Source organism: Blennius ocellaris, assembly GCF_963422515.1.
Source record: "Blennius ocellaris genome assembly, chromosome: 5".
Taxonomy (NCBI): Eukaryota; Metazoa; Chordata; class Actinopteri; order Blenniiformes; family Blenniidae; genus Blennius; species Blennius ocellaris.
Genome location: NC_137654.1, coordinates 17,414,493 through 17,480,031, shown reverse-complemented (window position 1 = coordinate 17,480,031; position 65,539 = coordinate 17,414,493). Strand labels below are relative to the sequence as shown.

The 65,539-nt window shown below is 40.1% G+C and overlaps 1 protein-coding gene across 4 annotated transcripts; it reads right to left on the bottom strand.

The window, feature by feature from the left end:
- Positions 1 to 27,400: 27,400 nt before the first annotated feature.
- nfatc2a (nuclear factor of activated T cells 2a) lies at positions 27,401 to 54,123 on the bottom strand. 4 transcript variants are annotated; one of them, XM_080496577.1, is made up of 11 exons: positions 53,892 to 54,123; positions 53,739 to 53,796; positions 50,426 to 51,362; positions 50,145 to 50,313; positions 45,222 to 45,424; positions 43,858 to 44,030; positions 42,209 to 42,349; positions 38,814 to 38,869; positions 38,578 to 38,710; positions 36,231 to 36,944; positions 27,401 to 27,594 (listed from the first exon to the last, which is right to left on the bottom strand). In XM_080496577.1, the coding sequence occupies exons 1-11, from the start codon at positions 53,892 to 53,894 to the stop codon at positions 27,539 to 27,541; spliced, it is 2,643 nt and encodes an 880-aa protein (XP_080352703.1). In that variant the 5' UTR covers positions 53,895 to 54,123; the 3' UTR covers positions 27,401 to 27,538. The 4 variants fall into 4 exon arrangements, with proteins under 4 accessions (XP_080352703.1, XP_080352704.1, XP_080352701.1 ...); XM_080496578.1 differs by having other exon boundaries at positions 53,739 to 54,123; XM_080496575.1 differs by lacking the exons at positions 53,739 to 53,796; positions 53,892 to 54,123 and adding an exon at positions 52,309 to 53,644.
- Between the last annotated feature and the right edge of the window lie 11,416 nt (positions 54,124 to 65,539).

The following is a 65,539-nucleotide window of genomic DNA, read 5'->3' as shown; positions in this document are numbered from 1 at the left end:
GTGGGAAATGCTATCATGAGGTATGATGATCACAAAGAGGAAGGTACAGTATAATATGGCTCAGTCAGATAATGCTTGTCAGATGATGTTCATCTTCATCTTCACCACAGTTCATCTTCATCTTCTTTTCATACTTATTTCTTCACAAAGGCATTTTGCAAGAAAAAAATAAAAGAGTGAACAGTTTCAGTGTGAGTGCATGCAGAATGATTGTGGAGTGTTATCAGCAAACTGCCTGTGTCACCTGTGTTTGGAACTGTTATTGCCAGTATTGATCTACCTGGGCGGAAACAGCAGAAGCAAACACACAATTCCACGTGACAACACAGTCTCAACCCACTATCTTTAATGCTCTGATGGCTCTTAATGGCTTCAATTTATATACTGTGGGTCCAATTTGTCATCCCTGTCAGTGGCACATGACTAGATCAGTAGAAAATGCATTATTGTCTGGTGGTGTAAGGTGCTCTGAGTGGGGATGTGGGTATTGGAGGGGAAAAAGAAGGGTCAGGCGTAATTCCTGTGAGCCATTGTGTCTGTTAAAGCTGTTAAAGCTGCTGCTGGATGTGTGACTGAAGTCAAGTCAGGGTTATGGCGCAGAGCAGAAATGTCAATAATACAATGGCGACATATTTGATAAATATAAGATACACATTTTTAAATACTCACATTACCAAATGTTAATTTTATACGTGACAGTACCCCAAAACTACAAGTATTTTCATCCCTAATGATTGTGTTAGTGGCATCATGTTTACCCTTAAGTCTTCACAATGGTCACACATGTGCTATAATGCAAAGATGTATGCATAACAAAAACCCACCACCCGAACACAGTGACATCATGTGTGATGATTATCTGCCCTGCTAAAAAACTGCCATTAGCCCTCAACAAGGATCACAGAACTTATTACAGTTCATCCTGCTCACAAACTGACTGTCTGAAGAATCCAACCACTTTTTGAATCTTATGAGGAAACACCTGGAGGGCAAACGCATTCGATGGGCTAAATATATCAGTAAATCATAACACTACCATATTTAGTTTTCCGTATTCTAAAATATTAATGAGATTGGGAGAGAATTCCGTTGTTGTTTTTGTTCCAGGCACAGGGAGATTTATAATAGAAAAACATCTCCATTGATAATTAGACTGTAAACGTCCCCAAACTGGATTTTTATTCAAAGGTTTCCATCAGTTCAGCGCCAGCAGCGATCCTGCCCACAGGTGTTCACATGCTTGATTGTTGATTGCTAATTACTGAAACAATCTGAGCCTTTTTGTTTTCTCATGGAGGACCGATGTTTCCTCTGACGCTGCATCTTTTTCTCATCCAATTTTCTCTGTCGAGAAATGCTATCTTTGTTCTGTGTCTTCTTACTCACAAAGGCCAACTGTTGAGTCTTCACTGAAGACTCTTTGATCCCCCAGTGCTTAATAATCAAATACCATTTTCAAAGTCCCCTTTTATCTGGGAAAAACTTCACAGATGATGAAAAAAAAAGGATTTCTGAAAACCTTCAGTCAGACCTTTTTGATCGCAGTGACACTTCACTACTCAAGATTAAGAATGAAGAATACAGTTGGTGCTTTTTGTTGGTTGATATCAGAGATCCTGTTAGTTCACATGATGATTATTTTTAATCAAACATACACACATAATCAGGATCATGATTTTAAAAACGACTATTGTTCATCGACTAGTCTGCACAATGGCAATGCTTGATCATTTGTTATTCAAAATGTTAGAACATCCATCCATCCATCAATATGGGGCAAATAGAAACTCAGATATCCCTCTTCCACACAGCTGCCTCCACCTCTTCTGCGATGGGTATCCACACCAGTACTTTGGACATACCTTTGTGTCAGTGGTGTTTGGTAAACTTCAAACAGAAGGCTGCAGAAGCTCATCAACATCTATGGCTGATCTCTCTATCTGTGAATAAAAACTCAACATATGTACTTGAACTCCGTCTCTACGAGGAGGTGGGATGTAATCTTTTCTCGAGAGAACTTTAAGGTGTGGCTCATGCCACAAAGCCAAAACAGACAGGGCATCAATGCTCTCCTGATCTCCATATGAACCCTGTCCCCAAGAGCATTGTGAACAAAAGTGAAGACAGTGCACACATCTGGATGAGTCCAGCACAAGTACAGCAGCCGTAACACCTGAACAATAGAAACCAGATAACCTTCACCATTTGTCCAAGTCCCTCAGATATCACAGGAGATTTCTTATAGGAAGTGTTTCATACTTTCCAAAATCACATTAGAAGTACATTCTTGGAGGCATTGATACATAAGAAGGAAAGTGCTGAAAGCATCTTCAAATCCATCCGTTATACCACTTAACCCATCTCAGGGCCTGATTTACTAACATCGGGAATAAAGAATGCTTGATTACATGGATAGATTACACTTTCAGTTTGCGCGTGTACAGCATGAGTGACACCAGCTGCTAACGTCAGCGTTTAAATGACATCAGAACCGATATTGCTGTGATACTGTGATTGTTTCCTTGTGTTCATTGTGGAGTGATTGGATGGAGCACTGAACCTCCCTCCAGCACAATGTGGAGTTGGATGTGTAAATGGAGGATGGAGGCTAACAATCATTAATTCAGAACTTGAAAAAAACAAAACAATATGAGAGATGATTTGTACCTCCTTTTCACTCGACGATCATAATAAAATATAAACAATTATAACCAGCACAAACATTTTCAGATGAAGCAATTAGCATTATCTGGGACATGAGTTTGATATCCCACATTCATGAAGGAACGCGTGCAACACGGATAATGTGTTGCTCAAAGTTGGACTCTTCTGATTCAAATTTTCGAGTAGAAATGACCTAAAAAAAATGATTTCATATTGTGTGAGGAAACCAAAGTGCCTGAAGAAAACAAAGAAAACGTTCAAATTCCCCACAGAAAAGCCCAGTGCCTACACTCAAACTGAGAAAAATCTCACTGTGAAGCCACAGAGCAGCACAGAATGAGCTGAATGGAAAGTGGGATATGACTGCCATCCTGATGTTACAATAAAAATCACAATCTTGAATTTGGAAGCTGAAAGAACACCTCAACAACAATAACCAACTTTATATAAGGGAGTTGTTTGCTTTAAATTATACATGCTGTGGTCAGTTACTGTGCCAAGTCCTTCCATCCAATGTATTTCCACTTTTATTACTGATTTCCTGGCAATGGCACACTCACAACTTCAACTGAGATCCAATTGCCATCCCACATTCAATGGAGAATGAGTCTCTAACAAAAATAGTGGCTCAATGACAAAAAGAAGCAGAAGTTAATTCTGACTAATTACTGTTGAAATTGGATGTACTGCTCTGTGAAACAGACCTAGTTGATTGTCTCAATGTGATCCGGATGGAGGTTCACCACTCCTGAGTTTCCCACAAGAAGCCAGGAGCTGATGCGCATTAAGAGTGACTGTTCATGTTTTGTGTTTGGTCTCACCAGACTCACCATCCTACAAGCAATTCAAACTGAATTGATCTGCATGGAGAACAAAGTCACTAATTGCCTATTGTTTGTAATAATGAACTGCAGATTCATGGCACTAATAATCGATCGGATAAAAGCTTATGCTTTTCATTCATGAATAATCATGCTAATGCAAGTCTGCATTTATTTATTTGAACCTCAGACTTTTAAGATGCCCGAGTGAAGCTACGCACTACAACCACTGTTTGTTTGTTTTGTTCCAATACAACCGAAGAAAAGTGGACAAACTGTGGGAGGAAGTTTTTGAATGAAAACTAAAAAAAACACCTTTATTTTCATTTCAACATGAAATCGCTTTCCTTGTTATCAGCAGCTCTTGTGTTGAGTTTACGCAACTCATGCAGCAGTCCTGCTGAGACAAAGCTGCCAACAAATCATCCGTAGCACAAGATAGAGGAAGGCCTTGAAGCTGCATGCAGCCATATTCACAATAATAATGCTCAGCTTATCTTATTCAGACTCGAGCTGGAAGAGTGTAGGAGGGATAAATAAGACTAATGATCAAATTTTCTCATTACCTGACCTGCAGTGGCAGAAAAAGTTAAAATGTTACCCTTGTAGGGGAAGCACAGAGGTTTATGCAAGAACAACTATACGAATTACAACATGCAGCAATAATTTCAAATGAAACTAAAGTGGAGGTTTCTTTTTTAATGTGTTGATGTAATTCCCAGCAGAGAAAGAAAATCAGCGTTGGAATAAAAGGATAGAAAAATTGTATTGTGCTACAAATGTGTCCTACAATGTAGGTATGTAAACACAAGGCAATCATTAACAAATTGTATTGAAAGCATGGTGTTTCTGGCAATTTTGTCATATCCTTATTAAGACTAATTGACTACTCTTAAGAAAATTTTAATAAATAAAGAAAAATGCTCAGAAAACGTCAAACCTTGTAGTCAAGTATTATATATAGTATTATAATACAAAATATTTTGTGTTTATTAAAAGCTTTTTTAAACAACGATATCACATTTTAAATGCTGGAGAACGACACACTTCACACCGTGTAGTTCCCTGGAGGTCAGCATTTTACATCCTTGCACCATGTATCAAGATATTCCATTAACTATCCATCTTCAAGTTCCAAAAAGTGGAAGCGGAAGTGGAAACAGATCTCGCAAGGTCGTCTCCAGAGTAAGATAATGGGGAAGTGGACTGGTGTCTTTTGCTCTGTAGCGCTGGCTAGTGGCAGGCATGTGCATAACACTTAAATGGTGTCTTTTACCTAAATAGAACACTAATATTTCTGGTGGTGAGTATCCAATGTTAAGTGTAAGCAGACATTTTCATTAATGACAATAGTCAATCACAAGGTTTTTGAAGAAACATTTACAATCACTTTTGGTTATTTAGTAACTGATTACTATTACGAAACAATATAATTGTTACAATTATTTAAGTTTTTGTTCACAGATACAGGTAAACAGTTTATAAGTTGCACAGCTGTTGTTGCTCTCTGTCCTGTCAGCTGTTAGCGTTAGACTTATCAAAAGCAGTTGATTCCATTGAAAACCAACTTTGTTGCCATTTCACTGGGCTTCTGTTCACTAAAGGTGCTCCTCATTAATCCTGAACTAACATGAAGATGAACCTGTAAGCAACATTGATATTTGCATCAGCTGGTGTGTGCAGTGGCTGTGATTAGCATTAGGCACCTTAAATAACATTTAGATTTGCTTTCTGCATGTTGGTTCATCCCAGCTGTTTTTATACTGTGGCCATTTGTAATAAATTAAGTGTTGCTCCACAAAACACAGAATAACTTGAGCTGAACATAATGATGGAATCATTTGATTGAGCCCCATTGTGCTGACAGTTCAGCTAATATATCACTGCAACCCTACAAAGACAAAACTGTGTACACATTTTGAACACAGCCCTAGTTGGAAGGAACTTCTTAATATGTTGATATAGAGTTTCAAATCCCATGATCCCAAGATCCCATGAAGTGAAGAAGCCCAACACTGTACGTCCTCAGGAAGCTGAAGTAAGCTGGCTCCCCTCATCCCCTGCTGATGCCTTTTTCTCAGTCATCATCCACAGAGAACCTTTTGACCTGCTGCAGCACCTTATTGTGATTCAGCTGGACAATAGAAAACAAGACAATGTCTGACCTTCAAACTGGACACTTCTTCTCCCCACTGCCCTCAGAGATGTTCTCTTAATATATCTAAAAAAAAAAAAAAAAAAAAAGTCTAAGAAATAGAGTGAGCATCCATATTTCATTTCATATCACAGACTTTCAGATGAGTTGTTCACCAGTTATCAACCAACATTGTATCACAAATGTTACTGTATGACACAAAGTTAAGACTTCAAGGGCCTCATGTAATTAAATTTGAAGTGTATAAAATAGGTGCCAACAAGATATTGTGCAGAAACACGTATTGAAGCTGATCCAACTGGATGCACAAAGGACTGTGACCGACAGATGTTCAAAATAGCACTCAATATTCGTTAAGCATGTTTGCCTTCATGAATATGCAATATCAGATGTGTGTAGTAGATTGAACACAATATTGGACAGTTTGCAACTGTGTTAATGTGCAAAGTGTAATGTGATCTACAACCCCTGAAAACACACTTGTACTGTTTTGTATTGTATCTCTGTGTTCTTCTTGTGTTAACAGAATCTAAAGCGAAGCAAATCCAAATTATAACTAATTTAAGTTTATACTGATGGTGCGATTTTTTTGTATTTCACAGAAAATGAAACCACATTCTATTTGCGTGATCTCAGGTGTTAGTAAATCAGGCCTGACATGCATTGTAACTGCAAGTGCATAAATCAAGCATAGGTTTATCTCTCTGTTAGCTCAGTGATTAACTTCCAACCTGTCCAGGGAGTATTGTGCCTTTGGCCTCATGTTGGCTGGACCTCTGATACACTTCAACTTAATGCCTGGATCAAGTGGTTGTAGAGGTTGGACATAAAATTTGTCTGCAGAAAAATGCCAATGTCTGTTTTTGAGTTGTTGTCAAAACCGAATCAAAATGAGGTTTAGATGCGGAAGCGGCACAGCTGTGTCTATTTGACTGCACTCAGTTGTAAGTCTCTCCAGGAAAGCTGACATTGCAATGTAAGTTCCAACATTGTCAATTCTTGGAGTAAGCTGTCGGTCCGGATAGTCTCAGTGCAGGAGAATCAAAGAGCAGGGGGAGGAGGAAGAATATGCAATAAAGCTCGACCTCGACAGGGCGGACGCGTGAGAACACAATATATGACCGTGTGGAAACGTGTGGGAGGCGTCTGTGACCTCAGCCTGTTTCTGTCAGCAGCTGGTCACAGTGTGGCCAGACTGCATAATGCGACTCACGTGAAAACATCACATTTGCCACTGTGTTCATGTTGAATGAGGTAATAAGGTAATTAAACCATGACAAGCAAAATCTCTAGTAGCTGTGATGATGCCACTCATTACTCATCGTCAAAAAACCCTTTACTTGTTAATCGTCCACCTGGATGCACTAAAAATGGTGTATTCTTGTAGTAGCATTGGGATCTGATTCAAATTCTCCTTCTGGCAGGTACAGTAGCCCATCTGTGGTGTGAATTCAGTGTGGATACTTTCTAGAATGTGAGCTAATATTGAAAAGCTTCCTGTTAAAGTAATGGGTTATTAAGTGGCTTTATAAAGGCTCTGTTGAGCACACAAGTGGGCTCAAAAGGCTTAAAAGCGGCCAGGTAACACCAAGCAAAGCTCAAGTGCTGATAAAGAACCTCTTTAGTCGTAAAATATTGTCATTTACTTGACCAAATAGTAGGCATTTAAACCAGTATTGGGCTGTATGTAAAAACAAAAGATTTCTAATGTTGAAAAATACATACAGTATCACAGACAGACACATTGCTACAGATCGCCACAACATCCATCTGACTCAGAATAGTCCTGTAAAAGTTAAAGAGGAGTAATTTTACACTTTAAATCATATCCAGTCATTTCACAGTCCATTTATTAACACTCTGACATACGGCCTCCAATTTTAATGTGTTAGTTAATGTAATAACTGTGCATAGTAAACAGCACAACCTTCCAACCTTGAAACTTCAATTTTAACCAACTTGAAATGTATAACCAATATAAATCATCACTTCATCATAATTTCCTTGTTGGGTCAGAGTAATCCTGATACAGGAGGAGGTGGACCCACTCTTGGTTTAAGGCAGGCAACTGTTAAACTCATTTTAGTTCAGCCTAATGTCATCACAGTCATGCCAGAATGAGAGCATAATGAACAAAAGACAAATTTATAACTAGGATTCTCTGATCCTGAAATGTTCACATTTAAAGCAAATCTATTATTAACAAGCTGAAACTTTCCACACACAAATACAACTTACTTTGAATATTTTCTGTATTTGTCTTCAGGCTAAAGCTTGTAGCTTCCCAGAACTCAGGATTTCTGCAGCCTTTATCCTTGTTTTCACAAACTCATCCCCATGATGGCTTCTTTGGCCCTCAGCAGTCTGCATGAATGGATTTTATATGTGAGTAAATTCCCACATTTGTTGTATTTTTCTCTCTATTTTTTTTTGTAATGCACCTATATAACCAGACACATGGACATACTGTACATAAGTAGATGCCCGATTAACAGCTCCTTTCTTTTGCAGCTGACATAATGGCATGGCATGTTGACTACCATTTCACCACCAGTGCATTCACTTCTCTATAGGAAAGGGGTATTTATGGATCTAAAATGATCATAACTCATTGATTATTCAACACAGGTTTTTTTTTTTTTTTTTATCTATCATGTAATCTGGGCTTTGGGTAGATAAATGTTTCTTTCAAAGAGTTGTCATGACCAGCATAGCTGACATAAAGTCACATATGTGGTGTACAAAAAGAGTTTTGGATGATATCTACATATCTGTCATGTATGGGAAACTGAACTTAATAAAATGGGATGAAAAGACAAGTGAATAATGCACTTCAGGTGAAAAAGGTCCTCATCCAATATGGCAGCCATGCCGATACATCAGCAATAAAAGCACCTGCTATTTGCAATGTGTCTTCTGATGTATGTTTGTGTCAACTCACACATACTGCACGTCCATGTACAAGTCGACACATGGACATTCACTTCTACGATGGAAAGTCAAAGGAATGTTCTCATATGCTCTGAGAAATGTCAAGGTTGTATTAAGGTGTAAATATAAGACACGACTACCAGCTTTTCTATAATAATGCCTTAATTTTCCTGTAATTAAACAAAGGAAATTTAGTCGGTCAATTTTGTTTCAGCTTGGTGGTGATTATGGCACACTCATTGACAAGAAAAAAATCAAGCTGTACCTTCATGTCAAAAGCTCATATCATACTAAACAACCTAATATCACATGTTCACCTGATATTATGCAGCCCTTTCAGGTACATGAGCTTAAATTGCTAAACCAATAGAAAAAAAAAAAAAAAAGTTAAAAACATTGTAATATAACCCAAAATTGTAATATAATCCAAGCTCTACAATACAATAAGAGAGTGTGTCACGTGGTTAAAAAGCTTAGAGGTTCATTTCATTACATATCTGGAAATTGATTTTCACAGTAGATAAACTCCTACAGTCAGAAGTAGAACCCTGCTCTGGAGTTTTCGCAGTATGACTAAGCGCACCTTTGTCTGCCCTCACCAACACTGGGCCGATCTGTCAGGTAAACAGACCGAGGAAGGTGAGGAGAGGACATTTACCAGCCTCTTTCTTCTTTCTGACGATCTCCGCTCGCGTCTTCAGAGGAAAATCAATAAAAACATCAAGTAGCAACAGGATGAAAGCTCACAAAGTCAGGATGAGCAGAAGATTTGGCCTGATGGAAAAGGAGGAAACTCTGGTTTTTGGCTGCTTTTGGTTTGGTTTTTAGATTCAATTGACTTTCCGCTTTGTGAAAGTTAAAAATTGAATGAAAAACAGAACACTGGCTTGAGCAAAATGAAATCAAAGCATTTCTCTACAGTTTATCATCCAAAGTCACACATTCAAAGTGAATAGAAAGTGGGCATGCTGGTGTAAAGATAGGGTCTTGGTATCAACACAAGTTTTTCATGTGATTCAGGGAATATGATTAAAAACACACACAAAAAACTGCCTCCTGCAGCTTGTGTTGTAACACATTTTCTGATGCTTCAGGTGGATTTGGTTGTATATGTAGAATTTACCTTATGTAAAAGATGATGTGATTCTCCCCATATTTGAAACTGTGGTTTCTCCCTGCAAATTTAGCGAATAAATGTGTGTTCATTCCTGTTGCTGTGGAGCAAAATGTGAACGTCACACATTGCAATTAATACGGTTCAGGTTCAGTTCTTGCTCTGCACCAAACGTGGCACAGTGTTCGTGAACAGAGCATGAGACATGGGGAGTGCCATGTTTATTTAGCTATTGGAAGTAACTCCTCTGTGCTGAAAGTGCTGTCATATATTCTACACAAAGTATTTCAGTTTATTGTGATACTGTTTCACATTTACTAAAACACAGGATCTGATTTGACTCAAGCTTTCTTGGCAGTTCTTTTTTTTTTGCATTCTACTTCTCCAATTTGTGGTCAAAATCCCCAAACAATGTCCTCTATTAACAAACATGAACATTTCAAGTGAAAATCATGGTTTTTGCATTTTCATTTCTGAAAGGTTTTGCATTTACTCAGCTATGTTTTGAAAGCAATGTCCATTTACACAGAAAAGGCAGAAAAGCTGAACATTCTGTCGTTCTCATGTAGAGCCACTGGCACTTGTTTTTGTAAGAAATGGATTGCTATAATTAGTGACTCTCAACTATAAACCTACCAATAGTTTGGTAGTACTGATAGTTATGACACTCGAGAGGCGGCCATTGTTGTTATTATCTACTTGCATGTGAAGAACTATTATTTTTTGTTGTGGTGCGCAGCAGCAGTGTATCAGAAAAGTTAAGATTTTCTCCATTGACATGGAGACGGAAAGTTTCCTTTCCAGCCTCATCACAAAATCAGCTTTTTTGGGGGCCTGCATTAAGTTACTTTAAAGAAAAAAATGTAATGCCTGCTGCCTACAGATAAATACAAATCCAAAAAAAAAGGAGGAACACTTGGATAAACAGAGCAAAACAAGTGTCAGAAAAAAGTGATTCTTAAATAAATCCAGATTTTTTGGGTTTCGGAATAATACTTAACTTGAGCATAAGGTGCTGCATTCAAAGCTTTTGAAAACCCTTTCGGCTGACACGACACTGAGGATACGTTTGAATGCTCCATTAGTGAGCTGCAGCTGTTGATGACAGAATGCAATTATATCGCTGCCTTACATAAAACAAAGCAGAAAACACAGCTCGGTTAAGTCATAGTCTCGGCAGCTGCAGCAGTATCACACGTACATAAGTCGGAAGTTCACATGACTTCATTCCCAAAATAGCATCATGAGGTCTTAGCCCAGCAAACAGCTCTCGATGTGTTGCTGCTGCTGCTCCAACAGCAGGATATCAATTTTTGCCTCCATGGCTGTATTTTTGTATTTGTATTACTGCCGTGGTAAACTGTTTCTATTCCTTCATGCGTTCTCTCTGGAGAGCACTGTGCTCATTTTGACCTTCATGAGTTCACCCCAATTCCCACAGCGCGCTAAACTTAGTACTGAGGCTGCTGCTAAAGGCAGTTACCATTAGCACACTAATAAACTGCGTATTTACGTTCCAATCTATTGTTTATGACACTTCTCTTTCCTTTAAATTGTTAGCGTGTTGTTCTGAGGTTGAGACCATGAGTTCCTTTTATGACTGTTACTAATGTCATAGTGAAACTCTTTTAACCATTTAAGGCCCCATTTTTATCAGAATGTTTCAAGTGATAATGCATCATTTTTGCATTTTTGTGGCTGAAAAATGTTTCATTTACACGTCAACATTTTGATGATGATTACAGAGAAATGTCATAAAACAATGTAGTTAGAATGCCAGGCCACAAGGTGGCGTTGGTGTTGGTCGTTGTCAAAATTAAACTATATACATGAGAACAAAGAACAATAAGCTATAAACATTAACAGTGGAAATACACGGACGTTCGCATGGACAGGTGACCAAGACGGATTGTCATTACGGTGACTGTCAACTATAAAAGTACCAAATCCCAGGAGAATATCGACTATTTGTCATGACACTCTGGTGGCAAACGTTGATGTTATTGTCCATCTACTTGCATGTGCTGAGCAACTATTTACTCCGGCTGTGGTGCACATGCGCAGTCGGAGCATTTCAGAAAAGTTTCCCCTGTTTCCATGGAAACGGACTCAGACTGTTTTCAAAAAGTTCCACCTTGGGAATCGTTCTCAAATAGTTGCATTTTGAGTTGCTCCGAATACCATTTTGGTGTAAACAGACAAATAGTGATGCAACAAGAGTTTTCCATTTTCACTACATTGTATAAACCCAGCTTTAATTTCTGTGATTTTAGTGGGCGTGCACTCGTACACGAATATTATATTAGACAGCTGCTAAAGCAGGTTATATCAGCAAACTACTGCAAGTTATAGACTGAGAATTAAGATTTATATTTCATGCTTATGTTACTACTTTTTCCTCATTATTTTCTCAGAAAAAAAATGCTATTATCCTGAGTAAGGTGATGATGACAATACAGTGAGTAAAACAAGTAAAAGTCATAAAAGTTTGATTCAAGTTTGCACTAACCTGCATTAGCATGCCAAGCATTCAAAATGCAGCTCATTTTCGGGTTATTATCGAAATTTGTGTTGCACGGCTATAGCAAAATAATTAAAAACAAAAGGTTTACTTTGCACGCACCGTGTAGCTTATTTGATTTGTGTTAACATGCTAATTTTAGCACTTAGACTGGGAAATGTTTTGTTTTTAATGAAAGCTTTCCTTCATAGGTGAAGCGTGAGGTAATTGACCTGCTGTTGAAGTAACCATAATCAACCTGTTCAGAACTCAGAGTTACATCCTTTATCTAACTGACCAGAACTGATAATCAACTGGGTGGAAAATGGTTAAAGCACAAAGTATTGTGACCGTTCTCGACATGTGGACTCTTTGACTCGTCACCACAGGAAAAATAATGAGATCCACCAGCACACGCATCAGCGAAGCGAAGTGAAGAACTAACAGGGTTTTATGTTAGAAGGCTCATAGGAGGCTCGTCTGTATTGAAGAATCAAAGTACAAGCATCGGAAAGGTGCTGGTGTTTTTTTGGTTTAATCAAGGGACATTTTCTCTTCAGGTTTTTAGTTGGTGGAGTGTAAATCATCAGATATGATTATTTTTCTCAAACATGTCACCTCGTTTTCAACTCAAAGGCATCTGTTTTCAGCAGTTTGCGCTGATCCCTTCATCGTTCACTTACAACCGACCAAAGACCTTTGTTTTATCCAAGGTTGTATTCTGTCTCATTTTTTTGCTGTTCTGTCTTTGTGCATTACTATAAGATTTAAATAAAGCCAGGAAAAAGGAATAATTTGTGCAGAAGGCTTTTTTTTCCCCTCTCTTTTTTGCACCATTATATTGACTCAACATGATATTTGGAGACTACTGTGAACAGTCACACTGTAATTATGGTTTCGTGATGCCAAGGAAACACTCTTTCTCCATTTTCTGCTCAGGTTTACTCATTAATGACCATTGTTTCATTATTCCTACCAATGTGAGCCCTTATCATTTTGTCACTTCTTTTCCTTTACTCTGTCTATAGCTCACAGCATGACCACCTCCATGTATTTAATGAGCTTAACATACTTGGAAGTTGGAAAAACAAATGTACTGCATAAGTCTGCTTTTGCTCTTTAGTGCCCCATAAGGTCCAGGAATCCTTGGAATTTTTAATCCATTTTATCAGTGTGAGCTTTTACGTGGGACGTTGTGACCAAGTATGGATACTCACCTCTTAAAGGTTTAAGAATAAAGTGCTGGTAAGTTCTGCCATGCAACTGCAACTTCTTACAGTCACAAACCATTCAGCCTTTTTTTTTTTTAACTATACGACTTCAGTAAGTTTTTGCAAAGTTATAGTTTATACAATCACAAAATTTTGGTGAACAATTTATACACACACACACACACACACACACACACACACACACACACACACACACACACACACACACACACACACACACACACACACACACACACACACACACACACAGTATAGCTGCAGCTGTCACGCCTGTTTTACTTGTTATTGCTCCGTATAGTGTATTCCACATTTTGTCATTTAAAAATGTTGTATTTTGATGAAAACTAGTTTGAATTTAATTTGCTCTTTTATACAAGGAGTACTTTAAAAAAGCCACAAAATAAATAGTATTTTTTATTGAAAATCACTCCCTTCAAAAATGTGTTGGTTTTTTTTAAAGCTATTTTTAAACTACCAAGCTAGTCCGAGAGATTGAGTAACTCCTGAAACATTACAGTGATTCTGAAACATGTTTCCCTTCCCACTGATGTCGGTCAATAGACATCGAGTCTGCTCTGTTACCACAACAAGCATGACAATCTGAGTCACACCGGAATCTGTATCTTATTGTAGGTGTGGGTGTAATAACTTCCTACAATGAGCACTGATCATCTAATCCTGGCTTGGCACAGGGAGGTAATTAGTCTCAGGATCTTTATTTCAAAATAATTCCAGCTGACTAAAAAAAGAAATCGAGTAAAAATGACTGAGAGCAGAGAGAGAAATCAGACTGTGGTGCAGGTTTCAAAACCTCTCCTCCAGCTCATAGTGAGCAGCTGATGACCTTTGGCTTTGTGGACGGCAGAGAGACTCATCCCTGTGGAAACAGTGACAGATGATCACTGGAGGTGTTGTGAAAATGAGAAACATGTCGGGCACATCCTCTTGGCAGTGGTGTGCGAGGTCACTCTGGTGTCGCCCACTTGTGCGTGTTCATTAATTCACCTGAGAAGATCCTTAGAGGAATCTTTTTTTTTTTTTTTTTAAAGATTCATCCAGCAAAATGCATCAACATGCCAGAGTAGACCTCAGGATGTCAGTACTGAATGGCAGCCAGCCTGTATAAATTGGCATATAACTGCATTTTCGGTAATGTATGGTCAGAAATAGAACTTGGAAACCTTATGGTTATGCAAATATTACTTTATTTGCATGATCTATGGAACCCAGCCTGATTTTCGAGGATTTGAATAGAAATTTCCAGTAAGCAGAGCCGCGCTGACCTTCAGTCCAGCCGTCTAATGACAAATTATTCTACATTCATGATACAACATATAGACATAATTATCAAACGGGTAGGAGAGAAATACAAGATCCTGATTATCAGAGCCGAGTTACTGAAGGCACCTCATTTATTCAAACTCTGGGTATTAATACGCTCCTACAATGAAATGATTGTGAGTAGCAGTCTAGTGAAGAGTACAGACCCAGTTGAGCTACTTAATTCTTTCCAATTTCATTTCAAGAAGTCACAATTTCAGCTTCTCGGCCCGGGGAAAATTGCGCTTTAAAGGAATGGAAAATTTGAACAGCCATAATTTGATCACAAATAAATTGGATGACTCCGTCTGCCGAGAGGGACAACGTGATGCAATCAAAAGCCGTGACTGAGCAGATGCTGCCAGTGACATTGCTTTGCATTTTTCTCATCTACTTTCAAGATGAAGACATGAAGTTCTGCCACACAGATGCAGTAAACTTGAAATGACTTGTTTGTGTGGTTAAAAATAACACAACATTTTAGAGTGTGAAGCAGCTCCAGAAATAGAGCAAATGGGAAAACTATTCTATTCTATTCCGGGGATCCAACCATTCAATGTAAATATCCTTTGTTTTAAGTTTAATTCTGTTTCTATGGATACCACATTGTTGCTATGAGACAGGGTTGGAACAGGAGGGGAGTGTATGTGGTTATTCTAAGCCAGGCAACGCATACAGTTTCCATATACACCGATCAGCCTAAACATAATGACCAGTGACAGGCGGGAGGAATGACACTGAATATCTCTTCACCTGTGAGAAGGTGGGATCTATGGGATGTGATAGATGCAAGTGAACAACCGTGGAGACAGAAGGAGCCCTTGATCCGTTGCCACTGAGTGCAACTCGAGACACAAGGAAGAAATGACAATTTGTTGATCTGATTTGTTGAGTTCATCATAAATGTTGGGATTTATATAACTGAGCACCTCCAACTGTTGTCTTTCAGGGAAAGCTCCAGTCTCGTCCTTGAAGGTAATCTGCATGACACACCTCGCTGATAAGACGCTCTGCCTGTTGAACTCATCATGCCGGATGTTGGTCGAAACTCCACAGAGCAATTCATCAAATGGCCCCTCATTCTTAATACCAGAGATAAGAATTCTTCATCCTGTAACCACAATGTATTTACCAGCCTTAACAACCATCACCGATGATAAAGCCACTGTCTCGCTCTCAAAAGATAAATGATTACAGTCTTTTCAAAACTTTCCATGTATGTTGTACATGTCTTTTGCTACTTTGTGGAATGAGGAAATCTGCACAATATTCACAATATGCGGCAAGTGGTCTCAATGTTGTGGCAGATTTAAATATATTTTTAATTTAGGAATTTTCCTTAAAACAAAGACATTCCGTTTGTTCATTCATGGATTGAAAGCGCCTTTGAAATGTCTCATAATAGATTTCCATATCAATTCAACAACACTAATCCTTGAACTGACACGTAACCAATGTTCATTTTACCACTAATATTTCACACATCAGGTCTGATTTCCAATTAGACCAAAGTCAATGGTGAGGATTAACTTTCCCTCTCGGCTGAACCCTGAATATGATCCAATTGTCAAAGGGCAGGAATTAACGGAGCACCCAATTAGTCAGAGTTCATTAATTAAGTGAGGCTGCTGCACAGTTTCTCCTGGTTTCCTGCATTATTTTAAGTCTCTTTGTCGGTGTGATTTAAACTTCACAGACACACACTGATAAAGAAGAGAAAAGAAATGTGAATTTATTCAGAGGAAAAAAATGCGCATGTGCCAGGATTTTTTTTCCATATATATATAAAAAAAAAAAATCTCACTCACTTTCTTCTTCTCTGTGTTCAGCTTCAGCTCAAAGTCTACTTGAAGTGTGAGGATTTGACTTCTTGCTGACAGTGTTAGGGGGACGTCAGCTTGTAACTCAGCAGGTCCACTGATAACTGTGGCTTTGATTATAGCTGTGCAAAATAATAGTTCCCTTCTCAGTGCAGACTGCGCAGACGCTCCTCTATCTGCTGTGTGCCACTTAATGTGCTCCATGCATGTGTTCCTGTGAGGAGTCCTATTATTAGGAAAGTATTTCTGGGACAATACATTTTCTTTAAGCTGACAGGTTGAACGACGGATAAACTTTATCAATGTAGTATGTATAGCGTCGATGAAAAGAAGGCTCAAATTGACTCACGTCTTTCAAAAATCCTTTCAAATCATACAGCTCAATTGGGCTCAGTTGGTGGAACATTTGATCGTCTTGTTTGGATGTTAGTAAATCATTTCAAGGAAAAAAAATCAACTGAAGAGCTGATTGTTTTTAATAAGCCTCTGAAATACTTCAGAGCTCTAAGAAAACATTAAACCTACAGGAGGCAGCTCAAACAGTTCAATTGGTTCAATATTCTGACTGTGTTTAGGTATATTGATGTATTGGACAAAAGTTAAGGATCATCAAGGTTATTTCGGTTGAAGAGCAGATAAATATGGAAGGCTGTGAAATGAAATGACGTGTCACTCGGAGATGTAAATGTCAACCTCAGTGTGTGAGAAGGGAAAAGGCCAGGGGGTCACAGGGCCAGCAGGCACAAGAGGCAGCGTGATATTACCATTTTACTATAAAGGTATGATTTCACACATCTGTAGAAGATCTTAAAGAAGGTAATATAATATATTTTGTACTAATTTTGTTATTTTGGATGTGTTGGTGCCTGTGGGCTGTGATATTGTACAGCTGCTGTGCGTGAGGATGAAAATGGCCTTCGTTACGCTAAAGGAAACAAAGTAGTTGGCAAGCGATTTGATTTAGTGAGACGAGATTGCGTCGATGCTGCTCGGGTTCTCCTTTGCAGCCGAGTGTATGTGAAATGTGAGCGGCCATCGGGACCGAGGGCTGTGTAATCTCAGTTACTGGCAGCACTTCTGGTTTAAACACTGAACACACTCTGCATGATACCAATTAGACGGAAACCGGAGAAACTTCAACTTGATACTGCAACTGCGATTGCAGTGTTAACAAACAATGGCTGCTGAGAATACTGAGGGCTGAGAGCAGTGCAGCATGATGAGATGACTTTTAACATAACAGCAGATATAAAGAAAAAAAAAAAAAACAAGGGAGGAATTGAATTAGTGCTGTGTGCTTCACATGTCGCCCTGCCACACTCCCAAAACAATTACGCTGAAGTGCCTGGACTTTAACCTCCAGAATACCTTGTGAAACCATGACGAACGGTGCCGTTGACAGGTTCAATTAAAATATGCATAAAGAACATTTTCAAGGCTCCAGTTCATTAAGGAACTTTTATATTAGGGGCAGATATGGTGCCAGTTGATTGGTGGACAATCAACTGCTCTGCAATTCGCCTGGTGAGAGCTGCAAAAAATGTATCATTGACGACATCAACCATGTAAGCCTCTTGTTTTACATCCTTAAAAACAGAGCCAACAAACAATCAACTTATTTATTGATTGGTTGGTTTATTTATTTATTTATTTATTTATTTATTTATTTATTTATTTATTTATTTATTTATTTATTTATTTATTTATTTATTTATTTATTTATTTATTTATTTATTTATTTATTTATTTATTTATTTGTTTGTTTGTTTGTTTGTTTGTTTGTTTATTTGTTTATTTATTTGTTTATTTATACTTTAAACAATACAGTGAAGCCTCAGGATAGGTTGCAATTGTTCATGGATACTAAATGTGCATAATCAGCAATCACGTTCAATTAGAAATGTTCACTCAGGTATTCCTGGTGCGGCACCTCACTGGCTTAAAGTATCGACCCAGCCCCTGTAGTCTCTCCTCACTAGTAAAGAGTGTGCCAATTTCAGGCCGTCTATTAAAACCTATCAAAATACCTTTAACAAATGTTTATAAGTCCTCTTGATCACCAGTTGAAATCTTTTAATCTGCACATACTTGGCGTCTGCAGGGTTGTGGTGTTTGTGCTGCGTGATTGTCAGGGGTCTGTCTGTGTTTTTTGAGCTGCTGAAACAGCAATTTCCTGTAAAGTGTCAATAAGGTTCAATAAAAGAATATTGTGTTACATTCATCTTGAATCAACGCCATTATTTCACTGTCAACAATACAATGCAAACAGTCCGAAACACGCAGGACATCCACCTGAAGTCAGTAATTCAAACTCTCACAGGAAATGCGGTAAAAAGGGAAGTAGCAAAGCAGAATGAAGCACATTTAAGGGAACTATTTTGAAAAGCAAAAGAAATAACTCAGATCGTTTCATGATTTCTGCTGAAGAAGTTTCATGATTTGAGAGTCTTGCAGTTTCGACTCATAGGGAGAATTTGACCACTTCCAGGTTAAGAGACTTTCTGCATGGAGCTTGCATGTTCTCCCTGCATTTGTCTCCTGGTAAACCAGTTTCCTCCCAAACATGAATTTTATGTTAATTAGTGAATGTGACGCTGCCAGTAGGTGTGAGTGTGAATGTGTGTTAACCCTGTGTGGGACTGGAGACCTGTCGCTCCTTCCCCCATTGTCAGCTGGGATTTGCTCCAAGTGGGGAATGGATGGTAACTGACATTGAACACACTTATAATCATTTCTCAAATTTAAAAAAAGGATTGGACTAAACCTATAAAAAAAAAAAAAAAACCTAAGTAATGAAATCATTTCTGGGAAAAGGCCTGATGCATCGTTCATTCTTTCATCTGCTACAGCCGGAAATATTGAATTCAAGCATAACACTGCAATTCAAAGTAAAACATCTCAGCACTGTTTGTCATGCAGCAGCTATATTCACAGCAAATATCAGGTATTTCCTGTGCTTTCTGGAAAGTGTTGCCGTTTATATAAATCCACAGATATTCTATGAATATCCTCCCAATTACTCCCCTGTCAGGAGTCGATGGCAGTGAGATGAAGGGATTATGTAAACAGGGGACCTTTGACCCTTGAGGGAGCCTGTGTTGTTGTCGGTGGTGGGCGGCAGCTGTATTTACCAGTGGAGCCTGTTTCCTCTGGTTTAATGAGCATCAGGTCCACTTCAGGCCTGATGTCACCGCTCCCCTCGGAGCCGGAGTGGGATTTTTCACCACCTGGCGATAACAGATAATAAGCAGTTTGGACAGTCTGTTTCGCGCTTCACGCTCCATGCTCGGCTCTCTCAGAGCGTAAATCAAATTGTGCTCCACGAGAGGACACTTGTCGTTTGATACTTAAAGCCTGCTTGTTGTGCTGCTGATTGTCAGCTGAATTTTACGGTTGGTCAACTTGAAATTACTAATTGAGAGACCATGACTTTTTTTTTTTTTTTATCAATTGGAGGATTTATTAATAATACTCATTTGAATACTGTTGATTGTATGTGACATCAATCCTGGTCTTATTTAAAATGCATACAAATTGAAATTAGCATGCTTTATGTAGGAAATCAGGCCCCTAGCTCTTGCAAATTGAGGCATGATGGCATCACTCTATGTTTTATGGATTTTATGGACGTTTGATTCAGTGGAGGTTGTCATCATGCAGTCAAACATGGCATAACGAAGTTTGTGAAATCTGCCAGTCTGTAAAGAACCATTACTCTTCGATCTCCAGGCTCTTCATCGTCTGATAATCATACCTCCAAAAGATGTTCACCATCAAATTATTTAGTCTGAGCTGTAACATTTCAAAGTAAAAAAAAGTAAGAAACACTGCTTTTTTTCCACTTGTTTTAAAACGGAACCAAAACATTAGACCTTATCAATTTCTGGAATCTGATCATTTACACACTAAGGCCACACAGTGGGGTGGAACAATGAGGAATCAGCACACAAACAGCAGCAGACTGCAGCACACCTGCTCCCCATCAGGTTCACCTGCTCGGGGGTCTGCTCCTCCACAGGTGCTGAGCTTCCTGTGAGGTCAGCAGCGTGACAATGTGAAGTCCCGTCACACGTCCGAGCTGATACCACAGGCAACCTGCAGGTCTGTGGAACCTGAGCCCCACGCTCTTTTACACTGAGAGTGGCTTATTTCTTATATACCTATCTTCTATTTTTTAATTAAATAAATTGTCTGTTGTTTGGATTATGGTGCCCTGCTGCTGCAAAGTGCATTATTTATTATTAGGAGAGCATTGGTGACAAACACCAAGTTAGCAAAAGAGAAGCACTCAAGTCATTTATCTTAACGCAGGTTGTATGCGATCTCAACGTGAGGAAGGATCACCTTGTAGTGACCTCACTTTGTGTGCGTTTATGTGATTTGACCAGGAAATATGTGAATGTTATTGGACACTTTCGAATAATACAGAAAATAAAGTTGCAGCACACTGCAGCACATACATTTATTTAGTTTTATCATTGTTTATAACATTTTTCAAAAGACATTTTAGCCCCAAACTTCAAGTCAATACCTGGTATGTTGGAGCTTCCCACAGCTTTCTGTATTTTACCTCTGTTTCGCCAACAATAATGGTTTTGGCCCAATATCTGTGTTTATGTAAGAGTATTTTTTTATCACTATGGAACAAAATCTATCATCTATAATCTATATCATAGTGATAAAACTTAACACCACAATCTCACAAAAAATAATGGCTTGTAATGTAAGTGAAGCAGAGCTATTAACCCACACATAATACTCTGAACACTCTCATGCCACAAATGCTTTGTATCATGCAAAGTATTACATACAATATATTCTAGTACAATCTTCAACTAACATAATGGACTTTAAATGCTGCTACGAGGTACTTTGTGCCATGCATTACTCTGGACGTTAGCATTCTGCTGAGGGGCAACTCTGCAGCGCCGACTAGTGGCAGGTGGCTGCATGACAGTTAAAAAGCCCAAAACACAAATCTGTATTACTATATTTTCCAGATTTGAGAATAAGTCACATCTTCAATATGGTAGTACTGGAAGTTTATCTGTGGTTCTGTAGCGATATTCTGTTGTCGTATAGTGCCATTTTGTGGAGGCAGATGGTATGTACCACTATATTTTGCAGCATGCTGTAAGTCCCTTGTTAACATGAGCTAATACAAAAAAATGAACTTGTCCAGTCTGGCATGCTTTCTAACACTATAGAGGAGGAAGTGAAAGACAATCACCCACATGTTCAATTCAGAGTACAAAACAAATATATATAATTGTTATAATTGTGTTTGTGGCTGCAGCTGCATGCACCAAGATTCATTGTTATACAGTTTGCATGCAAATCTTGTACAGATTTGAGGTTCTCTGTTTAATGTCCCCACTTTAACTCAATGTAACCAGTGTCTTGATTTGATTTAAAGTCATTTGTTGAGATTTACTACATCCGGTGAAAACACTACTGTCAAATATGCTGTGTTGCACCAAAATGCCTCCCTCGAGCTAAAAGCAGGCCACAGCTGTTTGGTGAAAGAAGCTTTGTGAGATTCTCATATTCAATTTGCAAGTCTAAAGTGACTGAATTTGCCAGTTTAGTCGTAAGACAGAAAAAAGAAGAAAAAAAAAACTGCGCTTAAGCGTTCCCATTGTGCCTCAGAAGCAGCTCTGTGCTTCAGTGATTGAGTGCTGTTGGAACGGCTCTTCACGTTTCTGACCATCCACATGTTGTTGTCTCCCTCTGCAGGCCTGCAGCAGGATCACCACCTTCACACAGCTGAGAAACACCCTTCAGTGTGCAGTACTGTACTTTTATGTTTTGTGTTGCATCATATATAGTCTGTATGAATTAACCATTAAACTGTGACTGTGGTGGCTTTGTTCCTGTCAGATTCATATGTAAGAAATATGTTACTGATCATTTTGAAATTTAACTTTTCCATGTGCAGTTTTAAAACGAAACAAGACAAGGAAAATAACATGTGATTTTGAGGACTTTCATTTGTAGCTTAACTGCACAATAAAATATTGAATTAAATTCCATTTACTTCCAATTAAATTCCATTACAGGACTTTTTTTTTTTTTAAAGAAGAATTTATTTTTTAGAAGAAGAATTTTAATTAGAAGCTTTTGTTTTAAAGACAAGATTACATTTTTGCATTTATTTTTGCATTTATTTTATAAGACAATAACAATAACGACGATAATAATAACAAAAAATATATATATACCTACACAACATGAATCGATTTAAAAGCTGAAAAAGTTCCCTTTTATTGGAACCTGGTGCCAGAAAGCTTGGCTACCTTTTGATTTCAGTCGACTTATTTGACAAGAAACCAGCTGAGGACTTGATGCTTAACCCAGAATTGTTATTGTATAACAAGGTCAAACAAAGACAACCTTAAAAGTGGTCCAATTCCTAAATTATTTCTAAAACACACAAGGTGCAATAGAGGGAAGGCATCGTGTGTGTTACGGGATCACATTTTGATGCTGGAGCCCTCAGAGGCTCACCAACACCTGAAACAGGAAACTGACTCATGTCTGTGAGAAAATGATGCAGAGTTTTGGGAAGTGTCTGCAAACGGACAATATCATCTTTATTCCACACAAACAGCCCTTTATGCAGCTGCCTACAGCTGAATCTGTCACTTCTTTGGGATCAGATGCTTTTACTTTGGACATAAGAAATGTATTCAAATACCGAAAAATTCAGGCAACGAGATGATGAAACGTTAACAATATATACAATTGTGCTGAACAAGTGAACATCAACCACTTCCAAAAGAATTTGCTTAGTATAATTCCCACAAACAAAAAAAACACTACAGTGTTGGTGCCACTTCAGTTGTATTCATTTTGAAGCCCTTTATGTAAAAATGAGCTCACTGATTTTCTACCCTTTTCATTTTTGTGGGTGAGCTGAATGAAATGCCAAGCTCATGGTCTATTTCATTCCTGTGTGATTTCACACAGTAAACTCATTAACTCATTACAGCATGAAGCGTTAAAGGGCACGTGAGTCATCAGGGCAGATCTGTGTAGTGGGCTGCAGAAGCCCACGTGCTTTTGTCTTTCGCTTCTTCTTCTTCTTTGAGCCGTGATGTCATAACCAGATACTTCCTGAACACAGGGTTCATTCACAGAGCCCTCAGTCCTCCCAACGCAAGGAGGAGGAACCAAACAAGCCGTCTCCATGGTAACTGCAGCCTCCGGCACAGTTTATCCACACACATCCCCCCTTCTTGTTGTTATTTGTTATTTGAGGGAGGATCAGAAACTGTGTGCAGTCTGTCCGCCACCGTCACATGTGCCCGGGTAAATAGTACATTGCTTTTCAAGGTTCAAGCTCTGAATATCTTTTCATGTCAGGCCAGTCAGGTCTCCCATGAATGCATCTGCTCCTGGCTCAGGGTGTGCAGGGAGCACTGCATGAGTCACAGACTTCTGTGGGTTTGCTAACTTTTAGTTTTCCTTTTTCTTTTTTTAAAAAAAAGGCACCGGGAAGAGTGAACAGACACCTTTGTGTCATCTTGACCATACACAGACGAGCTGCAATTGGACTGGAGCTCCTCTATATTGCGAAAAACAAAAATCCAAAACACCAATAATAAAGTCCATCATCGGGGGAAAACACCAAGGGATGCTAAAAAGTTGATACACCAGACACTACAGTTACCCAGACAACACAGATGAGTCACACACACAGGAACATAGATGGACCAACAGCCAGAACACACAGAAAACACCCATTATAAACCACAGCCACCAGGTGAAGACAATCACGCACTCAGGCACAGGTGAAACACTTTGGATTGGGGGGAGTCAGACATGAGGCGGAGAAGCCAATAAGGAGCCTGATATGAGACAGTCGGAGAGAGAAATCTCTGAAAGGCAAAAGCTCTTTTCTCCCCTCAAAACTACCAAAACAAAGCAACTGCTCCTCGTAGACATTAGAGTCAATTGTATATTTCTACTGGGCCAAATATTGGCATTCGCTTCAGTGAGAATATCATGGGTACCAATCATGGTCTTGTGGAGTTTGTATGTTCTCTCTGTGCATGTGTGGGTTTTCTTTCCAAAGCTACAAAACATGAATTTGAGATTAATCAGTGGCTGAATTACCCATGCTATTGAATGGATGGAATACATTTCAGTGTAAAAATATTATTGTTTCTCTCTGATTTATCCCTGTGATGGTCTAGTGACCTGTACAGGCTGCGCTCTGCCCTTTGCCTAAAGGTATTCAGGAGATTTTACCTTCAAAAATTAAATGAAGAAAGTATAAACTTAATTTGTGTACCTATTGAATATGTGCTGAATAAGGTTTTCCTGCACTCACATACAAACATGACACCTTAATATTGACACACAAAAAATTCCTAAATAAAAAAAACTCAGTTGATGTAATTCAATACCAAAAATATGTTTGCATTTAAAAAAAAAACGTATTTTATAGTTAAGGTTTCAATGATTGCAAAATACTGAATAAAATAACAAATGAGAGTCTTTATGATAATGTTCAAGGTTATTATTTATTGCTTCTTTAGGGATACAAAAATAGCATGGAGAGAGACTTTTTTTTAAAAGAGGCACATAAACTCAACATGTAACATAGACATGACAACTATCAACACAAAAAAATAATAAAATAAAATAATACAGTATTAATAACCAAAGATTCCTTAACAGATTGCAAAAAAAAGATAATATAACAAAAACAAGAACAAGAATATAAACTGACAAAAGGGGTACATATATGATAGTTCCCTTTGAAAAATAAAAGTACTAAAACGGATTAAGAATAAAATATTGACTTTAAAATTGTGTATTTTAAAATGGTGTACGGTGAAAAAAACCGAACTGCTCATATTTTAAAAACTTGGACATTTAGTGACTAATATTCACACAAAAAAGAGGGAGGGAGGGTTCATTTAATACAGTTTACATTCAAGAAATGTCAAATGTACTTGTGCTGTACTGGCTCAAAAATAAAAAATAAAATACAAAATATAAGAAACATTTTAAATCTCTTTAAAAACTAAACTCTGTGACCCAGTATTACATTTTAGTTTTATGTTTGTTTGTTTTTTTTTTAGCAGATTTTTATTTCCTGGTACTTAACATTTTATTGTAGTCCAATCCACTTATCATTTTATGAAAATATGTTGCTTTTTTCATCACAGTAAGCCTCAATAGTACATCACTGTCTACTATTATTGTGCTTACACTATGACGCCAGCTACAGAAAATAGAATTAAAATAGAAAATTCTCTTTATATCTGCAAGTATGAAGATTTCTGCATAGGCAGCTTTTGGTGTGTTGATTGTCATCGCATGCACATCTTCAAAAATGCAACTGTAAACAACAGTGCACACAGTTTTAGGTTCGGGCATCGAGATTCAAGACTGCGGCACAAACCACAAAAGTCAAAACTTAAAACAATCTATGCAAATAAAAACATAATCAAAAAAGACAAAGATTTGATTTGCAGAGGCAAAAAGGCCATCTTAAAATCAGAATTCTCACACTTCAGCTTCCGGGTGCCAGTTGGGATGATGTGTATAATTTAAATAAAAGCTTAAAGATTAGAAAAAAAACATGTAAGGATGTTTTACTGTTTAATGAAAAAAATGTTTAAAACTGGCTCATATGAAAAGGCATTTCTTTTTGTTACATATCGTCCCAACTTTTTTGAAATAACATCACTGATGCAACATTGAGATGAGAAAGTTCAACTTGTGTGTGTATGTGTATATATATATATATATATATATATATATATATATATATATATATATATATATATATATAAATTATACATTATTCACATGACTCCAACATCATATAAAAAGTAATAATGTTGACCTCCCAAGTTGTTCAAAACAGTGCATATTAGCAGTTGGCACAATAGTTTATTTAGATTAAGGCAGCGTGTGCTTCACTTCGGTCAGAATAATTGCAGTTTGCTATGAGATGATCGACAAAAAGACACGTTTGAATATAGTGCCGATTTCGCAGGAAGTTCATAGCTCACTGGGCTGCAACATGTTCTTCGAAACTACGTGAAAACATTAGCGGTTCACAAAAATGTCACGTGAGTTTTGAAAATCGAGTTTCCAAAAGCGAATATCTTAAAAACATCGAACATGTCTCGACTGCATGGCCACCGGGTACAGCACAACATGCCGGCATAAAATCTTTTAAAGTTTGTGAAACATTGTTGCAATAATTGTGCGAATGTCATACAATTACTGTGCAAAAGTCGAGTGTCCTGTGCACGTTGTGTGACTGTTGTGTGAATAATGTCAAGTCCACTGAATATCATTCAGACAGCGAGCGAGTGTTCAGCATGATAAAAATGATCTCCAATGTTCATATTTTCTCATTTCTGTCTCTGCAGCCAGTGACGAGTTCTTGCAGCCCAGTGAGATAAGTGCTTTAACCTGCTTAAGACATTTCTGTTTACACTCCTGCTACGTAACACTATCATGAGGGAAACAGGTGTGAATTCATTGCTTGGCAAATATGGCCAGCTATTATATATATATATTTTTTTTACAATTTCCTCCTGTTTTGTTTGTTTGTTTCGTTTACAATACAGCCTCATATGAGAAAAAGCCCATCTGTCTGATTCTGAAATGTTTCACTGGTGGTAAACCTGTTGTTGGTGGCAGACGGGTCAATGAGTCCTTCTGTTTGCCAAAAGTTTATTGCAGGAAAGCATCCAAAGCAAACACAGGAGCCGGGAGCTGATATTTCAATGAGCAAAGAAAATGAGGAAGAGGAGCTCTGATTATCGGTGGAAGTGCGTCACCTCACCGGCAGGTTGAAAACTTTGTATGTGTGTGTGTGTGTGTGTGTGTGTGTGTGTGTGTGTGTGTGTGTGTGTGTGTGTGTGTGTGTGTGTGTGTGTGTGTGTGTGTGTGTGTGTGTGTGTGTGTGTGTGTTTGTCGGAGGAGGGTGTGTGTGTTGTTGTTTCCTCCTCTATGTCTGCCCTCTGGCCTGAACGCCCGTCAGATCCTTTCTGATGATCTCATTCACTGTGAAACAAATAAAAAGAGGGATTTTAGACATTGACAGGACCAAATTATTTCACAATAAAATCACAGAACCATGCAAGATCTCTTACACAACATGCAGGTGGATTATATTCCTGAAATTCTTTTTTGACATTTCTGTACAAGCTGCATTGATGCTCGATGACCTCTAGAGGTAGCAAGCGGTTGCTTGTGTTGCTCTGCTGATTACAAGGGTGTGTGTGTGTGTGTGTGTGTGTGTGTGTGTGTGTGTGTGTGTGTGTGTGTGTGTGTGTGTGTGTGTGTGTGTGTGTGTGTGTGTGTGTGTGTGTGTGTGTGTGTGTGTGTAGTGTGCGCACACCGATCAACAGGAGGAGGAAGGGGGCACGAGATGGAAACTTTCATTGAGTCATAGATCTAAAAATAGAAGCACAAAGTGTGGGGGAACACAAACCGTGCCCTGAAAATAAAATTATAACACTGGATTTAATTTCTGCCCACATCAACCACCACTCTGTTGGAGTGCACGACCAATCATTTCACCCAGAATGCAAAACTTTATCTTCGATTTGAAGATAACACAGAACCTTTACAGACAACTTTGCAATACAAACCAAAGCAATGGATTACGATGCAATTTTATGAAATTAAAGAACTGAAACTCAAGACTTTCTTTCTAAATCCCATCAGAATTCACTTATTCTACAGTGAAACCTGCTGACTGTGGTTAAAGAACTTGACAATTCCAAGGTGAGTGAGAGTCTTCAACTCAATTTGTGTATTTTCTGAATGAGGATGTTTCCCATCCTTGCTGGTTTTGTGAATAAATAAGCATAACTCTAAATTTCCAAAATGCTCGGTTGTTTGTTTCTATTTGATTCATCTGTGTATCGACAATTTCTTATCTACTTAGCCGCAATGATTCAGACTACTGGGACTAATCAGACAATCTGGGGGGGGGGGGGGGGGGGTGTTCATATTTGACATGTTTACATGCACAAATGTGTTAAATGGGAAACCACTTGTTTACATGTTTTCGTCTCACTCTAAAATGTTTCTCCTCTTTACCCAGAAGTGATTCTTTGTCTACTTTCTGCTGTTGTACGTCACATTCTGTCTTCTGCTCACAGAAGACTACATCCTGTTGGTTTTCTTTAAAATATTGGGTGTCTCGCCGTGTTAATCTTGGTCTCTCGCAATCAAACATCTTACACCTGTTGAAAGCAATATCTCATCACAATTTAATAATGTGATCACTCCACAAGTTGGGTCATTATCAGATTATTAATCCGTCTCCGTCTCCACCTCTGATGGTAGCAAACAAGAGCTTTATACACACAAATTTTGCTCTTTTTATGCCGTGACAGAAGCTCTGTAATTGCAGGTTTTATTTCCTCAGCCGTCACTTGCAGGATCACTTTTGTCAAACCAGATGCGCCCCACTTCCTGTAATATGTTTGAATACACCGAGCACGACGGCAGAGCCCCGACCTGACGCGAGTGAGCCTGCCAGTCTCCAGAGTCAATGCCATAATAAGATGTCATTTTATTTTAACCGACCAAACACTGAAACATTTCTCTATTAAAGTGTCACATCTCTCACCCCAGACCGTAAAATATTAGTCCCTCGTAAAGGCTTCCTGGTGTGCAGTGAAACTGTGTGTAACAGTTTCCTGCAGGAGGATGAAGTCCTTTGGTTTTGCTGCTGCTTATTTCTATGCTGCACATTCATCTCTTATTTTCTAATATGTGTGTAATATGGAAAACCAGCGCAGTGACCACCTGCGTCTCGCTCGTAGTGCCACCGTGTTCCGTCTCAGGTAGTTTTGCATTAAACTGAAAGGAATGATGAGCATGTGGATCTGCAGTCGGAGACACTAGTGTGTGTGTGTGTGTGTGTGTGTGTGTGTTTGTGTTTGTGTGTGTGTGTGTGTGTGTGTGTGTGTGTGTGTGTGTGTGTGTGTGTGTGTGTGTACACTGAGAGACATTATAGGCTGGGGCCACTGCTTCCACTGTGCCTCGGGGAACTCATTAGGCCCGATGAGTAATATAAGTATTTCAAAGTGGGCCAAAACAGCTTTTTTCCCTGCAACCAATCCATTACAGAGTGCACCAGTGTCTGTGATCTCTGTTGCCATGGTAACGGGCTCTCCTTTGCTCCTGAAGTGCTAAGATAAGAATATTAGCTTTTCAAATAGATATTTCTTTGAGCTATTAGTCAAAAGGGTGGATGGGATTACATAGTATTTTTGCACTAAATATAGCTATAGAGTTTTCAGAACATGAATGCATAATCCACTAAAGCATAATTTAGTCTTGACCAATATGCATATTGTGAATGTCTGTTGTTACCACTATTTTCACGTTACAAAAATATATTCATCTTCATCTGATCTGAATATGTGTGCCAATATTAAGTCCTGAACTTTAAACCCAGGCTTCACTGGTTTAATTTTAGAGGTGCAGGAACGTTGGATTGCGGCCTTGTGTGTGTTCTATTTGAAGCCTTGATTTGCATAGTGGGGAGGTGAAGGGTGCAGCTATTAAAAGTCACAAAGATTCAAAATCAGACACCATCAAACCCACATGCCTGAGCAGATGGCATACTGTGAAGGAAAGGATAGGCATCGCCATAAAACCAGCTGAAAAAGGCTAATTGTTGCAAGGTGGTGGCCGTTTTTTTTATTTTCTTAATGCTGGCTTCAATTCAGTAGCTGTAACTGAAGTCTCAGAAATCAGTTTAAGCCAGAATACAAAATATTATCCCAAGTCAAAAAGATTAAATACACAGATTTATTCAAGTGTTTGCAATCTAATTAAGCAATCAGATGAAAAATGCTCTTCAGTCCAACAAGCTAGTCCCTGTTTGCTTCTCTCACCGCCTCTCGCAGGCCTGCCTGTCCATCTGATTATTTGCAGATGTGAAAGCAGCAGCTCAACACTGAGCACAGTTTATAGCCGGGGCAGAATTTGAGAGCTCAGGAACTACGGGAGCAGGCCAGCCCGGGTGCTGTGCTGTCGTCACAACATCAGCGTCCCTGTTTGTTTTAGCGTGTGGAGGAATTCCCTCTGACACCCAATGCCTTAAAGAAACTTTCATCTCCCCAGCGGTGGCACAGGATTTGTTTTCCTGAGTATAAAACTGTCTCAGAGAAGCAGCAGGAGCACCACAGAGGGCCAGCATACACTGAGAGCTTTACTGATCCTAATGAAGGGTTGGCACGAAGCAGTTTTCTGAGGGAGGCGCAGGGAACACCCGGCCTAGTTTGTTCAATAGGTGAGTGTGTGGATGCTGAGATCCACTGTACCAATGAGAGAGAGAGAGAGCGAGAGAGAGAGAGAGAGAGAGAGAGAGAGAGAGAGAGAGAGAGAGAGAGAGAGAGAGAGAGAGAGACCCTGCTGTACAGTAGCTGACTCAGTAGCCGCACACGCCTGCTTGTGAGCTGGAATGTGTGCATTTGTGTGCCTGCGAGCATTTGCATGTTCACACAGTGCGTCTGCTTGTGCTCACAGTAGAAGTGTGTATGCGTCTTGCGCACGGCTGGATCGATTGAGATGAGGTGCATGTGATGGCAGCACAAAGCTGCAAAGCATGAAGAAGAAAAAACAAGAGAAAGTTGAGACAGAAGAAGCTAATCTCCCTTTAATTTATTGTAAATTGTAGACCTTAACCCTTAACCCTAAGATACATGATTTAAGTGATAATTAAGTTGCATTTGGACTTTGCATCTTAAAACTTCCTTTTTAACTTATTACCAGAGTTAGCAAATGTATTCACATTCCATACGCCACTGTGGGTCCCTGAGCAAGACCTCCATCAGCTCCTTTGTGGAAGCCCACTGCTGCCAGGGTGTAAAGTTAAGGTGAAATACAAATAGGATGTTCTCAATGCAGAAACGTACTTTTCCCGAGGGGGTCAACTGAGTAGAATTGTATTAAATATTTGTGTACATAAAGACTTTGGTAAAAGTAAGTTGATTTGACTTGGTTATGTCTTTAATTCAGTACAAATGGGAAAATACAGGTTCTGAGATTAACTCAAAAATAAAATGCAATGACGATGACGATGATGATGGGTCAGTGTGAACTTTACCACAAACTGAAACATTTTGGGGAATCAGCTTTAGCTTCTGACATGTCACATTTTGTTTGGATGTTTAATAGAATAGAATAGAATAGAATAGAATAGAATAGAATAGAATAGAATAGAATAGAAAGTCATTATATTTTATCATCTAACTTGTGCATGACAAAAATTTAAAACACTGCCCCTAATTTTGCAAAGAAGAATAAACCATATAAAACAATAAATGTGCGTCAATATTGACTGGAACTCGCATAAAACCATCCCTCCTGGGTTTTACATTGATTTTTTTTTTTTTTTTACAATATTTGATAGACAAGCTAGATAAACTGGCGTCACACGCTTCAACTTTGATTCATTTCTATACCGCTGTCTCATACGTGCAATAACCGATATTTTTTTAATGATTTCTTTCCTTCTTCATGGTGTGAAGTGAATAACCAAACAAATGGTCAAACGGGCTTGTGGTGTGCTTCCCACTGCTGTTGCTGTTGCACCGCCGCGTATTTGACGAAGCCTTTCAAATGGGATGGAAGTGAGCTGAGACTAATGCGTGTCCACCAGGCTGCTGCTGTGTGCTTTATCTTTCCTGCACTGATCCCGACCTGCTGGAACAATTTCACCTGCTCCACTACCTCCGGGCTTTATTCCACACCCACTAAATCTACCAATTTCAGCCCTTTTAGATGAGGCATGCAGAGAGCGACAACACACATTCTTCATCCTTTGTGGTCCAAATGTTAAGGCGTGCTCTGACAGGTGACCTTTTCTTCGCCTGAGCAGATGTAACGAATGTAAATAAATACTGGTGAAAAAAGAGACGATCTGCAGTCGGAGGCATGGGAAGGTGTGGGAGTGTCTGAGACGTAAAACCTCTGAGTGGGCGAAGTTTTGGTACTCCACTTTCACTTCACACTTGTCACAAAAGTTGACACAGATCAGGATCTCCAGAGGTCACGTTACCAGGATGTGGCATCACCTCTTTTCTTCACAAGAATGACTACGAACAGCAACACACATCCTGATGAGTAATGTTGACAGTCTCACTTGGTCACAAATGTGTTCAACGGTCCCGACCTAAATGACTGTTCTGTGGTTTCGATTGAGCTTGAGCACCTTTCAGTGACACTCAGGGATTTTTTTTTTTTTTTTTTACCTCACTTGGTTTTTCACTCCTCTCTAGAGGTGTCCAGTATTGGGAAGTCCCTTCTTTTTTGACAGTAAAGCAGTAAAGGTGATGTGAGTCGGTAGATTATCACGACTTGGAGCAGAGAAACTAGGTTTATGTTAATGAACAGACACTTTTGAAGCATTATAGATAAAAGTTTTACATTCAGTGCACGATTATTGTCATTCAATCGTTTATCACAGCTAAGAAATTAAACATCTGCTCTCTTCTCAGAAATATTAGTCTGTTAGTATTTAGTTCCTGTTGCTGCTTAATATGCACCGACCCTCCACTAGTCGGCGCTACAGAGCTAACTGTAGTTTTTAACCAGCGTAGTGGGAAGTTGAAGAGATCTCACAAAATCAGAGTTTTTCTCTGCTTGCAACACCGATACTAACTTCACATTGTTTGTGCTGTGATGCTGCAGTCCTTTCAGATCCGAGGCCCTGTTTCAGATGGCAACATTTTGCATTTCTGTCGTTGCTATCAAACGACTGATCAGCAGAAACTCTCTGACATTATTATAGTGGCTGATCTATATTCGCAGCACATGTCCAGAAAAAGTACCAAAACCGTTGCGCGTTTGTGTAAAACTGCACATGATTTCCCTATTTACACAGAGAATTTTGAAAGCATTGCAATCTGGAAGCCATTTTCAGATTTCAAAGTCGACCACATTCACGTGAAAATGCAGCTTTTTACAACAGTAACTTTGTTGAAGGCTTCGGACACATAATTGGATACATTAAGCTTGTATACACTGTGCTAGAGCTTGACACTTTGCTCAGTGTTTTCCCTTTTTTAGATTAGAAATTTGTTTAGACTGTCGAGAATTATTCTCCAGAAACATTTTTAGTATTCACAGAGGTCATCATACTGTTGAAAAATCAAGACTTATTTATTCAGAGGGGTGAAAATCTATTTATTCCCAGTGATTGCTATGTTTATGAGAAGGTTTCATGAGACTTCCAGAACAGTGGTACAGTTTCTTTCTGCATTAAAAGATTAAAACTAATTCAAAAGCACCTCTGGGCGGGGGGGGAGGGCAAAATGGTTCATCATCAACTTTTCATGATAGGAGGATCAAAGAAAGACCTCAGTTTGACGATTTCCCTAATTCCTTGTTAATTCACTAGTTCAAAGCCCCGTTGCTGTTTACGAGGAAGGGAAACCCTGCGAGTTCAATCCAAAAAACATACATTCCAATGCTGGCCTTTTTTTTTTACGTTTCATTTTTTCCATTGAACCACACACACACACACACTCACACACAGCTCCTTTCCTTTTCCTGCTCACTACCCTCCGCCCTCTACTATCTTACAGGGATCAGGCTGGATTTCTGGAGGACAGCAGCTGCAAATAGGAATTTCTTGTGCCAGATTGGCAGAATGTCGTGGTCGGAAAAAAGCTAATCCTCTGGTGGGCTCCCCCACAGAATCGAGGGGCACGAGGCCAAGGAGAAGTCCCGGCCAACTATAACAAACAAAGAGGCTTTCCCCAGTTCTCCCAGGCAGCACGTTCCAGTGTTTGACAATGGTTGCCATAGAGGTTGTTTTTCACTTCATAACAGTGTCAACATGTCCAGGCGGTCAGGAAAGTGACACTTTTTTCTCCCTCTCGCTCAGGCTTTAATGCATTGGGGGGGGGGGGGGGGGGGGGGGGGATAATTTCCTTGTGCGTGGTGGTGCCAGATGAACCATTGGACCAGCAGAGAGGGCAATGTTGAGCAGAGAAGCACCATGACAGCAACAAACTACTTTTAAACCTCACAATGTTGAGACAAAAATTATAATTTTATCATGAAACCATTGCAGAGGGTTCAATGAAATGCATGATGATGTGGAATAAAGCACCCAAACATATCAAATTATAACGTTATATTAAGTAATCAAAATCAGTCAGAAATGCACAATTAAGTCATTTATATTATAGAAAATGTTAAAATACACTATTGCATGTACAACTGAAGTAACACACGTAAAGAAACTGCAGTAATAGTAACTCCCCTATTAATTCAATAATAAAAATGAGTTGTCATGGTAGTGGCCTAACAACTCTTACAATAAGTTCATATTTGAAGCAAAGATACACTAATATCAATATTTCAGGACGGATATCATCTAATAAACAAGAGCTTACTAAATTGTTTGGAACCATTAATGATCAATAGCAGATGTAAAACTGAGAGACTCTTATAATGTACACCATAGCTGACAAATTCACAGAAACTTTAGTAAATCTTAACTGTGTTAGATTAACTACTAGAGCATTACTGCGAAAAGCAGTGGTTTCATCGTACCTTATTACTTTCTCACATTTTATTTGCACAATTGATTGTTTAATTTGAAAAACTAGATTTGCCATTCAGATTAACTTTCTTGTCACTCACAGGCCCAGCAATGTACTTATTGAGCTATATGGCATGTACATTCTAAATAAAATATAATACTTTAAAATAAACGTAATAAACAAAAACCTGCACAAGAAGGGAACCCCTCCATAAAGCCTTTTGCATGCATGAAAAACATAGTAGAAATCTCTGCTGCAACCTCTACAATTGTTAGAGCTTCGACTGAGCACTACTGTACGACTACATCACATTTTACTTGCAGAAAAAATAGCCTACATTATGCTGTCACTTCCACTAGATTTATGTGCAGTGGGCAAGTTTTTTTTTCCTCTTTTCACATTGTCAAGATAAATGTTTCAATCTGGTTTGCTGCTTTGGAGGAAAAGCTGCTCTGCCAACGAGCAAATGGGCAACACACAGCAGTGTTTACGTGATTATGAAAAATGTAAAAGGAAAGTGTCAGGCACTGTTGTCATTTAAGGCTTTGGTTCGATCTTATTGCGGACTACCTTTATTGAAGAAATGTGAAGAAACGTTAAAGGGTTAAACACAGAAGCAGTTTGCAGAACCTTTAACTCCAAAACAAGGGAGAGCCACAACCTCGTGCCCGCCGCTGGATGTGGCCTGACATTAATTCTCTCGGAGGGTAATAGGGTTGACAAGCATAAGTATAAACATATGACTCACGATCCTTGTTATTTCCACCTTGAATGGAACTTAACTACCCCGAGGCGAGGATTGTTTGAACAGTGCGAGCTTGTTGTGTTGGCTTTGTTCAGGAGGATGCTATAGCACATAGATTGGATCAAGATATGTGGAAAAGAAAAAAAAAAAGGATGGCTCAGATACTGTAAATATCCTTGAATTGTTCTGTGGAAAAGACGTATCTCTGTTTGGAAGTCTTATCTATTTCTTTCACAAAAGGGAACCTAACGTATCCATCACTTCGCCAGCCTGCTTTCTTTTTCCACGTCGACACACTTCACAGATAAAGACTCACACTGAGAGTGACACAGCCAGCTCTCCCACACACACGGAGTAGAAAAGCATTAACTTACACTCACCATCATCTAGGTAGGCCTGGTCCAAGTTCTCCTCTTTGACCGTGACTCGCCTCGGCCCGTCCCCCGAAGTCTCTACCTGCCCCGTACCGGCCGGGGTGCGACCTTTCTGCTGCCCCTTCTGCGCGTACGGCTGCTGCTGGATCACGGTGGGATAGTGCTGCTGTGGGTGGCTCACTGCGATGGGGGCCTGCGGGGAGGTGGGTGAGTGGGCGGCCGCCGCCGCCGCCTCCGGGGAGTAGCTGTCGCAGTAGATGACCTGCTGGCTGTCCGGCTGCGGCGCGGCAAGGGCCTGGGGGTCCCGGAGCAGGTGGTGGTTGGTGGGAGAGAACTGGATGATGGAGGGGTGCGGGCCTGCGCCGATGGGACCCACGGGCTGGGCGGTGGACCCCGTGTGGACCAGCACAGACCGGTGGGGGTCGGGAACCATCCCTCCGGTCTGCCAGAGGCCGGGGCTGCCGCTCAGGCCTTTGCCCGCACGCGAGTAGACGATGGCCGGACTCTGCTGCTGGAAGCGTGTGTCCTGGTTCGGGAGGCTGGAGCTGAGACGCTGGCAGGACGCCATGCTGGGGACCAGGCCGTTGTCTGGGTGGAGGACGCCGCGTGGGTTATGGTAGTAGGAATGAGGGGATATACCCAAGATCTGAGGCATGGCGAAGCCCATGTGCTCTGCTTCATACTCATCCAGAGGCTCTGTCTTTATGGAGGAAGCTGCAGGAACGAAAGAAACTATTTTTAGAAGGCAGTGACATTTGGCTGGAATCGAAGTTACTCTCCTTCGCTAAACAAATCATGAAAGAAATTTACTAGATAGTGAAAGTGACATTCTCTTTAAGTTTGAAGGAGAATAATATACACTACTGTGCAAAGGCCCGAGCCAGATGTGAAAACATCACCGAGTCTGTGGGTGGCAAATGACACTCTTAAGGATCCCAAACTGTATGTTTGGGATCCTTAAGAGTGTTACGTTGTGTAAAGAAGACCAGTGCTGCTGTGAACCCCACTGACTTCCCTGATGTGATCATGTGCATTTCCATAATTGGTTTAAGAACAAATCAACATTTTGGGTTTTGAAAGCATTCTTCAGAATCCCTCTGCCCCAAACCTGCCTACATCTTCTGCACAATCCTATATATACATTAACTAAATAGACATTCTTATTTGTTATGGTCGAGGGGCTTGACATCTCCACCTCTCCATTTTAGGAAAATGACCTGCACTACACCAATAAATGTTATTGCAAAAGGCATCAAAATGACTCAAAATCCTTATTTAAACTTTTACAGGGCCCTAATTTAAACACTCCTTTCTCAGGAATGTGTGACCATTTAGTTTTGTATACTGTTTCAAATCAATAAACAATGCTATAATAAATATAATACCAATTTCTGAATTCATAGTTAAAATTCTTCCTGTACTTTTCTGGTATCGCATACTTGCAATTTATGTCTTAATTGCACTAAATTAAATAACCCAAATATGACCTATAACAAAAATGTGGTTGAAGTAGTATCAAAATCTTTCTGATTAATACTAAAATACTTTTTTAAAAGAAAGTAAGAGGCACTTCAGGCAAAGTGACGTGTTTGATTATACATTTTTTTAGACCTGTCAGTTTGCAACAAATGTAAACAAATGAGAAAGTTGAAACAAGTTGCATTATTGATGTAATTTCTACTGATCGTAGCTTGTGTTTTTGCATTTTACATTTTTCGTCTATTCATATCCAGCACTTTGGTTCAGCTGTGGTTGTTTTGAAAAGTGCTCTCGAAATTGACTTGAGCTGAGTAACTTTCACACACATTCATTCATAAACTTTTATGGCTTGAGAATGAACTCATTTAAAGAAAAAGTACAATTATTTGTGTTCAAAAGGGTGAAAAGGTAGAAAGTCCTTAGAAAAAGAAATTACTTTACAAAAGAACCGAACCCTTAAAAATTGACTTAAGCACAAATACTTTATTTGCAACCCTCTGCTGATTACACTTTTTTCCCCCAAAGTGATCTTGCGATAATGTCCTTGCCTTCAGTCAAATATACATTCATATACGATTTCTTCACTGAAGTTGTTTTATTTGCTACTAACGCGAAGCTTAAGTCGTTGGATTTAGACAGAGATGTTTGTCGTTTTCAGCAAAATGTTCCTGGAGTCAGGTAGAATACACCGTCGAAACAGAGTTTCACAGTTGTTTCACTTTTTTTCCTCATTTCAGTTCTTTCTCTTTGGGATCCTGTTATAGGTGGAAAGATGAAAATAGCACTAATGACTCGTATTAAAAAAGACTAATATGTGGGGTTATTTTTACAGCTGAATGAAAGCAGACAAAGTGATCTGTGTTCTTACAGGCCAGTGGTGTGTAGGTGAAGTGCTGAGGCTGGCTGCGCTTCCTCTTGCCATTGATGACGTAGAAGTTCACTTTCACCAAGTGGCAGACAGACGCGTCCCGGTAGGACGGCACCTCCACAAACAGCATGCTCTGAAAGACAGTTCTCTATTATGTACCGGGGCTGCACCGTGTTTGTTGTGTTTCACAGGTCTGATAAAGAGTGTTTAAAAAACAGTGTGACTGTAACACGTACGGGCTGGCTCTTATCTTTGTCCACCGTTGCTTCCATTTCCCATATTTGTTGCCCGTCTAGAAAGAGGTGAAAAAAAAAAAAAAAGAAGTGAAAAAGTGCAAACTCTCCACAATGTGGTGATTATTGCTGCCAAGTAATACAGGCTGATTGTTTCAAGACGCACTCAGCGGGGTTCAACCAGCCCACTTGGAAAATGGTGAATGCAAACGAAGTGAGAAATCACCTTTTCTTTTTGAAAAAGCCTTCAGATTGTTCTGGGTCAGACCACACTGGAACACTTCTTAGCTAAACTGCTATAGATTTAGACTTGTGGGGCAGATTTTTGATGTTGTACATGTCTCTTTGCTCGTTGTGTTGAAGTCCGGTGGTCTATTACAATAACTAGAATATGAGCATAGAATTCTTCTGTTTTCTGGTAGTTTTTGAATTTTCTTCATATTCTAAATGGTCCGGGAGTTAACGTTAGGGGATACGTGTAAGTTCAAATCAGTGGCGTTATTATGGGAATATAAGGGTTAAAAAAAAGTTTTTCCTCTATTAACTGTGTTTTCTTACGTTGGATTCTTATTTCTTTCTTCATATTTTATTTAAAGGCAAAATGCTGTGAGGAGTTGTAATTGTCCAAATATAAATGAATGAAATAGAATTTAACATTCAGTGTTTCTCTTTCTTTGTCCATTGGAAGCACTTCACAAACTCACAGGCGGTGAGCCACAGTAGAATGTGTGTGTAGATACATTCTAAAACCACTTCCTGTTTCACTCTTAGAGAAGAAAACTAAAGATACACGATCCCTGGGATGACCTCAGGTAGCATACTGTCGTTCATTGATCGCACAGACGGGCCTGTCTGCTCTCCGGGTCTGTGCTGACAGTGTGTTAAAGCACAACATCAGCTGGGAGGTGATGAGAAGTGCAGGTTTGAGTGCTGCTTCGTGTTGCATCACACTTGATCGTCCGAAGCCGTTGCTTGGTTGCAAAAGTTGAAAACAAAAATGTGGACGGTCGACGCAAACTCCACATGGCCCGACACATGACGGGACATGTGCTGCAGCGAGCTCTGTTTGAATGTTACTGTAGGTGGGAAACCCTCTGTCAGATTGAAAACACATGGCTTGCATGAGTCAGCAGAAGGAAAGGGGGATTCCACACATGCTGCCAGCGTCTTTTTCTTTTCTTTTGTATTAATTTTATTTTTATGATCAACTTTCTCCACTTCAACTACAGAAACGTGATTAATGCAGCTCTCTTGGCAGTCGTGTTTGTTTGCGTTTGTTGCAATTACACACTAAGGGATACCCCCGTCTTGTTCTCCCTCTGGAGATAATTGTATGTGGAGGTGGAAAAATAAAGGGGAGAGGGGGAGCTGGAAGAGAGACCATCTTGGCTCGGCCGGGGAAGTTTTCCTTCCCTCCATGTAGCTCTCCGACATCCAAGCACAAGAGTCAGGGGAGCTCCAGCCAGAGGCAGCTGTCTCTCATTCAGAGGGATTTCACAGCCTCACTGGTCCAGAACTTTGTGTCATACAGAAACTCTCCAAAACAATGGCAACCCCTCTTTGCGAGATTTCTTTTTCCGTCTCTGTCTTACTATCCATTACTGTGGTGTGTCGTAACACAGCAGCAGGGAACCCCACATATAACAACAAAGAAAAAAGCAAGGGTCCTCCAGGTCCAAGTTTTACTTGAGGTCGGCTGTGCCGGCTTGAAAAAAAAAAAAGCAAGGAACTCCACTCTCAGCAGTGGAGCCGGTGAGTCACAATATCAGACAAGTATTTAACCTTAACCAACAACCCCAATGAACCTTTGAGCAGCAGCTACAGGCAAACGGGTGAAACAAGTTCACATCAGATCCGCACTTCTTAGGTACGACTTCCACTACCGCAAGTACAAATTTAACATTTTCAGTACATTTTGGCACAAGAATGGCGATTCTCTCAAAAGGGCTTCCAGACAACATCTTTTTTCAAATGTCTCCATGTGGAGAAAGGAAATGTAATATATTAGTGCATCCTCATTTGCAATATAAGTGGAGACATTTTTTTTTTCTTACACACACCAGATACTAAATGGGCCAATATGAACAATATAGGCCCTTTCTCATGAGCAAAGGTTTATAGTGTGTTCCATTTGTCATTGGAACTCTGAATGCTTTGTTGTTTTCAGGTATTCAGACAACTTTCAGATCTCGAGCCTGGATTCTTTAAGGTTCAGTTTTCGAGTTTCAACCATAACTGTGTCTTAAATCAGGACCGGGATAGTTTGAAGGACCAAACCTTCTCGGTTTACGTAGCTCTGACCTTCTGAAGGTGTAGTCCAGGGAAGTTCTGTCCTCAAGGTTGTATCGTGAAGTTTTGTTGAAAAACATAGTTTGATCTCGGTTTTTGCAAATTTGACTTGATGCTAAATGCTGTACCAGAATTTCTAACTTACTTGAAGTAAGAACACTGGAGCTAATCTTGATCGGGTTGACTTTACGTTACTTCATCATATAAAAATGGTGGTGAACACAGGTAAATTCTTATAGCCATCATAAATAGTGTTTTAAGCTAAATATCCAATATTAATAAAAAAAAAAAAAAAAACAGACCCAAAATGCATTGTATATATGTCTCGTTAATTAAAAATAATTTGAATGAGTATAATAACTATACCTCCAAATGTACATATGTGGGTATGAAGTTACAGTGTTCTTGTGAATAAAATATGGTGAAATATTTTGCGAGCTCTTTCTGGGTATAAATAAGAAAAACAGCTCTCTTGGACATGTGCACTGTTTCCTGACTTTTGCAGTATTTTTCCAAGAAAGTGACTTCATTCGGAGACAAACGGAATGCAGCATTAAACCAGGTGGGTGACATAACGGAGCCAAGCAGACAGATAAACAGCTGAAGAGGGGGAATCATCTCAGTTACTTAATAACATAAAAAAAGAGAAAGAACGGAACATGTATTTTATAATATGAGAACATAAAATACAGTTCCGTTCCATTTCGATGAATCTTTAGGGAGAGAAACCGTGATACTGACAAATGCAGATGAAAAACAAACTTCCAGGCAACACCTCATCACGTAACAAAGGCTCCATTTGAGTGATGCGACATGAATGAAAACAGTCAAAGGAAAAGGGCAAAAGGAAGTGAGACATAGTGTTATCCTTTGGCTCATGCAAATATCTCGTCTATCTACTTGACAAGGGGGCGATGAAAAGCAGCTCTGGCAGCCACACACAGACCAATAATGATTCAATAGGGAGAACAAGTGTTGCAATGTAACTGTGGTTAAAATTGCATAACATCAGAGCTCACAGATCATAAATATTTTACAGATTCAGACAATGCATGACAGCCTGAAAATGGCAAGTTCCTCTCCTGTGGCAGATCTAAAAAGTCACTCACCCTGGGTTTTCTCCATAAAAATGACTTTGGAGTCGGAGCTGAAGTTCTGCCCAGTCAGGATCATCTGCTGGCCACCCAGAACAGAGCAGCTGTCCATGTCCTGCTTCTCCACCATGGGAAGCTCATGGGCTGAGCGCTGGGCTGCAGAGACACACAGAGGGGTGGTGTGCTACATTTTACTGTGTGTAAGCAGGCGTCACTTCATCCACGCTGACAATACTCTATTGTTCTGTCTTTTATCTCAATGCCAAACACATTTTATGGACTTTTGAACCGTTTGGTGAATAAGACAAGACAGACTTGGAGTCTTTGCTCTTATGAAGGGAAGTGTCCAGTGTCAGGAATAACACTTCATGAAGTGATTACCAACTGTTTCATGTACATAAACAGTCAGTAAAAATCTCTCTGTGCCCTGCAGCTCTTGTCCGCTGTCAAGTTTAGAGTTAGCATTAGCAGTCTATTATACCAACTAAACTGCTTATTGATCCTCAACTAACTCAGTTTCAATAGCAATGTACACCACTCAAAGAAACATTATATTTCACGACCTGATTGATGATGTAAACAACAAAAAAAAAGTTATGTATTGATGAATCAATCCTTAGAATCATCCAAATTAGACTGATGAAACCTGCAACAACTGAATCTTGAACTGACAGAAATGTGGTACACATTACCAAGAAGTGACAGTGCTTTACAATAAAGAAACAAGATCGAGTCATTCAGTCATCACAACAGTTGCTTTCGATTTTGATAAGTGTCAACCAAATAGGACAGGTCACAACACATAAGAGGCATCAAGAGAGGCAGCCCTCGTCTGAACTGTTACATACAGGAAGTTTGTCCCACAGCTTTGACATTTTGACAAATCATCCCACATATTGTGTTTTTCTTTCAAATTCATGAGTAAATTCAGATTTGTTTGCTGTAACACTCAAAGATTTCATATTTTATTTATATGGATGGATGGATGGATGGATGGATGGATGGATGGATGGCAACACAAAGAGGAATAACAGATGCCATTGTATTCAGCATTAAACCTGACTCCTTCTCCCTGCCAGTAGGGTTCATTTTATAACTGATATCCACTATTGATTCCACGTCTCAATGGTTGGGATTCAGAGGAGGAAAAAAACCCCAAAAGCGAATAAAATGTTCATATATTCTGTATAATCACCCTGTTTCACTCCGGAAGCACTGCAGCAAGCCACATGGTGATTGAATGCCTCATAAAAGGTGTTTTTGTTTGACTTCTGATTACACCAGGTGTTTTTCAAAAAAATACTGTGTACACATGCGCTGGTGTCGCCAAATGCAGACTTTACCACTGTGCACATACAAACAGGTACACAGACACTGAAACATGCAGTGCCCACCTACTGGAGAGAAGCCCTGTCTGCATAAGGAGGCCTTTATGCTCAGCACTCTGGACCATCAACCGAGCTCCAAACTCATTTAAATGTCGATTCCTTTTTCACACTGTATATTTTGTATAAGGTTTTGTTAACTGTTAACATCAGGGAAATGGGGAATACATAAAGCCCACATTGTTTGGGAATTATGCACTTTTTTTTTTTTTTTTTTAAAGATGTGTTGAAATAGCACCAAAAGCAGATCATGAAAGGATCATTTGTGCAGCTGCTTACAGCACTCGATCGGATGCGAGGCCGCTTGGAGCGAGATGTGCTGTCCTCCAGGCTGTGGTATGTGCACGCGGAACACAAGGCGAACCCGGGTGTTCTTCCGGCCGACGTCTGTCTCGCCTTTCCTCAGCTCAATGTCGGCGTTCCTCAGCTTCAGGATCCCGGCACAATCGATTCTGGGAGAGAAAAAAAACATTGAATCTAAGCAAGACTGGCAACAGAAGCCTTCGCATTCATAATTGCTTTTGTCTCGCGGCAAAAATATACTCGTAGGGGCCTATTCTGAGCAGAGTATGCCGGTTGTATGGCTTTTCTCTATTTAGTTTGTGTGTTCTACATCATGGGAAAATACTTGGAGGAGTTTACAACAACAGATTAATGAGCAATGCCACAAAACATGGATTCATGCTGTTTTTGTGGACTGCCGGAGGAAAATGGAGTACCCAGAGGAAACCCACACAGGGAGAACATGCAAACTCCAGACAGAAATACCTTGGACTTGAACCAGGGCCTTCTCGCTATGTTGACCATTCATTAGGTCTTTCAACCTATTCTGAAACCCTGCTCTTGTTCTCGGTTCTCCATCTACATATTTGATCATTTCTTTAACAAACTTGTTCGACTCCTTCATTTTGTCCCTTATAGTGTTCAGTGCTCCAGTCAATCAATAATTTAATGGCAGGCAATAGAGCATGAAAACAATACAGCTTCCAACTGACCATTCATGTAAACAGGGTCGAAAGTAAAAATGCAAAACCCTTACTTGAACACTCTTGGTGTTATTCTGAGTTGAACCCACAAATAATACACACAAATTGAAAGCTCAATCCATTTGTGTGAGCCTGGAATTAGCACACTTTGCAGCATTATAGTAAATCAGTCTCTAAGTTGATAAAGGAGTACAGATGATGGATGGATTTGTGTGCAATTATTGACGTCAATGGTAACTAGATGAGTTTAGTAAGTAAGTAAGTTAATGCATTGATTGATGACTTCATGCATTTTCTCAATATTTTGATGATTGGTAAACATGATGCTATTATTAGGAGATGAAGTAACGTCTATGCATCGTTTGGAAATATTTTAACTCAAGTTATTAAAGTAATTAAAGGTGCCTCCCCAACAAACTACAATAAAAGTATGCATGTAATAGGAATATAAATAATTATTTTTTTTAAGTTGGATGTGTGTTGTCAAAACATTATTTTCATTTGCCGACTTGTTCTCATACTATCTGGAGTTTGCATGTTCTCTCTTTGCATGCAGGGTTTCTCTTGGATTGGTTCCAGCCTGCATGTCCCCGAGTCAGACAAGGCCGTATACAACTATGCATTTACACACTGCAGATTGAAAAATGCTCGTCTTACATTGCTTTCATGTTGTTCTTTGGCTCCAGGGGGATCTCCAGGACTTTGGTGCCATTGATTATCTTCTCGAAGCTGGTGGTGGTGACCGTCTTGCCCGTGATGCGGTGGACTTGGTAGAAGGCGTGAGGTTTGAGGATGCGCTCGTCCGCAGTGCCGATGAAAATCTGCAGACCAAGTGGCTCTTTGCCTCGGTAGCCCTGTAACTGCAAACGCAAGCAACAACAAAAAGAACAACTCCTGTCATGACTTTTTGTCTTCTCACTAAAACTTCCGGTAACAAACGATGAAACAGAGATACATGCATGGAGGAAATATTTCGGTCACGTGACATAGCCCTCTCGTTGTAACACTGTATTTCCAGATGTTCCCTCCAGAGAAGGTCAGTCAGTGTCAGAACCACGTGCACTCGCATGAGTCTTCAATCTGCAGCCTTGAACAGAAGCCAGCAGAGAGCTTAACTCCTGCAGCCTTGTGCTTGTTCTTTTCAGACTGCATGAAATTAGAAAATGGGAATCCTGGAGCTCGCCGACAGATATTTGGCCCCGAGACATAATTTTATGTCCTGTCGCAGAAATATAAGGCAGTTCATGAGTGAAGCTGTGTAGTGAAAGAGAGAGGAGATGTTACTTTAAAACCTGTGACTCCCTCTTATGGAAACCTGCAAAAACCACAAAAGCATCAAGTTGCATCTAAATGCAGTTTTTGTGCAGACTGTGTGGTGCATAACCTTTGTCACAGAACACAACCACAAACTGGTTTCTCAGTACAAACTAGACAGGTAACTTTGCATGTCAGTGACAAGCTCAAGCATTAGTGAGAAATTATGAAAGATACTTTTCTGATCTGTTACATTCAGACTTGTCGGGGTTTCTTTCTGTCCCCAGAGTCAGAAGTGAAAATGCAGGGGCTGCTTTTATGCACTGAATATTTGGAACAAGCTTCACTAAAACTGCAGGACGGCTCCACACACGTCTGAGTTCTTTCAGGGCAAGTTTGAAGGTTTTTCTATGTGCAGCTGCTCTTCCCTTGGAGGTACAGTAGGTAAAATGAATAGATAGACAAGATAACTTCATTTGTGAAGCATATTTCAGAAACTCGAATTGAAGTCAATTCACAATTTGTCATCAGTTGTCTCATTCCTAAAGTGTAAGTTAAGTTAAAAAACAACAAGCAAGGTTAAGGAATATTTAGGAAAACTTCCACATTACATTAACAGAATACAAGTAAAGTTAAGAACAGCTAAGTGAAATTAAGTTTTAATAAAAAAAAAAAAAGGCTTAAAACAGTTAAGAAAATACATTAAAGTTGAAAAACGTGACGTAAGCTCAGAAGAAAGAAATGCTCAGATATTAAATGCACTTAACTTAATGTTCAAAAACATTATGTAGAGTTAAATGTTAAGCAAACTTAAGTAACGTTAAGAATGAAGAAATATGGGTTTAAGAAATTATATAATGCAAGAAATTCTTTGTAAAGTTAAAAAGAAAAATTTCAGAGTAAAGCTGAGAAAGCTGAAGAAAATATATTTTAGATATATTTCATATTTTAAGTTAAGAAACTTTCTAAATGTTTAATAGGTCAAGAAATGTTAAGTAAAGTTTGCTTTAGAAACTTTAAGAAATGTTATTTTAAGTCAAATTGAGATAACTAAAGTCTTAAGAAACAATAACATGCTTAAGAAATGCTCAGTGAAATTAACTTAAGAAATGTTTGGTTGAGAAATTTGAAGTTAAGAAATGTTACGTTGAGATCATTAATCCAACAGCAGGAGAGATTTCAGACATCATCACCAAGAGCTGTCAGATGTGAAATGTGCACAGCGACATAAACCCTGGAGCTATCTATGAAAGCAATCACAAATGAAACACACGTTTACAGGGATAGTCAGCACTTGTAATGACACAATTTTTTTGTCTACGTGTTGTTGTTGAAATAAGCTCGACTTGCTTTGTCTCATTCCTGTTATCGCTGGCCTGATAACATCAACTTGTTGTGACAGTCAGACTTTGCAGCAGCTGCCGAGTGTGAGCAGAAACTATGGCAACCTGAGTGAACTCCCTCCCTCCAGATCCAGGCAGGTAACACACACACACACACACACACACACACACACACACACACACACACACACACACACACACACACACACACACACACACACACACACACACACACACACACACACACACACACACACACACACACACACACACACACACACACACACATAGGGTTAAACAGAGGAAGCTGACGGCAAACACTGAGCAAGCCATGTGAGCGGCCGGCCGGTTGTCATGGCGCAGGCAGGAGCAGTGAGTCATGACAGAGAGCGGCGTAGGAAAAGTAAAGTGGAGGGTACAAGAAGAGAGGAGGATGGAGGGAAAAACACAGGGGTGAACGAGGAGCGGAGCAAAGGAAAGAGGAGGTGAGGGAGTGCAGCCGTGGCCAGTCAGGCCTGACCATCTGATCAGGCAAAACTGACCTCAGGGTGAGGCAGCGGGAGCAGAAAATGGAAAAGAAGCAGAGGGAAGCTTTATTTCCAGAGTTTCTGCATTCACCAACAAAAACAGCGTTGAAACGTTGCCACGGCAACGCTCAGGAGAGGGAAGTTCAACCGGTTTGTGAACACCAGCTGATTGTTGAAATGTTGACATTTGAATTCCACGTTACACGTGTGAGAGAAGTAGTGCACGCAGTCATTTTAACCACGGATACTATTTTTGTGAGGCCGAGTGCTTCAACATTGTTAGTCAGCTTCCTAATATGAGGCTCAAACAGTAAGCAAGTATGAAGATGTCAACATACCCTCAGATCTGTCTGTGTGGTTAAAACACACAGACAGCTTTACATACAGGCTGCTTACTGAGTCCAGTTTTGAGAAGCTGTCCTCACACTGCAGAGATCGGAACTGGATAACTGGGCTTTTTTTTCAGGGTGCATCATATCAAACTGGATTCAACTCAGTATTTATATATTTCTTAATAATAAGCTGGATGTTGCATGATTACTGTTACTGAATTGAATTGAATTGTCAGCAATCTGTTCTCCACAAACCAGGACTTTTACTTAGTATTTTTAACCATTTCACATGCTGTTCAACCAATTTCTCATGCACATTTTCTGTTGCTTATTTAAAGGGTGTGGTTTGGAAAGAAAATTCTAGAACAGTCCCAAGTCCAACTTTGAAAGTCCAGGTGTAGTTTGAAGGGTAAAACAAAACCAAGAAAATCTAATTTCAGCAGAATTATTCATATTTGTGTTGAATTACTGTTAAAAGCACATAGGAATGACTGTGTTGTATTTGGTGCTATATAAATAAAGTTGAATTGAACTACCACTGCTTTTTACAACCCAATTCAAACCAGCCTGATAGAATCTGACAGATCTGTCAGGCCGGTTCCCTGATAAAGACCGACACGTCATCACACGTCAGATGACGCTCTGAGGAAAGCTGCAGATGCAGCCGAAACATGTCAGCCAGCGAAAAAACTTTTCTTGCATTCACCTGTCGTTAAAAAAGAATCCATGACATATGTATTTAGAACGACAAAATTAACACAATTCAACTGATCCATAAATCCATAACCACCACAGGATGTTATATTATTACTATATTTTAAATCAATACCTGTAATAGTATTAATATTTTGACTATACTAATGGTGTCTTGGTGCTTTTTTTTTCATAAAATGTCAAAATACATCATTGTTGGGAATCAAACTGCCAACATTCAGTTTGGGGAATGTCAAACAGCATGTGTGTGTTCATGTTGGCAGAGTTGTAAAAAAACCAAAAAAACTTTAGAAAAAGCCCCAATTCAAATCAAAATCTAAAGTATAGGTTATGAAAGGTACAAAAGTAAACAGTAAACTGTACTTCACTGACGGCTGCAGTTTTTTTAAGGCATCGTTAACATTTTTAATGGGGGGTGAGACCATACAGGCATGGCTCGCTTGGTAGAGCTTGACGTTGCAGGTTCGATTCCTATCTATGCCTGCCTACATGCCAAAGTGTCCTTGGGCAAGACACTGAATCTCAAACTGCCTGTGGCTACAAATGGACTTTATCACCATCCGGTATGGAGTGAATGAATAATACAATGTAAAACGTCTTTGAGTGTCAAGAAAAGCGCTATATAAAACCCACGCATTATTATTATTATGAGACTATTATTTCCGTAATGTTATGTTTGTCACTGTGGATAACGTCAAAAAGAACAAATAGAAACCTGCCTCGACTTTCAGTAAAACAGTATTTGATACTTGTATTTTGGATGATGTCAGTTTATTGCCAGTAAATCTTCTGCGGGTTTTGCATGAATGACTGTTGCTGTCAGCTGCTTTGACTTGTTTGCTGTATTTGTCTTTTAATGTCATGCTATAAAGGGAAAAGTTGTTTAAAGAAATAACGGAGCACAATAAAGCACAGATACCTGACAAAATCTACTCAAAGTACAAAGACTTTATTTGCCACTCGTGGCAGCACGTCTTTTCATCTGGGAATCATTTGGATGAATGATGAATGCGCGATAGATCTAGTATTCTTATTTTAAATACAAAATTGACCTATAATATTTCTTGTGCTTGAATTCTGTCATTTAGTCTCCTGCTGTTTGTCTTTTGCTTCTGAGGTGTAAAGTACCCACGGAATAATCCTCAATTGAAGTTATCTGTGAGTTTCAATAAATGCTGTTACAGTGTGAGAAAGTGAGGAACAGGAACAACATGAGAAACGCAAGCAGAATGATTTTCATACAGCCTGCCCCGGGCAACCACGCCACCACAGAGTGCTTAATGAGTAGGAAATACCATTACACGCGATCCCTCCCATCAGGTCTGCCCAAGGCTCTCCAACTGGCATTCTAACAACATGCAGCAGACTGAACCTTAGATTTCTGGTCATGTGTGAGGCATAAACTGCTACCTGCACGACTGGATGTCCCCCTGTGGGGGCTTTGACGGCTCCTCTGCTGCCCTCTGTTTCATAGTGAGCTCGGTGATGCGGTTTGGGCTGCACCTCAATGCGGAGGTCGTACTGGTCGGTGCGACAAGGGACCGGCCACTCCAGTGGGGGAAGAGAAGCCACAGGGATGCTGCAGGACAGAAATTTATATAAAAATGCAACAATTTTAAAGTTATGTTTGAGAGAGTCATGGAGGATGAGAGTTCCTTGGCTCTGAAGTGTTGCTTTTCCTACAAACGCACCTGCAGATGCTGGAAACCAGGGGTTTGGGCCAGATTGGAGGGATGACAAAGAAAGGCTCTGCGGCGGGTTTGGTTTTCAGGTCCTGCTCGCAGGACACCAGGTAGTTCCCGTCTGCGTTATTCTCTGGGTACAGAGTGTAAACCTGGTTGGACGTCTTGACTATTTTAGTGGGCACCAGGCCTGGCTGACCCACCGTGCCAAAACCATTCATGCCATCAAGGAGGCCGCTGTGCGTATAGTGGGCGCCTATGTTGTGATTTTCATGGGTGCTGTTGGGGGAAGGACTGCGGGAGCGGTGCCCGGGGAGCAGGCCTGGATTCCTGTACATGTCGTAGGTCCGTTTCCCCTGCGGGGAAGCCGAGCGGGAACCGTGTCTGGGAGAGGGCGAGCGTGGTCCCAGGCAGCCGTCCTCGCCTAGGCTGGTGCGGGGGGAGGTGCCCGGGGAGGTGCGTGGGGAGCCAGTGTGGATGCTCTGCAGGCGCGGGCACAGATCTCCAGGGTTCTGGCCGCTGCTGGGGGACACACAAGGGGACGCCCAGGGGGAGTAGTTCTCCGAGTGCCAGCTGGTTGAGGAGTTGCTGCTGGCGGGACTCAGGCACTGCGGCTCGCGGTAGGCGAGGCTGTCGTGGCCCGGCACAGTGAGGGTGGGCCGGGGGCTGATGTTCAGGTGGTGGATCTGCAGGGAGTCCCGGACGTGGTTGTAGTGCTCGCGGGAGGGAGTGATTTCGATGCGAGGGCTCAGGGCCAGGCCCGCAGGACGAACGCCGTCCACGTAGCTCCTGGCCTCCGAATTTTCATATCCGGACAGAACCTCTGCATTGCGCTCGCCGTAGGAGGGACTGCAGGACTTGATGCCGTACGGGGAGGCCTCCTCCAAAGGGAAGGCCTGCTCCAACTCAGGACTGAGGACTTTGTGAGGTGCAAGGTTGGGGTCATCTGTAGAAAGGAGCAGATCACAAGTTACAAAACACAACATTCAATAAAACTGTTACTGAATTACTCATTCAAGGTTAAGGATGATGATTCTCTCTTATTCTATATTTGGTAACTTCTGTATCTATCTCTGTTTCTTTCCAACTAAGTGACTCAAAGAATACATGAAATCTAATATGCTGATATGCTAAAGTCAAAGACAGGTCGTGGTACTTCTAGCAATTGAGAAACTGATCAAAAGGACTTCTGTTGAACACCCCAATATACCACAAATCCTCATTAATGCATTTCACATCATTTATAAGACAGTGCTTGAGTACAAACACTTTACACATAAACTTACTGGAGGTGACTACATGCCAGTTTATATCCCTATGTCCAATCTTGTCACATTTGTGGGATTTTTTGTTTAATTATTACATTATATTATAGGGCAATAGTTCTTTGTAGAGGATGTGGTAACAAGATGCCACCATGCTTCAGAGAAATCCAATGAGATTTTTTTCTATAATATTCAAAGAACTGCTGAAGCCATAAATTGTAGAATGAGTGTGGTTCTTGGTTTGATTTTAAATATATATTTTTTATATTTGAATATTACACATATAATGGTGTTTATTTATACTAACTTCAGTGAGTCACAAAAGTTTAAAAACTATTCTGGCCTTTAATAACATCTCAAGGATAAAAGTTGGTATTTTGAAGTAGTTTAGTGAGCGTGGAAGCAACAATATTCCTTTGTAAAAGCACTACTCCTTTAAAATGTCAATATTTTCAGCTGGAGGAGAATAAGCCTTCATAACATGTTGTTTCACGTGGCCACACGTCAGAATGGTCCCAATTACTTCCTGGTTTTCATTTCCATTCACATGAATAAACTTTACAGGCCTCCTCTAAAGTCATGAAGCGACAAATAACCAACGGATGGGGTGGACGCATGATTCCAAACCTTGATCGGCGCCAGCAAAGTCACTGCACGGCGGCTCATATTCAAACAAGTACTCAAACTCCAAATCCTCATCGGGGCAGTTGACTTGACTGAGCTCTTCCTCCAAGTCTTTCTCGTCATAAAAGGAGGTCATCTGTCTTAATTTGTCCTGAGGGACTCCTCCGGGTTGGGACGAAGCGACGAGTACGCGGCTGCGGACTTTGCGACGCTGGCGTGGATTTGGAGAACCTGTTCGTGCATCGGTGAGAGAGCGCTGCAGGAGGCGAAACGCGCACGTTTCCTGTTTGCAGCTCGCCGCCGTTATTTTCAGACGAAGGCGGGTCTATTTACACTGTGAATACGGAGTTTTTCGGGTTCACCGACGTGCTGCGATCACGCCTTTCTCCCCCAGCAAACACACCTCCTCTGCGCCGAACAACCAGAAAGCGAAGACGCATGATGGATGCGCAAAGTTGCCCCCGATGAAATGGGGTTGTGTTGTGACAGTACGCAGCCTGGTGCTGCCCCCGGGTGTTTGGCAGGTTGTAGTGACACAGCAGGGTGCTGGCTGGCGACTTTACAGTTAGGCGGGAGGAACAGCTGCCCATTAAACCAGCGCTGCATGGAGCGACATCCGTTCAGGTTTGCGTATAAGACGTGGACGGAAACATTGGTTTAATCTATTACATAAACTCATAAAACGCCCTTCCATGTTGGATGAACCATTTTCGAGACGCACCTTTCTTATTTACTCATCTCTTTATTTTATTGGGATTGACAGCGCACGGGTTCTCCAGAGGGTATCCCCAGATTTACGCACGACGCACTGCACGGACCGGGGCGTTCCCAATAGTTTACGTCCAGTACCTCGGCTCTGTCAGCATTAACGCTTTGCAGTCAACTTAACCTCGGCTTATCAGTATTTGTTGACGCTCCATATACTCCATAAACCACTTTACTGCAGGATGGCATTGAGGTAATTTAAACATTCAAGGTTTTTGTCCTCGTTCGGACAGGTAAACGGAAAAGATAAAAGATAAACAGAAAAATGTCCTTAGCATGTGTTGATCGGTTTTCTTAAAGTAGCATCCAACTCTTGAACAAACAAACTTTTTCATCTGTATTCATTCATCACTTGAAATCTAATGCTTGACAGAATTACAATAACCGCTTTTTTTCCCTCCTTTTTCTCTTGGGCTGTTTAAGTAAGAAAAGGGCTCAAACAAACGCTTCATTTTGTTGCCTAATATCTCTCGCTCCCTGTGATCTTCGGCACGCGTCGCGCACTGACGCAAAGAGGCGCAGCGTGTTTCTACCCAAACATCCACATGCCGACTAGCGATCTATGACAGGACATCATTCAAGTCAACAAACATCCCTGTGTGATGCTACTCTAACGATTGAAAGTCAAATGGGTTGATTACCAGATAATCACAACACTTCAGCACTACCTTGATCCATCGACCTCATGGTGTGGTACTGTGCCAGCCTCCAAGTCTCTCTGAACATCTGGAGAAAAGAGGTGAAGAAATAAAGACAAAATAAAAAAAAAGTTGTAAAAAAAAAAAATTATACAAAAAAAAAAATTAGGCTCCTCTAACAACCATAGTCGAGGAAGAGATCTTCAGGTAAAAATCTTGAAAGTGTAGAAAAAGTTTTAAGAAATGAAATAAAATCTCTGAACGCGTTCAAAAAACGTGAAGCTCCGACTCAAGCTGCGCGCAAACTCGGTGTTCACAAAACATGCAGCCGCATCAGCTCCAGCAGCGGGTCTGGTAAGAAGTCCTTCTTCCTCGAGCTCTATAAGGATTACTTGAGTATCAAGAGCGGCTTCCTTCCCCGCTCTGGGTGTTTATAATGGTCCAATGCTGTAAAATAACGGGATTCCCTCAGTGTTTCCTCCTGTTTATACGCCTTTGCCATGGAAACCTGGAGCGGGTCCATGTCGGAGACTCAGGGCTTTCCTGCAAAGCCCCACACTCAGGAATCCATGACGTCTCCGGCTCCTGCGCCAAGGCATTTCTGCGGCTTCTCTCAGACAGTAGCACACAAGAACTTCATTGTAGGGATGAAGAAATTACTGTAGGACACTGTAGGAGAGAGAGAGTGAGTGAGAGGGGGAGAGAGAGGGAGAGAGAGAGAGAGAGGGTGGAAAAAAGGAGAGAAATAGCTCTGAAGTTTGATACACTACATGAAATTTACTTAACACACTTTTGAGGCATTTCTGTCAAACACTTACATTTGTAAATGTGCAGAATTGCGGGTTTCTAAAAATGTCGTTCCTTTGGTGTAAATTTAACCACACTGTCTAATTTTAAACATGGAATATAAAGAATTCCTTTGTTTCCATTGTGGGAAGAAGTTACCATCCATTTCCATTTAGTAATGGAAATCTGCAACATCTTCTGCTGCTTGAATGGAAAAAAAAAAGAGCTGAACAAGACCAATACATAGTCTGACCCCATGCAGAAAGACACATTCTTAGATGCAATTATATAACTAAACCCATAGAGACCTCCTCCTCAAAGGAAAATTAAGGACAACGTGGCCTGCTTTGCCACAAAATGTGCATTTCTGACATTGTTGGGGAAGAAAAACCAACAGTCAATATTAAATTAAACATTTCAGTTAAAGTTCATATCAGGACATTTTTTTAATTTATTTGTTAGTAGCTGTGTCCTTTATGGCCAGCATGTGAGAGAAAATTCATGCACATCTTGGGTATTTGTAGGAACTTGATTCCTTCACTGGGCTGCAGTGTAGTGTACTGAAGGTCCACAGATCGAGTCCAGGTTGGACTTTTTGCATGAAGTTTACATGATCTCCCCCCATGATTAATTGCTTTTTCCCATTGAGTCCAGTCTCACAATCAATAAACATGTGTTTGAAGCTGTGAATGGCTTGTGAGTCTCAGAGGTCAATAAAACATGTGACGGAGGCAGAAAGTCCCAATAAATATGAACAGAAATATATAAGTAAGGAGACAGGATGAAAAATAATCTACTTCTCTTGAAAAACAAAGCTTTGAAGTGTTTAAATGAAATGTTTCACAGACTTACTCTGGCAAAAGCCTCTTGTTACAACCCATCAACAAATATCATTATTGCTTACAGGTCAGTTGTTAGAATTACATATTTTATTCAGAAGATTCCAGATTTTCAACTTTCAACCACAATTTACGACTGGGTGTACTACATAATACTGAGTTAAGAGTTAATCTGTGTTAAGAAAAGGTGACGGTCTCCATTAATTTGCTCCCACATCAGATTTTCTCGGCATAAATCAAAATATGATAAATTAACAATATCTAAAGGGTCACAGTTGTGGCTTTTAAAGCAACTACCATTAGCTAAACAATTCATGATTAAATCCTACATATGTACCAGTCTGAGTCATGTCTCAGTGTGTGTGTGTGTGTGCTGTCAAGTGTATTAATAGCTGTGCCAGTTTGTAAAGGATTGGGGGTCGGTAAGGGCCGTCTATCAGCCTGATGGGGTTAAAACAAAGCTCCATGCACTCTAGAAAAATTTCATGTCGAAACATTTTAAATCATCCAGCTGCAGTGATTTTTCATCCATGGCGGTCTAACAACAGCTCATGCTCCTAGTGAACCGCGGCTGTTTCAGAGTCATGTGTGACAAACTGAGGCGTTTTCAGGAAGTCATTGCTGAGCTGAATACATTTGCATCGTCAATTGAAAATAGCTGAAGCTAAACAAGGTTACATATAGTGCCCAGGAGAGGAAGGTGCAGAATAAGCCATCCACTGCAGCCAAGTTAAACTATACATCACTGTTTCACTGCCAAGAGTCAGAGCAGACTCTCATGCATTTAATACTGCAATGTGCTTACAGTAAGGGGTCCAAAATATATGTAAATATCGAGAAAAAAAAAAGAAGAGAAGAATTCATTCGTTTGTATGTGGGCAAGCCACCCATCTACATTCAAGCTAATCCCAGCTAACCTACAGAGGTCACTATTCTACTGTACGGTTAGCAAAGAGTCACTCAAACATGAATATGTTAAAAGTCCTTCGCTGAGCTCAGAAGCATAGCACTGGAGGACCTGGAAAAAACTTTGACCCTGACAGAGAAAGAGCATGCAAAACTCTACACAGGCCTTGTCAGCCAGAAAGTATGAAAATGCTGTGAATGTGGAAGATGTGTGAGACTTTACATGGTTTGCACCTGTGTCATGGTTTGCATTTCTGTATAACATACAGAAATGTTATGAAGCAAGTTTTCTCATCCAATTCCATGTAAAATTGTATTTGCTCTTTAGCCATCCTCAGGCTGCAGGTCTGGCACCGATATCGACTGTCAATGGTCGAGATGCACAACACAGCCTGAGCAGGTCCGTCAGTCACAGGTCCAAAACAGAGACACACACCAACAGTCATGATTAAACCAGGTATGTGTGTCTTTAGACTGGGAGAAGAGAAACCAGAGTGCTTCGAAAAACCAAACGCACACACAGAGAAAACACGGAAATACGAAAAAGGCCCGATCTGGAGTCAAACCAGGGTCTTCTTGGTGTCCTGGATGAGGGCAAACCACTATGTCTTCCTTGAAGGAAGGGTTTAAAAAAAAAAAAAAGTATTTTCAAAACATTTGGATATTCCATGAATCATATAAAACAATTTGAGTTGACTATATCCATAATAGACATGGGTGGCACAGTGGAAGAATGGTTCGCACTGGAGGGTTATAACTTGTCAACAGAGGAATGTGTTTACGTGGGTTTTCTTGGGGGACTCTGGTGTCCTCCCACAATCCATAGAATTGTTTTTTTTTTTTTTGTAAACTGAGGAATTTGAATTTCCAGTGTGTGAGTGTGTGTTTGCCCTGTGATGGACACAGCCACTTCCACCACTCCTACTATTATAGTCAGAAGATGCTATGTAACAGGGGAGTCAAGCTCATTGTAGTTTGGGGATCAGACACCAATCAATTTAGATGCTTACCTTAATAGCAAGTAAAATTGAACCACATGATGGAACACATGATGGAACAGTGGTTGACAGTGTCGCTTCAGTGGTTGACAGTGTCGCTTCAACACAAGAAAGTTGGAACTTGGATCAGCGAGGCTTTTCTGTGGCGTTTACACATAGGAGCAACTCATCGCGTCATAATAGCTCATGTTGCATTAGCATCATATTTACCTATAAAATAATGGTGAAAATAAACCGAAATATTACTCTGCAGGAATGACAGAGCCATTATTACATTAGACTGTCGTGAGTTTATTAGATAACCAGTCATTTATTACATTTTGAACTCTTAAGACATTGAGGTTACTATATTATGAGCCATTTTTACAATATGAATTTCTCTCAACTACTCCAGCTTGCTCTCATAACTCATAGACGTGCTGTGTGTGTTAATTGCGGAGATTATATTGCCATTATGTATGACCATTGTCATATTTCTTTGTCTCTCGCCCCGTGTCGGCTGTGATCGACTCCAGCCTCCTCTCCCCAGTCTGACCTACACTCATACTTCACTTTCTGAGCATCTGTATGACCTCAGTGACTGCTACCATCAGTGGTGTCATTCTTGGGGCTATTCATAGGAAAATGCGTGTACTCCAACGGGAGAAAAAAGAAGGGGGGGGTAATTAGAAGATCTGTTTCGGATCGAGACATGGATTAGTCTGAGTGAGAGAGCCCACGCTAGACAGTTGGGTTAACAAGGTGACTGCAATGAGTCTGCAAACCGCAGCGGCCCAAGCCCACATTTATGGTGGTAACCATCTCGTCTACCAGATGTAAATTCCTCCGCCGTTACGGAACTCTTATGCAACTCAAGACGTGAATGAGCAAATTAATATGGCACACGCTTAACAGAGGGAAACTGCTTGTGTCCAGACGGCCGAGTTTGCACTTCCGGTTTTTTTTTTCTCTCTCTCTCTCTCTCTCGCTCCTCTCCCTCCAAGTGTCTAATTTTTCCAAGTTCAAGCAAGTTTTTTCCACCACAGTAAAACAGCTCATTGAGGTACAGTTGTCTGGGTTAGAGCGTTGCCCCGTTTAAGTTTTCCAAGTGTAACATGTGTGATTGAGCTTTCTAAATCCCTGCAGTGGAACTGTGATATGGAAATGTACATTGCGATGTGTCTCATGGAAAAGTTTCGGAGGAAACTCAGAGGTCAACGACGAAGCGTGGACTTTTGACTCCTTGTCAGGTCTTTTGATGTCCTTAAAGCTGGGCACGTTGGACTTTCTCTCTTGCATCAGTCCTAATTAAACCTTTCACCTCTTCCCAAAGTTCAGAGGAACCTTGGGATTTTTGCAGGTGCCTCATGCTGCCTGCATTCTCACCCCTGAACTGATAATTAACCAAAAAGGAACATGGAACATGAACGCCCAAATTCAAGACAGAACATTTCCACTTCACCAATTACTGTCGATCACTTTCAGCTCTCTCATGTTACCTCAGTTGAAGAAAATAAGAGAAGAACACACTTTAGTCTATTTATTCTTGTGGAAAACTATTCCAGCTGACAATGAGTGAGGCAGGGGCCAGTCTGTTAATTTAGTGTCGCCAATTCTCTCTCTTTTTTATTGTTTTCAATATGGACAAAGAGGCACAACTGGAGGAAGTATCGCTAGCAACGACTGGTCTATGAGGATGATAAACACCACGAAGTGCCATATAGTCGAAAACTCTTTTTATTTGCTTTTCATCTCAACACTGCCATGCATGGTTATCTGAGGTACTGCACCATTTGGTCTGTACCAGCCAGCTTCCAGGAGAAGGACTGAAACACATTACCATTACCATTATGAAATGATCGGAAGTCAATGTGAAGAAAATGCAGCGATGTGTATGTTTCATTACCGTGAATGGTGGAATTGTCTTGTTTGCTCTCCTGGCTGATCCATGTACCTACTTTCTGTATTCCCAGGTTTAAGGATGTTGAAGGATAATGTTGCAGTGGAGTGTAGTACACAATTAAAAAATGTGTGGATTGCATTCTAATAAAGTAAAAAAAAAAAAAAAAAGCTTTGATTAGCTTGTGGTAGTTGCTGCAAGCAGCGTCAACAGACTGCCGGTTGGGGCTACGCTGGCATGTCATTGTGCAATAAGGAACTTTATTTCCTTCCTGCCACAAGTCCAGATCCCTGGAAAACATTTTGCTTCTTTTTCCAACGTGCATAAATGAGCTAATATGTTCCACAAACATGGAAACTACATACATCCACACTGGAGGAAACCTCCTTATGTAATCTGATCAATACTCAAATGTTTGTAGAAAGAATTTAAGTATTTTAAGTCCAGTGGAAAAGTGGCAGTCCAGTTGGCTCAAGGGTTTTTTCCGCTCTTGCAGCATCGGGTTATGAAATCCAATGATACAATATTACTGCCAGGACCCCCTTCCCCTTCCCCTCACACACACACACACACACACACACACTTGTCGAGACACACTTGTTTTCGAGTTATCCAGATTTCCAATTCAGCCCTGCAGTGGCTCACAATTCAAACATCCCTTGGTATTTAATATCAGTGCAATATGGATGTAAAGAAAACAGCACTAGGTTGTCAAAGCAAATGGGTTTGACTCTATTCAGCATTTGAAACTCACTCCTCCCAATAGAACGCAATTCATAACAACAACTGACTGCATTATAGTCCCAACAATCACAATCAACCAGCCGCTGCAGCAGCTCCTCACAAAGGGAAAAGATGCTCCTAATCCAGCTCGTCTTAAAATGATCCATGCGGTTTTGTTTGGTTGGTTTCGGAGGCCTTAGCCGTTGTCGTTGCAGATTACGGGGAGCGGCGTCGCACATGTGCAGCACTTCTGCGCATTTGCACAAATCAAAGCATTCCAGGCCCACAGAGCTAAAAATAGTACCTGAGAAGGGTGTGCGGCATTTTTTGCAAGAGGCCTATCGTTGCCAAAATCCAGTGTTTATAAGGGGCACTAACAAGTGAGTAGTAAACAATTCATGTGCAGTGACTTGTTCGTTATGCTGCGTCACCCAGAACTATTCATCAGGAGTTTCTGTTCTTTCCAAACAACTCGTTGCAGCGAAGCGGAAGTCTCAACGTGGCATAAAATCACACATTTTGCGCCAATTTATAGCGTATCATGATATCATGAAGTAACCCATTATAGTCACTAGTTTTAGCCGTAACAAGCTGATAATAATTATTAGATGCTGCCACGCAGTTAGCTACTGTTCTAGTTTCATTGAGCTTGCTGTTTGACATTCTCATCGTATGTGAATGCAGTTATAAAGCTGCTGTCTCTGATCCACTGAGCCTTAATGTTAGTATTATCCAAATGTTAGCTTCAGCATTAGCATTTTTCAGCCATGCATTGCCCTACAAACATTTTCAAAATGTGTTGTTTCCAATTAACTATAAGGTCTTCGGGGTAGACTGCAACAACAACAACAACAAAAAATAAAGAAAAATCTGCAAAACGGTTTTTCTCAAAAATGCTGCAAAAATAGGGTGAAAATGCTGAAATTCGCAACAAAACACCTGAAAATGTAATGTTATGTATACCTTCCTAAATTGTAATTGAAAACTCCTAAATACAACATTAGATAAAGTTTTTTGTACATATAGCAAAATTATATGAAACATACGCTATGTTGAAGGTTAGACATGTTTTGTGGTTCCAGCGAAATTTGATGTGGTGGAAAGTGTCAAGAACGGTTCTTTTGGTCATCGAGGCTGCAGACGTCTGGGTTAGGCAATAGCAATATTCAACAATTATAACTTTAGCATTAGCTCACAGTTAGCATTCCCTAAAGCTGTTGTCTCCAGTAAGGAACTACTTACATGATGCAAAGTTAGTTTTATCATTAACAGATTATCATCTGAAGTTTTAGCTTCAGCATTAGCCTTTCCTACAAAACTGCAAACTACACTTTCTGAAAACAGTGATATGCATCGCCATACCTGGGAATGACGCCGTAGAAGTGAAGAAAGTCTGTCATTTCTCTCCCTGGCTTGTTTCAATTTTTAAAAAGTGTGCCGCTCCAACAAGCCAATCAGAACTCAAACCCTATATAATGTCATCAGAGGTTTAGCCAATCCCAATCAAGGTAGGCCCTCCCACAATTAGGCAGCTCTGCTCTGTCATATGGCACCATGAGAGGAAGAACTTCCTCCTCTTCACAAGATGGGCATGTGTGGGCGGAGCCAGTCCAGCTCAAACAGACACAGCAGATTCTGAATGCAGCTCCTATGAGCTCAATGTTCAAATGGATGAAAATCAAGGAAAAGCTAGATTTGGTGCAATAAGTTTAGAATACAATGTTTTTTGACCAAATAGACCCATGTGAAAGTGTTGAAAAGCTGTAAAATATGAGCCCTTGAACAAATTCTCATTACTGACATGAACGTTCTCTGGTGTAGCATAGTCTTCGCAGATAGTTTGCATGTACAATGTTTCCACACTCCTGCCTTCAAAAGATAAAATGCACCGACATCGTCATCATTACGAAAGAACTGTTATGTAACAGCTGTAAGCTACTTAAAAAAAAAAAAAAAAAAAAATTTAAAAGCCTGAAAATCCGAAGCTTGTAAAACACAAAGTGGATTTGGGAATTTATTTGGCCCCTGGTTGGATTGAGAGTTTGGCAGCGAGGCAGCGGGGGGCTCCACAGCTGGCAGCCCACCACAGAGCTGGACGCACTCTGGAGTGGAATTTCAGCTTTCATGGGCCTGATGGAGGGGAATGTTTCTTTTAATGGTATCACTTACGCATGTGGCCGTCGGAACAAGGAGAGAAAGTTGGAGGAACCCCGAGGAGTTCATCTGAAGACGCACAACCGAGGGTCTGCGCTGCACGTTCGGAAAGAAACCAGGCCTTTATGACTGAAGTTCTGCTGCTGCTGGCGTTACCATGGCAACACACACACACACACACACACACACACACACACACACACACACACACACACACACACACACACACACACACACACACACACACACACACACACACACACACACACACTAGTAACCAATAATATTTTGTAATCAAGCATTAGTTTGCATCAACAACTAATATAACACCACTACTTTCATGAGCAATAACCTATTACTCATAATATTTGAAGCAGCAACTAATATGCACAAAGGTAATCAAGTACTCATTTTCTGTAACAACTAAAGTAACACTACTACTTTGTGAACCACTGACCAGTAACCCAGAATATTTCAAGCAGTGGATAGTATTTTTACACTCTAATCAAATACTTATTCTGATTAGGTAGTAATTTCAGTCCAACTGGTATTTAGAAACCCACACAAATTAAACCAGCAACTAACTATAACAATATTCACATACTACTACTTATTTTGAAATTAGTAACTTATGCACTTCTTAAAATCGCATCGAGTTGCCCATAAAATATACAGCAGTAACTAGCGATTGTAATTAGGTACTAATTTGTCAGTAATTACCAAAGTTTCTTCACTATTATTGAACTAATGAATGCAGCTATAATCAAAAGGTAACATGAAGTAACTAGTTGAGTAACTCAGATACTTCTTGAAGAAGTAACTATTCACTGATAACATCTTATACAGTAACTAGTAACCAGAACTATAATCAAGAAAAACCTTTCTGTAACTGGTAACAGAAACAAACAGAAGTACTGATTTTCATTAACTTGTGAATTAACTTCTCTACTTATTACTGAAGTTACTACTAACTATAGCAGTTGTCAAGTACTCGTTTCTAGGAACGAGTGATCAAACTGCAGTATCAACAATGACTTTTTAGGTACTATGGAAATAACTGCAATGACTCACAAGAAGCAACTTGTAACTCTAACTGTCGTCATGGCTCTTTCCAGAGGTAACTAGTAACTATAACTGTAATCAGTAGCAGAAGCAGTAACAAGTTAATATACCTGTAATCAAGGAATGCAATTCAGTTAGTAGTCATAAATCTACACAATCATTTAAAGAAGTAACGATAACTACAATGAGGTCGCAATTTTCAGTAAGAAATGAAATAACTTCATGGCTATTTAAATACATAACTAGTAACTGCAACTGTAATCAAGAATACATTTTTAGCTCCTCATGAAACAACTGCAACAATACAGTATTTAAAGCATTAACATCACTACTTTTTACAGAGGTAACTAGTAACTATAATGGTAATTAAATGCATCTTTCCAATGACTGAAACTCCACTACTATCAAAAGCAGTAACTGTAACTGTAATCAGGTAGTACTAGTTTTACTGACAAGTCCCTCTACTTTTGGAAATATGATATAAAAAGAAAAGAGTTTGAAAGTCTGAAGAATCTCCTCGCTGCCTCCTCTAAATCAAACCTTCTCAACCGACACATGATCCTGTTTAGGACTGTGGGGAACCTCAGGCATGCGGGTCGGGTCTGGGGACCACCAGTGGAAAGGAGGCGTCGGGGACTCCCCCCACTGGTGAGAGGGAGCCAAACATCCCCCGTCCCCGCTCCGGGACCCGGAAACTCACAGCTCATCACAGGAGCAGCAGGAAGGCCCCCGCATGCAAACTGAGGACGACCAATAGGAAAACAGCAGCTTCAAATATCACATGTCCACAACAGCTCCACGCATCTGTGGAAACATCAAATAGAGAAAATAACCAGGCAGACTTTTTCTTTTTAGTAAACCAGAAAGAATAGACCATTGTGAGTGGTACAAAAATAAAATAAAAGACCTGAAAGAAACAAATGTGTTTGATGCTTCTGAGAAATGTAAGGATCAAACAGTCACATTTGTAGTGTTGAGAATGACATTACAGTTCCTGTATTAATATGAATAAAAGTTACAAATACTACTTTGCGATATTTGTACTTTTGGCATTTCAGCTTTACTAAATTCAGAACAAAATGTGGATCATGCATTCTACTCCACTACTTTTAAAAATCTCAATAGGTTCTGAGCATCAGCTGAACATAATGATTGAATCCGACTCATTTTCAGTTCACAGGTATGTGGACATTTTTAAGACGAACTAATTCAGTATCTAGTTAGTTTTAATTCAATAGTAATGTCTAGTAACTGCTAATTGTAAGTACTACTTCTCAGTAGCGAGCATTAATCTGCCTGTTTTGTACCATAAATGAGTTCGAGAGGTGGCCTTATGAAATGGAATGCTACACAGTGGAAAAAGTTAGAAAAAAAAAAAATCACCGACAAGTAAAGAAAACATGGTATTTATTAATCATCATCACAACATTGACATTAGGACAATTCTCCCTTTTTGTTCTGCTCATTTAAGTGCAATTACCATCATTAAATAAGACATGTTGATAAATTAAAAAAAAAAAGGTTATTTACAAGCAGCCAGATCATTTTAGCATCATTTTTCAACAACATAAAAAAAGAGACTCAACAGTTGTACAAAACAAAAATCTCTGTGCAAACAGCTTGAATTCAGTGAACATTAAAATTGTTTTTAGTTGACAAATGATTCATTATGGCACCAACAACAATCGTTCTGACACTTCACCAAGTCATATGAGAAAAAAGTTAGTTTTTGCACAAATGAATTATTGTTGAATAGCTGGACTGTGTGTTAATTTGTTAGCTGCTAAATATTTACAGTCAATCATCACACCATCAGTGTAATGACAGTTTATTTTCCTTAAATGTGAAGTTGTAATACTTCCCAACTGTATTTGTGGTGATTTTCTTCTTCTATTTTTTTTTTTTTTTTTTAAGTGTGGAGGTTAGTCGCAGTTCGAAGTGAAGTTTTGGATTAGACTCCATGAAAGGGAGCAGCTGGACGTCGGGGGTATTTTGGGTTATGGCTTTAGGTCACTGTTACAGTGAGTCATCATGCAATGCTGAAGCGCGGCCGGACCAGGGCGGCCACATCAGAAGCCAGGCGCTGCCCCCGTGGACACACAGCCGAGCCCCCGGCGGAAGGTTCGGGCTGCAAATAACCCGAGCGCTGCTCTGTGGCTACTCTCCACAAACACCAGGAACTCGGGGTCCGCGCAAAGAGACCAGGACGGATTTAACATCAGACACCACGGGTCATGCTAAAATAAGCCACCGCGCCACCTCCGCCGCGTCGGGCCGAAGCTTCGAGGGTGACGCACAAACAAATACACAAACTTGCAGACGTGTGTTTTATGCAAAGTCTAGCCAGTAAACTTTTTTTTTTGTTGTTGTTGTTTTTTTGTTTTTTTGAAACAGTCAGTGTTGGAGGAGTGAGTGAATCAGGTCCTGAGTGGGAATGCTACCTCCAGTTCACTCTATCACCTCTGAATCTACTTGACATGATTC

Bases quoted from the DNA above. Each gene is read 5' to 3' on its own strand.
- nfatc2a (XM_080496575.1), bottom strand. From the start codon at position 52,441: ATGACCTCCTTTTATGACGAGAAAGACTTGGAGGAAGAGCTCAGTCAA. The intron at 36,945-38,577 runs GTAAGAACACAG...TCGTTCCTGCAG, and splicing joins CACCTACACACCACTGGCCT to CTTCCTCCATAAAGACAGAG. The intron at 27,595-36,230 runs GTAAGTTAATGC...TTTGTTTCACAG, and splicing joins CTACCTAGATGATGGTGAGT to TGAATGAGATCATCAGAAAG.